This window comes from Passer domesticus, chromosome 18 (assembly GCF_036417665.1).
Source record: "Passer domesticus isolate bPasDom1 chromosome 18, bPasDom1.hap1, whole genome shotgun sequence".
Taxonomy (NCBI): domain Eukaryota; kingdom Metazoa; phylum Chordata; class Aves; order Passeriformes; family Passeridae; genus Passer; species Passer domesticus.
In genome coordinates, this window is record NC_087491.1 from 1,603,758 (window position 1) to 1,675,110 (window position 71,353).

The 71,353-nt window shown below is 48.3% G+C and overlaps 1 protein-coding gene across 1 annotated transcript; it reads left to right on the forward strand.

The window, feature by feature from the left end:
• Nucleotides 1-15,778: 15,778 nt before the first annotated feature.
• LOC135283353 (uncharacterized) lies at nt 15,779-53,589 on the forward strand. Its single transcript, XM_064394064.1, has 5 exons — nt 15,779-15,800; nt 16,431-17,184; nt 21,548-21,620; nt 49,923-49,986; nt 52,811-53,589. Exons 1-5 carry the CDS (start codon nt 15,779-15,781, stop codon nt 52,831-52,833), a joined length of 936 nt encoding a protein of 311 aa, XP_064250134.1. The 3' UTR covers nt 52,834-53,589.
• Nucleotides 53,590-71,353: the final 17,764 nt, after the last annotated feature.

The window sequence follows — 71,353 nt, forward strand, 5'->3', positions numbered from 1 at the left end:
GTCATTTAGTCAACACATTACACAGGATTGGCTAATTAAGACAATATCCTTCAGTAAACAACTTTATGGAGAAAAACCAACTTACTATACACACCACCTGTGGATAGATTCAATTCTTTCCCCCCAGCTCCCTAAAAGTTCCCTGACCAATTCATGGGAAAGCTTATCTTGCTTTCTCTGTCTCTGACCACACTGTCATATCCACACCCAAATACCCCCAAGGACCTCCAGGCTTTCTAAATTCTTTCTGTGAGAACAGCCATGGAGCAGCTGATCCAGTCTCATCTCCAGAATTTTCAAGCCTTCATGTGTAAATAATTATCAAAGTGGAATCTAACCTTTATAGAATTTGTCCCCCAGGATTAAGGATAGCAAAACAGAGATATTTATAGAAATATCTACCATGGTAATGATGAGACAAAATTATCTTAATTAGAAATATTTACACCAAGATATAAGAGCTGTTACATATTTTATTATTTAGAGCACTCGGAAGTGATTTCTAAGCAACTGTATTAAAACAAAACCAGTAATTAAGCAGAGATTGATGTCACTGCCCTAGACCAATGACCGTGGGCAAATCCCTTTGGTTCAACCTGGAGACGTGATCTTGAGGGGTGTCCCCACTGCAGGGTAGAATTTCCACACATCCCAAGAAGAGAAATGTCAGGAGATGCTACTAATAAAATTTCGTCAGGACTTTTCCACTCTGAAGTGCTGCCCTGTCAATCAGATGTGCCCAGGTTGGGTCAGCTCAGCAGCTCTGCAGAAGCTTTCAGTGGTGTCACTTGGTTGTTCCTTTCTCCAGGAATTTTTCCATTTCTGCCACAGCTTCAGCTCCCTCTGAGGATATTGAACTTCAGGATGGAGGAGTCAGGCTGGTTCCAGCTTTATTCACTCCAAAATCAGCAGGACCCCCCTCCTTTATTTCCCACTAGGGGCTTTGCAAACAGGGCCTGGCTGGGGTTGTTGGAGCCCATTGCAGGCAAAGCCTCCTGCTCCAGCAGGAACTGCCTTTCCTGTGCCATCAGAAGGGCAGGTCCCGCTGCAGGAAAAGCCCCAGGCCAGCCCCAGCACAGGGAAGGGCTCGGGCACAAGGGCAGAGTGCCGTGCTGGGAGCTGTGCCAGGCAGAGCCTGAGGCACCAAAGGCACCTTGGCAGCAGCAGCTGCTTGCAGGGCATGGCCAGAAGCCTCCCTTGGCAGCCCGGCCTGGTGGCCAGCACTGCAGAGCTGCTGCCTCAGGGCTCATTTCTGCCTGGGCTCTGAAAAGCCACTTCTGCTCCAGGAGCCTGCCTGGGAAGCCATTGGCCCCTACACTTTGGGGACAAGATATGAATGACAAAACTCTTCATGCCAGCAGAGAAAAGGCAGGGGCAGAGGAAAGGGGAGAGCCAGGCCCAGGGGACAGGGCTGCCATGGTGATGGCTGTGAGGTCACTGCCCCTGCAGCAGCCTGGCTGCCCTCAGCAGACATTCTGTCCAGAAGTGTTGTGACAGCACCCAGCACATCAGAGAACTTACACAACAGGAATTCTGTTCTTGGGGATGAGGTTGTTTCACTGGGTCAGGTTGCACAAAGCTCCTGCTCTTGGACAGTTCCTGGGATGGGGAATCCACTTCTCCAGGCAAAGAGCTGCAGCTTTGTGCCACTCTCATCATTATAAAATATTTCCTCTTTCTAGCAAATATAAATCCACCCTCATTCAGTTGAAAGATGTTGAGCCTTTTCTGTCACTGCAAGATTTGGGAGAAAATAACTTTGACCACTATTCTTCCATTTTCACAGGCCTTGGAGAGGACCCAAAAGTCTCCCAAGATGGGGTTTGGAGGCATCATCACATAAACAGCAGGGAGGAGGCTGCAAGCTTTGGGCTCAGTGGTGTGGAGACTGAGGACAGAACAGGAGTAGTCCGGGAGGGAGTGAAGGGTGGTTTCAGAGAGGCTGGAGCTTTTCCGCATAGAGGACATAAGCATGAGAAGGCAATAATGGCACCAAAGGCAGCCGGGGAGGGCCAGAGTGGACACCAGGAGAAAGGAATTTCCCTGCCAGGGCAGGGCTGTGGTGCAACACATCCCCCAGAAGGAGCCTGGAGCAGCCCAAGGCTTTGTGTGGGCAGGCAGAGGCAGGCAGGAGGCAGAGCTGTCAGCAAAGGAAGGGGCCAGCCAGGTGGGGCAGCCGGGGGATGAGGACAGCCTGCAGGGACAGAGGCCAGGGCAGGGACACCGTAGGACAGCCTGGGTTGCACAGGGCAGAGGGATGTGCAGCAGCTGCAAGGCCCTGACAGAGCCAACTTGGGCAGCACATTGGCCATGGCAGACACAAAGAGCACCAAAGCCCCAGAGGGTCATTAAAGCCCTTGTGCTGTGTCTGTGCTGCTGAGCTGGGCTGGGCTCCTGGCCCAGAGGCAGCTCCTGGCAAGGGCAGCGCTGCAGAGAGACAGCTCTGGCCAGGAGCATCTCCTGTGCACAGCCCAGCAGGGCTGGGGCCCTGCCAGGGCAGCTCAGGGACATCAGCAGGGCACAGACAGAGCTGACAGGGGCTCAGCACTGGCAGGGGCTGGGGGATGTCCCAGAGGGGGCTGTGTCACAGCGGCACCTCTGTGGCTGTGTCCTAGAGGCACAGAGCAGCTGTGATGTCAGCAAGGGGCTGTGTGACAGCACAGAGTGGGAAGTGTGAGGTCACAGAGCAGGCTGTGACATCATGGCATGGCTGTATGGCATCATAGAGCAGGCTGTGATGTGAAAGTGTGTGCTGTGACATTACAGAGTGGCAGTGTGACATCAAGGGATGGTTTAGTGACATCACTGAGGGGTTTATGACATCACAGAGCTGGCTGTGATGTCACTGAGTAGGATATGAGGCCATGGAGCAGACTCTGCTATCATGGAGGGTGGCTCTCTGACATCAGAGAGTGGGTTGTGACGTCACTGGATGACTGAGTAACATCACAGAGCCAACTATGATATCACAGGAGAGACTGATGTCACAGGGTGATTTTGTGACATCACAGAATCTTCTGTGATATCAAACTGCGTCTGTATGATATCACAGAGTGATTTCCCAGCACTGGCCTTGTGATATCATGAAGGGGTTTTGTGACATCACGGAGCAGGCTGTGACATCACAGAGCAGCTCTGTGTCATCACAGAGTTGCCTGTGACATCACAGAGTAGGCTCTGTGACATCATAGGCTGGACATTATAAAATGGATTCTGCCATCAGAGGGTATCTGTGTCACATCACAGAGGGGTTCTGACATCACAGACCAGGCTGTGACATCACAGAATGGCTGTGTGACATACCAGGGTAGGTTGTGTGGTATCACAACAGTCACATATCATGACTTCATAATGTGGGCTGTGTGACATCACTGGGTCTCTGTGACATCACAGGGGCTGTGTGAGGTCACTGGGGAGGTCACTCTGCCCCAGCCCCCCCTCACAGTTCCCCCAGAGCAGTCCAACCCTGCTCGTGCACAGTGGGGTCCCCTGTCCCCCCGGGTCCCTCCGCCCCCGGCGCCGCAGCCTCCCCCAGAGGATGTTCCACGAGATCGACCCCAGAGCCTGGCACGGGGCCGGGGGGCCGGGGACCTGGGGGGTGGGACAGGGAGACAGGGACCCCCCGGCAGTGTCCCTGTGTTCCCCAGGGCCAGAGCTTGGGCCAGGGCTTCTTCAGCCTGTTACAAACAAGGACTTGAGAGCTCTGAAAAAATCCCCATCAAGGGATCAGCAAAAACCAGATTTAATATTAAGTGACAGCACCACAAAGTTCCTTGGCAAGAGTCACTCTGCTCCTGACTGGACACTTCAGGCACACTGAGGAAGCAACAACAAAACCAAATCAAATTCAGGTAGTCAAACCAGGAATGAACCATGAACAGTCCCTGTGTGTGTGTGTGTGTGTGCGTGTGTGTGTGACACAAGGACACTGAGGGCAAGGATAAAAGGAATACAGCCTAAAAGCTTAACAGAGTTCAAAGTTAACAGGACTTAACTTATACCTTAACCTTAACTGATACAGTACACATCAGAGTTTAGCAAAAGAACATCACTTAACAGTATTTAACCTAACTTATAATGACTTATAGGTCATTATAAGTTAGTTTAAATATGACTTAGTAATTTAACAGAGGAGTAACACTTAACAATATTTAACTTAGCTTATAACTTAAACTTAACAACTTAGCAAAAGAATAACACTTAGCAGCATTTAAATTAGCTTAGATCTTGTGACTTAACCTCACTTACAGGCCTGACTGACTCAGCTATCCAAGGCACTCCATCCCCTCCGAGAGCAGCATCTCTGCCACATTTCCCCAGCACAGGCACTCCTGTGTGCACACAGACACAAAGAGTCAGTGCAAGGCACCTGTGATAAATTCCCCTGAGGGCAGGAAATGCTCCCTGTGGACGCTTTGGCATCTCCCCAGCGAGTGAAGGGTTGAGCCTGGAGGAGTGGGGGGATCGGTCCGGGCTCCCTCATTGTTCAGGATCCCCGAGTGCAGCAAACAGGAGAGTTCCTGGCTGGGAGAGGCCCCACTCAGAGGGAGTCGCTGGCCCAGGAGAGCTCCAAGGGGCTCCTTTTGGAGCGCTGTTTGTAGGGCCCCAAGAGAAGGGCTGCAGTCACAGCAATGGTTCATCCTGGCCACACTTGGCATCAACAGCTTTCTTTGGCACTGTGAGAACAGGGATGTTGTGCCACTGAGGGAACAAAACCAGTTCCCAGGACTGCTCCTCCAGAAACCAGGAGCTGGTTGGGCAGCAGCAGTGCCTGGAGCAGACAGTGTTTGTGCTGAGCTGCAGAGAAGCTGAGCCCAGGGGCTGTTGGCTAAGGCCGAGGCCCAAGGAGCATTTCTGAGCTGGCAGGGCGGCCTGAGAAGGGGAGGGGGGAATGCAGCAGCACAGGGCCCATGGAACGAAGGGACCATTGTGACACTGTGGGGCCCTGTGAGACCAAGGGACCATTGTGACACTGTGGGGCCCTGTGACACCAAAGGACCATTGTGAAACTGTGGGGCCTAATAGAATCATGGAGAGCACTGTGACATTTCTGGGCCTCATGGAACCAAGGGAACAGTACTGACACTGTGTGGCTCCGTGGAATGTAGGGATCGTGGTGACACTGAGAGGACCCATCAAACCAGGGGTCCATTGTTACACCATGGGGCCTCATTGAAGTGTGGAGATCATTATGACACTTTGAGGTGTCATGGAACGAAGGGGCCATTGTGATACTGAAAGACTCCATGGAGCCAAAGGTCCATTGTGACATTGCAAGGCCTCATGGAACCATGGAGACACCATTAAGAGACTTCACAGCCTCGTGGAACCAAAAGGCCATTTTGACACTGTCGGGCACCATGGAACCAAGGAGACCATTGTGACACCAGTAGGACTCATAGACCATGTCCCATTGTGACACTATGAGGGCCCAGGAAATAATCAAAGCATGGTGACACTGTGAGGCCTTATGGAACCAGTGAGACCATTGTGACCCTGGGGGTCCCCACAGAACCAAGAGGACCATTGTGATACTGTGGGGCCTTGTGTAACCAAGACGCCTTTGTGATACTGCAGGGCGGCATAGAACCAAAGCTCCAGGGTGACACAGAGGGGACTCACGTCATCAGTGGTCCATTGTGTCACTGTGGAGCCAAAGGAGACCATTGTGACACTGTAAACCCCCAGGATTCAAAGGTTCATTGTGACACATCCAGGCTCATGGAACAGAGAAGTCATGTGACATTGTGGGGCCTGGGGAACCACAGAGACCATTGTGACACTGCAAGGCCTCATGGAAGCATTGGGACCATTGTGACACTGCAGGGCTTCTGGAACCAAGGGGCCATTGTGACACTATGGGACCCCATTGAACCAAGGTGCCATCAGGGCATTTCAGGGCCCCATAAAACCAAGGAAACACAGAACAGGTCTGGCTGGTTTGGCCTCCCATGGACTGCCTTACTGGTCCAACAGACCTTGGCATTTTGAGGGTCTCTTCTCATCTGCTGCTGAAACACTGGGGCTCTGTGCTTTACTTCCCAATGGAAAAGAACTGTCCTTCTCCTCCAGGCACCATGCCCAGAATTGGGATTTCACCTCCAAATTTCCTTATATGCTGGGATTGCTCCTGGAGGAATATTGCCAGGACAAGTCTGGCTGACAGCGGTTTCACAAGGGTCACTTCCCATCTGTCCCCAAAACATTGGGGAAGGCTCCATGCTTTCCTTCCTATGGGAAAAAACTGTCCTGCTTCTCCAGGCACCCATGGCTGAGACTGGGCTTCCACATCCAAAATTCCCTAAATCCAAAGACTGCTCCCAGACAAATCTGCCATTGCTTACAAGTCTAGCTGGCCTTGGCCTAGTGAGGCTCCCACCTGCCTTCCAAACACTGGGGCTCTGTGCTTTCCTTCCTATGGAAAAGAACTGTCCTTCTTGGCCAGGTGTCCACAGCCAGAATTGGGATTTCACCTCCAACATTGCCTATTGTGAGAGACTGGAGGAGATTGTTGGCTGGAAACATTTCATGTGTGCTGAAGGAAGGGGCAGGTCCAGCCTTGGCCTGCCCTTGAACCCTAGCACTACCCTGCCCTGGAACCCCAATCCCCCCAGAGCCTCTATCCCAGCCCAGCAGTGTCTGCCAGTCCCTGGCACAGCACAGGCAATGTTCCACAGCCACCTCTGCAGCCCCCAGCCCAGCTCCTGAGTGACCAAATGAGCCCCAGTCCCACCTGGGGGAAGGGCTCAGGAAGACCAAGGGGAATATAAGGCTGACCACAAGGCAAGCACACATCTTGACCCTACCTTCTCTTGGGATTTCCGTCTGAGCACTGCTGGAATCCAGGAGGTTGTAGCTCTGTGTGTGCTTCTCTGAATCTATTTTTGTGTTACTGTTGTTTATTATTATCTCTGAATTGCTCCTAGTGAATTCTACCTGGATATTTTCAATACGTTTTCCAGAGTTTGACCAATGCAGAGTTCCAGTGCGGATGTTTCAGAGGCTCTTCCTCCTGTTCACACAATCCTGAAATCAGATAGTCCAATGCTCTTGGTGCAACCAAATATCCATTGTCTTTCCTCAGGAATGGACTGTGGGATCTTGGCTCAGAAAAAGTCATTAGTATTGTTGATGAATTCAGTCCTTAAGCTGTTACAGTGCAGAAGGAAATTGCAGACCTGGAAGCCAGGCAGGAGTCTCTGGCATGGCCTCTGTGGGAACTGGAGAGAAAGATCCAATGGCACACATGCACAGTGATTTGCTTGGTTATCCCTGCCATGTTCATGATCTGGAGGCAGCGTAGGAATGGAGGGGAGAACAGAGAAGAAGAGACTGGCCCAGGGCTCCTGGGGAAAGCCTGGAAAGGAGTGGCCTTCCTTTGTGCTCAGGACCATTTGCCTCTCAATGGGCAGAACTGAAGGATATCTTCCAGTATTTGTGGATAGACTTGTTGAATTACCTCTTAAATTACTTAAATCCAGTAAGAAATACTTGGTGCTTGAAATTCCTTAAGTTCCTTAGGTTAAGAATTTCTTTATTTCTCTGTATTGATTGTTAAATATACTGTATTGATTGCTATAATCTCTATATTGATTGTTAGAAATTCTCTGTATTGTTAGAAATACTCTGTACTGATTGTTAGAAATACTCTGTATTGATTGCTGTGATCTCTGTATTGATTGTTAGAAATACTCTCTGTATTGACTGTTAGAAGTACTCTCTGTATTGATTGTTAGAAGCAATCTCTCTTTTCAATGTTATAAATACTAGACTTCCATTAATAAGATAAGATTTAAGCAAAGGAATAAACTTTTCAGAATTGTTTGTTTGCAACCAGATGACTTCCTGTTATTTTTTGCCTCTGGCATTCTCCTTGCATCGTGTGTTCCCCTTACAGGCTGAAATACAAACACCACAGAAATAGAGACCCTGTGTGCAAAACACAACTAAGGGTGTGTGCTCCCCTAAATGGGCAGGGGAGGATGTTTCAAAGAGGCTGTGGACATTGTGGCTGGAAAGCAGGGAAGGAACAGTTTAGCATGAGCTTTCCTACAGCAAGAGGGGAGGCACGCAGAGGAGTTTGTTTCAAGTGAAGTCTGACGCTGTCATCCAGTGCTGGCAAGAAGGGTAGAGCAGAGAAGCTGAGCAAAGGGCCTCAGTATGTTTAGTGCTGATGTGTGGACTTCAATGATGAGGACAAAACCTTCCTAAACAGAACATTAAATACCAAACCCATAGAACGCTGAGCAGGTGCATCATTGCACTCGTGAGTCAGGCAAGGACAGGGTGCAGCTTCCTCTGTCGCTGAATAGCGAGATGATTAAAAGAGGCTTCAAAGGACCATGGTGAACAGGAGCAAGCAAACGGGTGTGGCATGGCTCTGAGGGTGTGGCATGTCAGTGTGTGGGCAAATGGGTGTGGCACAACTCTGAGGGCGTGGCACAACTCTGAGGGCGTGGCACGGCAGCTTGTGAGGCAGTTCATGCAGGCAGGGCAAGAAGGCAGTGTAGCATACCATGAACTCTCCCGTCTCAGTCAATTCCCAAGTTCTCAGCCCTGGCAACAGCAGTAACTACTTACCATAGAGGTGGTCCTGCTGGGGGGGAAAGACAGATTCCCCATTAGACTTCTGTCTCACTGATCCCTGCTTTCTTCTTTCCCTGTCCCCTCATTGTTTGGATACCCTTGGCTGTGCCCTTTCCCCTGGAGACCAAACCCCTCTGCCCTGCCCTTAGCTGCACCCTCCACCCCTTCCCCTTCTTAAACTGCCTGCTCCACGTGGTTGTTCTCTTTTCATCTCAGTCCCCTCTAGCCACATGTGATACTCTGCTGGAATAAAACCTTGCAAAAAGAGCCTTTCTTGCCTCTATTGCTGAGCCAGCTGTGGTGAGTGTTGAGTGGGGGCTTCACTGTGTTGCCTGAATGTTAATTCAACCTGCTTTTCTACAGCAGAGGTTTGTTGGGAACAGATAATAGGCAGCAGCACCCACCATTCTAACACCTGCATTTTTAAAGCAGGGTTGCAGGTTTTCTTGCTAATAAGGGTTTTTGTGTGTTGTTTGCAGTGTTTCTCTTTGTTGGTTGGTTTTGGGGGTTTCTTTTAGTAATGGTTTTTATGTGATCAAAAACTGCAGTTAGTAAAAGTGTATGTAACCAGATGGAGCCCTCTAAAAGGGATCCATCTGTCCAAACCCATTCCTGTGTGGAGTGTTTGAGCTTGTCAGTTGTTTCAGGGGGTGTTGTGGAAGAAATCTGCCTGTGGTGGGAACAGGTGAACGATCTCCTTTCTTTGGTTGCCAAGCTTAGAGACGAAGTTGAAAGACTAAGGGAGTATCGGGAAAAGGGAAAGGGAAATAGATTGGTGGAGTTCGGCCCTTCGATCCTTAAGGGAGGACCACCAAGGACCAAAGGACTCCTATGCCTCCCACTGTACAGAAGAATGCTTGGTAGATGAAGGGGAGTGGAAATGGGTCCCTGCTCAGGGAAGTATTAATAAAAACTCCACCTGACCCCCATCCGTTAGTCAGGTGCCACTTCCACTCACTATGAGCCCCTGGATCTAGAGAGTCAGACTTAAAAGAAAATTATCTGCCTCCCAATTATGATTCATCTGTGAGAAGGATCACCACTTTTAATATCAAAAAGAGAAGAAGAGTAGTCGTAGTGGATGGCTCCCTTCTCAGGGGAAAAGAGGGCCCCATATGTCAATCAGACCCACCCTACAGAGAGGTCTGCTGCCTCCCTCGGGCCCAGGTACAGGATATCACTGAGAGACTGCCTGGGCTGATTCAGCCCTCTGATTATTGCTATTCTTGATTCTCCAGGCTGGCAGTGATGAGATTGAAAAGAGGAGCGTCAGGACAATTAAAAGGGACTTCAGGGCATTGGTTCAGATGGTTAATAGGACAGGGGCACAGGCAGTCTTTTCCTCAGTCCCTTTGGTGGAAAGGAATAGGAGAGCTCAAATTATTAACAAGTGGCTTAAGGGTTGGTGATACCAACAGAATTTTGGATTCTTTAATCATGCAGCAACTTTTACAGCATCTGGTCTGCTTGGAGCAGACAGGCTCCATCTTTCTGTTAAGGGCAGAAGAATTTTAGCTCATGAACGGGCAGAACTTGTTGAGAGGGCTTTAAACTAGGATTGAAGAGGGAAGGGGATGCTGTTGGGCTGTCTGGAAGCAGGCCCAAGGGTGGTAAGCCTGAGTTAGGGGTGAAATCAGCAGCCCAGCTGAGGTGCATGGATACCAGTGCACGCAGCATGGGTAACAAACAGGAAGAGCTGGAGGCCATGGTCCAGCAGTAGAGCGGTGATGTAATTGCCATTACAGAAACATGGTGGAATGACTCACATGGCTGGAGTGCTGCACTGCATGGCTACAAGCTCTTTAGGAGAGATGGGAAAGGGAGAAGATGTGGAGGAGTGGCCCTTTATATTAGGAAAGCTTTGGACACCACAGGTATTGAAACTAATGTTGATGAAGATGAATGCCTTTGGGTGAGAATTAGAGGGAAGGCCAACAAGGCTGACATCCTACTGGGAGCCTGTTATCGTCCACCCTGCCAAGAAGAAGTGGTGGACAACTCATTCTATAAGCAGCTAGAGAATGTTTTTGGATCATCAGCCCTTGTTCTTGTACGTGACTTTAACATCTGCTGAGAACTCAATACAGCAGAAAAAAAGGCAGTCCAGGAAATTTTTAGAATGTGTGGAGGACAACGTTTTGTCACAACTGGTGAGTGGGCCCATCAGGGGAGGAACTGTGTTAGATCTTTTTGTTTTCCAATAGAGGTGGTCTGGTGGGAGATGTGGTGGTTGGAGGCCACTTGGGGCAGAGTGATCATGAAATTACAGACTTTTTGATATTTGGTGAAATGAGAAGGAACGTCAGTAAGACTCTTACACTGGACTTCCGGAGACTTTGGCTTCTCAGGAGACTTATTCAGAGAGTTCCTTGGGAAGCAGCCCTTAAAAACAAAGGAGTTTGGGAAAGGTGGGTGTGCTTCAAAACAGAGATCTTGAGGGCACAGGAACCAACTGTCCCTGTGTGCTGAAAGATGAGTCAATGAGGCAAACGTCCAGCCTGGATGGGCAAGAAGGTTTTGAAGAAACTTAAGAATAAAAAGGGAATGTATTATCTTTGGAAGGAGGGTCAGGTCTCTCAGGAAATATTTAAGGGGGTTGCTGGGGCATGTAGGAAAAAAATCAGGGAGGCCAAAGCTCAGTACATACTCAATTTGGCAACTTTTTTAAGGAATAATAAAAAATGTTTTTCCAAATATATCAATGGTAAAAGGAAGGGTAAGACCAACCTTTGTTCTCTATTAGATGAGGGGGGATCTTAGTAACTGCAGATGAGGAAAGGCGAAGTGCTTAACGCCTTCTTTGCCTCACTCTTTAGTGGGAAGATGGCTTTTCCCCAGGACAACTGTCCTCCTGGGTTGGTAAATGGTGCCAGGGAAGAGAATGGTCCCCCCATTATCCAAGAGGAGGCAGAGAACTTCTGAGATGCCTGGATATCCATAAATCCATGCGCCCAGATGGGATCCACCCCAGAGTAATGAGGGAGCTGACAGATGAGCTTGCCAAACCGCTCTCCATCATTTACTGCAGTGGCGGCTGGCCTCGAAGGGGGGAGACGACCGCCCTTCGGAACGTCCCTGCTAGCTGCGGCCAGCACTGCCAGCAGCATGGGGACACTCTCCCGATCCTGGGCTCAGTCAGGAAAGCGCCTAAGTCTTTCGCCTTGAGGGACGAGGACCCGCAGTGAATAAGGCTGCTACCCAACAGGAGAGAAAGAGACGGACTCCAGCTGTAGTTCAGTCCAGATTTAATCCAGGGGAAAACAAACAGCTGAAGACCCCGAACTGGTGTCAGTCATGAGTTTATAAGGAGGGGTGGGTACAGACACAAACTCCAGTCTTCAGCCAATGGGTGGAAGGGTGGGAGTGAGGAGAAGGTAACAGACACCACGGGTGAACCAATAGGAGAAAACATAGGGAGGGGCCCCGGTCCCTGAACCAATCACTCGATGCCCTGACTGGAAGATTCTAGATGGAAAAGTTGGGCCACCAAGTGACTGACAGGGCGCCAGGGAGGGATTAAGGAATGGATACATTGGTCATCAAGGGTAACGGGGAGGAGAAATATTATACTGACAGGGCAATCAAGGAGAGGGAGAACCAGGGCAGAACCATTACAACAAAAGGGCACATAAGATGAACCAATTTACAACTTAATGAGGAACACACCACAACAATTTACCAGCAGTCCTGGCTCACTGGGAAGGTTCCAGGTAACTGGAAGCTGCCCAATGTGACACCCACTCACAACAAGGGTGGAAAGGAGGATCCTGGTAATTATAGGCCAGTCAGTCTGACCTCAGTACCCAGTGAGGTGATGGAACAGTTTATACTGAGTGTCATCACCCAGCACTTACAGCATGGCCAGGGTATCAGAGCCAGGCAGCAGGGGTTCAGGAGGGGTAGGTCGAGTTTGACCAACCGGGTCTCCTTTTATGACCAGGTGACCCTCCTGGTGGATGCAGGAAAGGCTGGGGATGTGTCTATTTGGACTCCAGCAAGGCCTTTGGCACTGTCTCCCACAGCACACTCCTGGAAAAGCTGCAGCCCAGGGCTGGGACAGGAGCACTCTGTGCTGGGTTCAGAACTGGCTGCATGGCCGGCCCAGAGAGTGCTGGTGAGCGCTGCTGCATCCAGCTGGCAGCCAGGCACCAGTGCTGTCCCTCAGGGCTCTGTGCTGGGGCCAGCTCTGTTCAATATTTTTATTGATGACAGGGATGAGGGGATTGAGTCTTTCATTAGTAAATCTGCAGATGACACTGAGCTGGGAGTGTGTGTCCAACTGTTGGAGGATAGGAGGGATCTCCAGGGAAACCTGGAATGGTTGGATGGATGGATAGAGTCCAATAAGTTGAAGTTTAGTAAGTCCAAATGCCCACTTCTGTGTACTTTGGCCGCAATAACCTCCTGCAATGCCATAGGCTGGGGATGGTGTGGCTGGACAGTGGCCAGGCAGAAAGGGACCTGGGGGTACTGCTCGACAGCCAGCTGAACATGAGCCAGCAGTGTGCCCTGGTGGCCAAGAAGGCCAATGGCTCCTGGCCTGGATCAGGAATGGTGTGGCCAGCAGGAGCACGGAGGTCATTCTTCCCCTGCACTTGGCACTGGTGTACTTGGCATTCTTCCCCTGTACTGGCACCATACCTCAAGTGCTGTGTCCAGTTCTGGGTCCCCCAATTTAGGAAGGACATGGAGGGGCTGGAGCATGTCCAGAGAAGGGCAACAAGGCTGGTGAGAGTCTTGGAACACAAATATTGTGAGGAGCAGCTGAGGGAGCTGGGGTTGTTTATCCTGGAGGAAAGGAGATGCAGAGGTGACCTTATCACTCTCCACTGCTTCCTCAAGTTGTAGTCAGGTGGGGGTCAGGTGGGGGTCAGTCTCCTTCTCTAAGCAACAACTGACAGAACCAGAGGACACAGTCTTAAGCTGCACCAAGGGAAAGAGATGTTAGATATGAGGAAAAAGTTTTTTAGATAAAGGGTAATAAAGTATTGGATTGGTTTGCCCTGGGAGGTGGTGGAGTCACTATCCCGGAATGTTTTTAAAAAAAAAGATTGGATGTGGCACTTGGTGCCAGGGTTTACCTGAGGTGGTGTTAGGGCATGGATTGGATTCAATGTTCTTGAAGGTCTCTTCCAACCCAGTAATTCTGTGATTCTGTGACTCAGTGATCCCAATGGGTCCCTCCCAGCTCAGCCCCTTCTGCAATTCTCACCCTTTGGCTCAGCCTTTGTGTCCCCTCGAGGCGCTGGCAGAGCTGTTGGGGACAGGGCAGGAGCAGTGACAGCCCCAGCGTTCCCCTGTGTGTGACACCCCAGCGGTGACAGCCCCAGCGTTCCCCTGTCTGTGACACCCCAGCGGTGACAGCCCCAGTGTTCCCCTGTGTGTGACACCCCAGCGGTGACAGCCCCAGCGTTCCCCTGTCTGTGACACCCCAGCAGTGACAGCCCCAGCGCTCCCTCCCTGCAGATGCTCTAAGGGAAGCGTCCAGAGCCGCGTCCAGTCCATGGAACTGAGCGGCCACTGCCCAGCCCAGCCTGGGCTGATGTGGATTCCTCTGCACACAGCTCGGGGAAGGTCCCCCTGGCCACCTGCACAGTGAAGTGTCAGACACAGTTACAGAGGTCTGCCCAGAGCTAAAAGGGAGAGTACATTAAAAAAAAAAAGAAAACAAAACAAAACAAAACAAACAAACAAAAAACAAAAAAAAAACCAAACCAAACTGTACCAAAACAAAAAATGCCACCACCACCCAAACAAAAAAAAAAAAAAAACCAAAACAAACAACCACAAAACAATGAAAACACCAATAAAAACAAACAAACCAAAACAGAACAAGAAACCAAAACAAAACAAACAAAATAAAAACCAAAAGAAGAGAAGGAGACCTCCCCCCTAGCAGATCTGTTCCATCGTTCACTTGTCACACCTGCACTCACACAAGAGCTGGGGCTGTAAAAAACTAGGATTCATTGGGCACATTTGCAGGAAAAGCAGCTTTAAGACAGACTCTCAGCAGAACTGCTCTCAGCTGAGCCAAAAAGGCCCCTTTGGCAGCTGCAGGGCCATTGCAAATGCAGAGCCTCAGCCCACAGGGCAGAAAAGGGCTCTGAGCTCCCCTCCCCTGACACCAAACCCTGTTCTCAGGCTGCTTCACACACAGGATTCTTCTGGAAGACTGTGCAAAGCTGAGAGTGGGCTCTGGCTTCTCCATGTTGTGTGTCCTAAAGCTGCCTGGGAGAAGAAATTTCAGGTCAGCTCGGCTGGCACAATCCCTCCTGGCACAGGGCACAGCGCCAGGAAGGGCTTTGTGTGCCGAGGCTTTGCTGCAGCCAAGGAAAGCTCCTGGCTCAGGGTCACCTTTGCTGCTCAGCCAGAGCCCCGAGTGCCCCAGCAGCAGCAGCAGCAGCAGCAGAGAATGGCAGCATTGCCAGGGGCTGGCACAGGACGGGGAGATTTCCCCCTGGACAGAGGCTCCTATTGCAGTTTTTGCATTCAGGCAGCTGCAGATTGTGAAATATAAAGCTGTGTTTTGTGTCAGGTACATATAGGCAACGTGTGTATTTGTGATTGTGATACGTGTGGAAACCCACCATGGGACAATTATAAACACAATTCTAATAAATAACTGGGGAAGTAAAGCACGGAAGAAGGCCTTTGAACCTCTCCTTTGTTCACAATTAACCTTTATAAATCTTCAGTTGATTCAGGAGCATTTGAATTAAAGCTTTAAGGATGTTGCTGTTTGACAGGAACTTTCTGCTTGTACCTAAGCCTTAAAGAGTTTTGCAATAATAACCTTTTGAAGTATCATTTTAGAACATTGCTTGTAGGAAGGATCTTTGAAACTATAGCTTTAGAAGATATCAAAAGGAAACATGCTTATTTCAATGCCTTAACAAGACAGTGAAAAGCAGCTTGAGAAAAGAAGATGAACATCAACTCAAGGACTGATTGTTTCCACTGAGGGAAGCTGGACATCACTGGTATGAGATTTAAAGTCCTTGTCATTCAAAGGTGGACCCACATCTGGAATCTGGACCTCACCAGCTGGGAGACTTCTTTCTTCTTTTGGAAGCTGGACCCCACCATCTGGGAATACTCCTTTCTGGGTTACATCCTGAGAAAAACTAAATCACAATAGTGTATAGAATTGTGACATAAAACTTGGAAATAGAAACTGCTGAGAAAGCTTATGAGTACCCCTCTAAATACCTGTAAGCCTCAACTATCAGTGTGCAGTTGGAGGGAAAATTTCCGCACTGTCCCCAGCGCTGTATTGCTCATACTTTACTATATTAATTAATAAATTGATTGCTGCTTGAATATTGGCCTAGTCAAGCTTATAATTTATAAAAGCTCTGCCTGTGGCAGTGGGGTTTTTTGAGGTTGTTTGGTCTCCTGTTGCACTGGGTTTGAGTATGTTTGGTCTTTCCCCCTCTGGTTGGGATGGCAGTTTGAGGATGTTTAGTCTATGTTTGCCTCCTGTCTAGCCAGGGCACTTGGAGTGGTTTTTCCCCTAGCCTGGAAAGTTCCCAATCAGTTCAGGGTTTCTCTCTTTGCTATGGGTTTATGCCTTTCCCGTCTTAGCTTCTGACCTAACCCCCACCCCTGCCCCGATTTCCCGCTCTCTCTTACACAAAAGCCACTGTTTTCTCTGCCTCCCCGCTCTGTGCCACTGTCTGCCCTTCCAGCTGCACGGCTCCCGCTCTCTGCCGGATCCCGTGCCCTGCCGGCTCCCCCTCCGCAGCCGGCACCCCTCTCCGCCCGGGAAAGGAGGTCACCCTGCGGGGCATCGGCCGCCTGGCTCCTGCCCGCGCCGCCGGCACCGCTGAGCCTCCCGTGAGCCACGGCTCCTGGCGAGAGGGGGATCGCTCACACGAGCACCGCTGCTGCCAGCGCCGTGAGGAGAGAGACTGTCCCCGCCGTGAGGAGAGAGACTGTCCCTGCCGTGAGGAGAGAGACTGTCCCCGCCGTGAGGAGAGAGACTGTCCCCGCCGTGAGGAGAGAGACTGTCCCCGCCGTGAGGAGAGAGACTGTCACCGCCGTGAGGAGAGAGACTGTCCCCGCCGCCAGGACAGAGACTGTCCCCGCCGCGCTGCCGCTGCCTGCGAGTGCTGCGCCATCTTCTCACGCCGGCGCTGCTGCCACCGCGGCAAAGAACAGCTCCTGTGCTACGCTGCCGATTCCAAGCAGCGCCATCCTGGCGCGGGACAGAAATAAAGCGGCTCGGAGAAGCCAGCACGGGGTCGTTCCTTATTTCCTTTATAATGAATCTCAGAGGCTGAGCCCGCGTTCCGAGCAGCCGAACCGTGACCCTGCCGGCCGGCGGCAGAGGTCGGGCACGGCCGCTCCTGGGCCTGCCCCGATCGCCTGCAAGGACTGGGGCACGCTGGTGCACACCTCAGCTGTCTGCAGGGTGCACGGACGCTGCTGCCAAGTGAAGTTCGTGGTCCGTCAAGTGCTGCCGGTGAATTCGCACACTTTCTGCTTGCTGCAGCTCCCGGGAAAGTCAACCCCCTCCATTCCAGATGTGAGAGGAGTTTTCCCTTGGTTCAAGGACTACCTCCGAGATTTTCGTTTCCAAGAATCTTGGGTTTTGTGAGTATTCCAATGGCTGGGACGGACCGGACTGGGGTACCTTAAAATTGGGTGGGGGTGACTCCCGGGGATTAGGGGAGGCACAGTGCACAACATTAAAAACTCCTCTGGCTGGTGATTCTTGGGTGTTTTTGTTTTACCTGGGAGATGGATGGAAAAGAACCTAGCAAATAGTCTCAGTCTGAGTTTTCTAGTGGCCAGGACGGACCTGACTGGGGTGCAATGGGGTACAGCGAGACTGTCTGCTAGGGAGAAGGAAGTTTATAACCAAATTGTGGATTCCTTGGTGGGGGAGGGTTTTGTTTATCTAAGGTGTTATAAATGATAAGCTTGACTAAGCCAATATTGAAGCAGTAATCAATTTATTAATTAATATGGTAAAGTATGAGCAATACAGCGCTGGGTACAGTGGGGGAAATTTTCCCTCCAACTGCACACTGATAGTTGGGGCTTACAGGTATTTAGAGGGGTACTCATAAGCTTTCTCAGCAGTTTCTATTCCAAATTTTTACGTCACAATTCTATACACTATTGTGATTTAGTTTTTCTCAGGATGTAACCCAGAAAGGAGTATCCCCAGATAGTGGGGTCCAGCTTCCGAAAGAAGAAATAAATCTCCCAGCTGGTGAGGTTCAGATTCCAAATGTGGGTTCACCTTTTAATTGCAAGGACTATAAATCTCATAACAGTGATGTCCAGCTTCCCTCAGTGGAAACAATCAGTCCTTGAGTTGATCCTCCTTTCTCAAGCTGCTTTTCACTGTTTTGTTAAGGCGTTGAAATAAGCATGTTTCCTTTTGATATCTTCTAAAGCTATAGTTTCAAAGATCCTTCCTACAAGCAATATTCTAAAATGATACTTCAAAAGGTTATTATTGCAAAACTCTTTTTAGCTAGAAGCAGAAAATTCCTGTCAAACAGCAACATCCTTAAAGTTTTAATTCAAATGCTCCTAAATCAAGATTTATAAAGGTTAATTGTGAACAAAGGAGAGGTTCAAAGGCCTTCTTCCATGCTTTACTTCCTCAGTTATTTATTAGAATTGTCTTTATAACTGTCCCACAGTCAGTTTCCACACATATCACAATCACAAATACACACATTGCTTGTATGAACCTGACACGAAACACAGCTTTGTATTTCACACTATTATGTAGATAAGTCTCTATTAGACAACTGAGTCTTCTGACCCAAGGAAGGCTGAGATAATTCTGGAAAGACTGTAATATATACCAGTTAACGTTATAACAGGGAACTTCAAGTGACTTTCAGATTAATTAGTGACAAAGGAAGTTCATATTTTTTCCTTCTGCTGTTAGGATAAGAAGAGGTTTTGTTCTTGACTGAAACAGTTATGACAGAAGAAAGCCCCGATAATGTCCCTTACACTGTGACTTGAGCAGCTCAGTTTGCTCCTGGGGAGTGATTATAATATAGTCACTGTTTGTATGGCTACTTCCAAACAAATATCCTTCTCACCAAGACATAGGTAAAAATGGAAGGACCAACAGGAAAACCAGTGTGCAAAATCAAAACTACTTTGTGTTACCATACCACATTTTAATTAATCCTTATTCTGCCTGGCACCAGAAATGTATATAGTGTATGAAACTGGTTCCATCTCATTTGAAAAATAAATCATTTTGTCTTTAAATTAATGTTCATTTCAACTCCTTTTTAGGAAAAAAAAATATTTAAACTGATTTTGAAATTTGGATTTTCTTTCATTTTTATTGTAATTTTAATATAAAATTCTTTTGTTAAATTAAAGCAAATCTAAGAGCTTCTATTTAGACCATAAGGTCCTGGTCTAAAGAATCACACAAACCTTAAAAAATTTTAAATTTCTTCTGTCAACTTCAGAGTTTTGTGCAAGCCTACAGACAAGAAAGGAAATTCTGGGCATGTGATTCATTCTGTTTTCGTGTAATTTCCCTGGTGCCATACCTTAAAAGGAAAAAAATAAGGTTTTTTCACAGGGAAAAATAGTTTATTCACAGTAAGGTAGCAAAAGCAGTATTAGGTGAGTTTTGTGCTTTTTACACAGGAAAATTCCATCTGAAATGAAATTTGGTCCTTGATTTCAATGAGACCTTTAGCTTCAGTGAACCCAGATTTCATTTCAAGCCCCTAAAGCAGTATGTGTTCATTTCAGTATGCTGGATTTGCTCATCTATTGGCCCAGTAGCCCATGAATTGGATCTCCAGCTATGGAATGTGGTCTCAATGGATTTAATCAGCCAAAGAGGCAATCAGGGTTGATGCATAAGAGACCCATTCTGGAGATGGACAGCCACCAATTATCTCTAGTAAAGGAACCTCCAGGAAGGCCTAGTTTAAATTCCCTGCTGCTTGAGTCCTAATCTTCCTAAATTAGTGCTCCCTGCTGTTAGAGGAGAGGAAGTAGTCCCATTGCTGCTCCTTTGGTCTGAGGTAACCTTGAAAGATCTGTTGAAAAAGAGGGTTACTAATATTGTACTTTATTTTGAGATGATATTTTGCTTGTTAATGTTTGGTGTGAGGTATCCTACAGCTACTGGCCCCAGGATAAGCAACTTGTTCCAGGAATTGCTCTAAAATGAGGATTTACAGGTCATGGACTCATATGGACCAGAAGTGAATAAGGGGTGGAAAATAATTAAAAAAAAAAAAAAAGGAAAAAACCCCAACAAACAAAAAAACCCCCACAAACAGTTGGATAGGAGCAGAGAGAGAAGAGTTTTAAACTTTTTTGTTTTAAGATATGACAGACTCATTGTATTGTCTGTCTGCCATTCTTAGATCTCTTGAGGCAGTCAGTAAAGGAGGCAAGGAGAAGGAAATGGAGGAGCACCAGACTCTGCAAGAGCTTTGCCACACTTGTTTAGTGTAACTTCTAGCACGTGGCCATCAGCTAGTAGGGGTTTTAATATTTAGTTTGAAAGGGGCCGTAACAAACAACCTCCTCAGCAGAACATTGCTTCTTTGAAATCTTCATCTTAGGAGTCTTTGAAGTAAATTCTGTGTAAACACACTAGCAAAGCCAACTTGTAAAAGTCCCTTTCCCAGAATATTGTGGGTTGTCTTCTCTTTTTGTTTTCCTCTAGCTGTTAAAGACTGGAATCTCAAGTGAGCTGAGATGAATATAAAGAAGGAATATTTCAAGAGTTCCCTCTCTAGACTGAAGGGATCTCTGAGTAGTGGCAGATTGAGGTCCATTTTCTGCTGTTGGCCATGTCAAGGGTGTGAGCTGCTGCTTTCATCTTCAATAAGCCCTGTGAAGTGTTACATGTGTTGGGGGAGTTGTTTGCTGAATGTGTCAGCTTGATGACAAAAACTTTGAAACTGAGCTCATAGGGTTTGGATTGTCAAGTCTTGATATACTTTTGCGATTTATTTTGTGGGGATTTTTCTCTTTTGTTTCATGGTCTTTCTTTAGTTGAGCCTTTTGTCATTAAACTGTGGGCTTTCAATTTGTTCAAAATCTAGCTCTGGACCATGAATGTACCAGTGATCTGAACAGCAGTGGCTGAAGGTGTAAAATGTTGCAGTGGATGCTCCAAGTGTGGGGACACGAGGCTTGACTCCATTTTTCTCAGAAGGCTGATTTATTATGTTATATATTATATTAAAATACTACATTAAAACTATACTAAAAGAACAGAGAGAGAAGAAGGATCAGAAGGCTACAAAGAACAAGAATAGAATAGAATGCATAACAAAAATCCTGTGTCTGTTCACAGCCTCGGCACTGGTGGCTGTGATTGATCACTAATTGAAAACAACCCACATGGACCAATGGAAGATGCACCTGTTGCATTCCACAGCAGCAGATAGTTATTGTTTACACTTCTTTCCTGAGGCTCTCAGCTCCTCAGGACAGGAAAAATCCTAGGAAAGGATTTTTCATAAAATATCATGGCTACAGTAAAATGTCTTGATTTACAAATTTGAAAAATATGACTTTTGATCTCTTCCACAGGTTCCTCTAAAATACAAATTCCATTGATTTGTAAAAAGCCTGTTTTCACTAAGAGTGGAAATAAGCATATCCCTGAACAATGACAGATGATAAAAAGTTGTAATTAATTTTTTAGTTTGAAACAGTTAAAAATATTCCAAGGCCAGGTATTCCAATTGTCATTTGAGGCAATGGTAATTACTTGTAACTTTTATCCAATTAGCACTTGTTTGCTCCTTGGTGCCTTGAATGAGTGGCACTGCCTGGAGATGGTTTTCACCTGCTGACAAATAACAATAGCTTAATAATATTTCAGAACAAAATAGCTTCTTATTCTTTTTGCAAAGCTCACGTTTCCTTGGCTTACAGGAAACAAAAGCAGCTTGGGATAAGTGAAATCTCTTTGTGATTGCATGTTTTACAGAGAGCTCAGGAGCTGGTCGTGTACAAGTAAGGACACACAGAACATTGATTCTGAGGTGTTACACCATCCTTCTGTAAGTTGTTTTGCTGGTTTTTTTTTTTGTTTTTTTTTTTTATTAACAGCTTTCTCAAGTGAAATTTTTAGTGAATTGTTAATTTTAGAAGCTAGTACATCCTGACCTCTTCCTTTCTATCTCCTTCAGTGTTGCCCTCACAGAAAGAGATCTGAGTGCAAAGCTGTTGGCTGTTTATTAGTAATGACTGTTCCTGCTCAGTATTGTAAAGTCTGGAAAAACTCTCAGTTGCTTCTGTGCCACTTGAGTTTGTTTTCCTTGGAAGCCTTACATTGGGGTAACCTTTGGTTTTACCAGGGGTAGATCAAGACTGGGTTAGAGTGTGTCTCTCCTTTTTTCCATGTTTACTGTAAGGTTCACACTAATTGCCATCTAAGTTAAAATAGTTTGTTTAAAGTGCTTTCTTTCATCCTGACAGCTCATTAGTATATTGTGGTGGCTTGTTTTGTAAGCTGAAGAAAATGTTTCCCTTAATATTCTGTCTCTGCCTGACAGACCGCATTTATTTCAAATTTATCCAGCAATACCTTCATCTGTTTTTATCTGAAATGTCATCTCATCTAGGCCTGGAATATGATTTAAATAGATGTAGAAATTAAATAATCCCATTCTTAGGTAATGAGATAAGGAATAATTCCAAATTTGTGTAAATACCCAAATGTGCAAAAACTCCCAGGAACAGCAGTGATTTCTATCCAAATTCCACTTACCAGGCCTAAATACCTTGATGGGACAGGTTCCTGTGCCACCTCATTGGAGCCCCAGACATGATCACCTGGCAGAGGGCCACAAAGCCTCTGTGGAACGGCTGTGACTGGAAAGGTACATGGAATGGATGCTTTGTAAGCAGATAGATGCTCCATCAAAGGGTAAATCACGTTTTTGAAGGCTTTCTTTTCTATCAAATTGGCTACTTCTGTTTTTTCCCCAAACTCTCAGGAAGGCAGTTCTGCATCTCCAGCATGGCACTTTTGTGCTTAAATGTGAAATTTGTCTCTTTTCTCTCAGTAATGAAAATGTATTTACATGTCAAATCTTTCATGTCAGGGAGAATCCAGATTGTGGACTCAAAAGCTTTTCTTGTCATGTTTCTAATTAGATCTGTCATGTTTCTAATTAGGCCTGTGACTCATTCTCATTGATAATATATCAAGCTGCATATTAGCATCTAATCCAGCGACATCATCAATTTACAGCAAACCTTGGCTGCAGTGGCTCCATTTTAAAAAGTCAGAGGCTGAAACATTTTTCCAACAGCTGTTAAAACTTCTGTAGTGTGTCTGGGTACTAAACTTGCAGAGCAAGTGGTTAGAATCATGTTGCCCTATGTGGGGTGAATGAATTTGATTAAAATAATAAAAGTAGATTTCTAAAGAGGACTTTGAGGTTAAGGCCAAAAATCCCTTTTATCCTAGATAGAAATTATTTTCCTTTAGGAGTGTATTTGTCCAAGTTCAGACCAAAGTGCAGTGTATGGTTATATTAGATTGCTTTTCTTAGAAAGAAACTGATTTGTTTTCTAAAGAAGTGCAACAAAAAAGTACCAGCTAATGAATTATTACAAAGGTGTTTAGCCTGAAATGAAATCACTTGTCACTTGACCTCAGTCTTGCAGGATGCTTTGAAGGATTGTCCCAGCTCCCTCATTAATATGCTGAATGGGACTGTTGTTGATGTAGCTGGTGGGTTTTGTTTGTGCTCATGCTGACAGTTGTTGTCAAACAGCTTCACTCCATCATATGGTGCTCATCGCCAGTCATCTGACTGGTCTAATTTCTCAGTGCTGTGGATCACTACTGTAACTGGAAATAATCTTTCAAAGTGTCTTGAAAATGTCATCTTTTCCTGCTGGTGTCTGTTTTCCATCACCTAGTTCATGATAGGTTGCTGGCACTGGTGTGTGCTTCCTTCCCAGTTTATTTCATAGACAGAATGAGAAATTCCTGACTCTCCCTTTCTGGCTTTCCCTGCCGCTCAACTCTTTTCTCCAAAAAACTGAGCTTAGAGGAGGTTCCACTTGGTGACTACTGTGTGTTTGTGCCAGAGCAGGGAGAGAATAATCTTCCTGCCTGGCTTCTCAGTCCTTCCAAATGCTGTTCCACTGCCTCATCTGTTGACTTTCCCACAGCAAGGGAGCCTTTGGAAAGGATACGGCTTCACTGGAGCTCCTGTCAGACCACATCAGATAATCAGCTTTGAGAAAGACAGCTGCCATGTGCTCGACTCTGGGTGCATGTGTGTCCTCCCTGCTGCATCCATGCAACTGTGAGACAGGGATCCTGGCTGCTCCATGGTGCCTCACTGCAGGTCTGTTACAGGCAGCGTGGCTGTAACAGAGCCCCATGAAGGAGGAGGCTTTGAAACTTGGCGTGTAGGTCACGGCTGCTCGAGTTCATCTGGCCAGGCTGCCAGGTTTGATCTGACTGTGCCTGAGCAACTGCTTCTAGTGAGAGCTGTGCATGGCAAGGGGGATATTAGGCTGAGCCTGTTTGTGTGTTTGGGATGGAGCAGAACTGGCTTCCAGACAGCACCGGCAGTAAACAGCAAATGCGCAGCCAGCACAAGCTCGGTTCAACAGTTTCAACATGTATGACTTGACAATGGACTGTTACCACAAGACGATGGAACACAGGGGAGGATTTTGGAAAACTAAGTTGCTATGCAGTTCAAAAATCAGACAATATTCCCCTTAGAAATGGGGAAGTAGCAACTGTGATGCCTGTGCCACAGGTTGTTACATATGAGTGTGTGTATGGTGTGAATGAATTGATAGCATTGCTTGGCTGTGCTAGACCAGGACTGCCAATTAAAGCAACTTTTAGGAGCTTTTAAACAATTTATTTTTTTATTATTGCCTTAAACATTCTGAAGAATAGTGAGGATCTCAGGACAAAATGAAATGGGATAGTCATTCTTCTGTAACTTTCTGAAAGATACCCTTAAAACAGTGTTTCTATATTTCTATTGTAAGGTTAGGAAAAGAAAAACGGAGCACAGTCATAGACAATTCATTTAGCATCAGAGCTTCACCTATGAGAGAAGGGTGAGGCTTCTAAATTGCTGATGTTTTCTTGTAATAAATATAAAAAATTAGAATATGCAGGTTGTGTATGGGTCCACCAGTCTGCATTGATGTCTGACCTCCATCACATCGTGCTTCTCCCTGTTATGCCAATACTATTTAGAAGGCTGGGTTAATGATGGTTCTTTAACCTAAGAATCAGAGTGCTTTACATACCTGAGAATGACCTCAGCATCACTGGAAAGCTGAAGAGCAAGGGCAACCATTTTAAGTTAAGGATCAAAAGTGGGTAACAATAAAATGTGCTGAAAAAATTACTTCTTATGTGTGGGGGAAAACAGCACAACTTTATAGCTTGTTTGCACAGACTTGATACACCTTTAAAATTTGCCTATAACAAGCCCCAGGTGTTGGTGTTATGCCTTAGACAGTATGAGTTGAACTAATTAGCAAGCTGAAAGGTTTAGATTGTTCTAGCGATTAAAGACTTTCACATGGATTTATACTCCCTTCTACTTGTAGAGTTGGAGACAGTCGCTCTTTAGCAGGTAGCATTCTCTGCAGTAGTTTGCAAGAGCAGGGACTGTTTCTTGAGTATTTTTAGGTACTTATAACAAAAACATTCACATTGTTAGCTTGTTGTACCTTTAAACAAGTGGGTGAATCAGGAAGAGAAATAACACTTCCAAGGTTGCCAGCAGTGCTGGCGATTTTAATTGATCAGCAACAAAGAAAAAAGTGCATCTCTGTGTTTGACTCCCAGGGAGAGAACAGGATACACTGCCACACTGACAATTTAAACTAAAAACTGTGTGGCAGTTGAGTTTTCTATTTCAATGACATCTTAAACTATATAATGTGTTAGACACTACACAGAAATTAGCAAATAAATTAGATTAATGTAGTGCTGAACATGAAGGCTAAGATCAGTTAATTTTGACAGAGTGGTGATAACAAAGTACAAATATGTACTTTCTCTTTTTTTAAGTGAAACTGTCTTGAATGTACAGAACCACATTTTGCTCTGCCTTGTTGTCATTTTGGTTCTGAAATACATTTTGCTTACATCTTCCTGATTTCTGCCTGGCTCTATAGGCTGAGTTTTATCAACATCAGCTCTATAGGCTGATGCCTTATTTTTTTAACATAGCAATCTATTTTCTTTTTACCATTGTTATGTGTGCTGGGCTCTTGTCTTTATTCTGTATCTGTAAGCATTTTAGTCTCTTGACTTTGAGTGGCTGACTTCAGGAAATTGAGAGATTAGGATAGCAGACAACTGAGACGAATTGAAGTAGCTCATCTTTGTCGGAAAAATCCTGTCCCTCTCAGCTGTCCCTCTTGCAAGAAAGAGGAGAAACTGGGCAGAGATCTAAACTTCAGAGGCAGATGATAATTAGGAAGAAGCAAAGTGAGAAAGTGTCATGAGTCAAGCTGGAATAAAAGGGCACCCTTTGGACTGAATCAGGCACACAAAACCTCCCAATTCCATAGGGAACTGCAGCAGACTATCAGTTTACTCTGAATCCGCTCTTCTCCACAGCACCTCATACAACTCATTAATTTAGAAGCCTTATACATCTTGAAAAGAGAAGGGACATAAACTTCCTGATTTAGAGACCAGAATAAAGTCAGCCATCACACTGGTGTGACAGGAGAAGAGACACAGCTGGGAGACAGCCTGGGAGGGCAGCTTGTGCAGCTTCCCTTGAGGAGCAGCAGTGACAGGAGGACATCTCAAATGCCTGCACACAAATGCATTCAATGCAAGGAGCAAACCAAGGGAACTGGGAACCTGTGCAGAGCTGCAGAGCTCAGATTACAGAAACGTGGAGCTCTGGCTTGCCTGCAGTGCTGCCGTGGATGGACACAGGCTCTTTGGGCAATGCAGCTGTGCCTGCTGCCCAGAGGAGAGCCAAGAGGGTTTACCAAGTGATGCAGGCTGAGTTACAGCCATCTGAGAGTGCTGAGGGGTGGATCATGTTCTTGGAAGGTCTTTGGAATGCTCTGGAGGTTGGAGCAGTTTCCTGAGACTAAGAAAGGAAAACATGGGATGATAGAGAGAGAGCTGAGCCAGGATCTTACAGGCAACTTCCATTCATCAAAAAAATGGGAAATCCCACCAGCATCCACTGCAAGTTCTTTTCACCTCAAGGGTGATCAACACTGGAACAAGCTCTCCAGAAAGGTGGTGAAGATCCATCCTTGCAGAATATCCACTGGGCACAATCCCTGGTAATCTGCTCTGTAGTAAGCTGGACCTTACTACAGGAACCCCTCGACATCTCTCTTAACCTGAACCATTCTGTGCTTCTGTGCTGTGCAGGGGCCAAGGCAGATAAAGCTTCACCATTATTAGGTTCTATTTTGTTGGGCCAGGTTTTTATGAGCCTTCAAAAGGGAACCTAATACACCCAAGGATAGCTTAGCTATTACCTTTGGAGGCAAATAATGAGCAGGATGGCTTCTGCTGCAGTGTTAGAAACAAAAAGGTTTAATAAAAGGCAAAATAACAAACAGAAAAATCCAAGCCAGGTACAGTGGTTTGCCCCTGGTAGAAACACCTTCACAAAAGCCTTGTGGTTCTTTTGTTTTCTTCTTTTCTACTTGATGGGCCAGGCGGGACTTTTTGGCTTCTATCCAATTAGGTGACCCCAAGGTTTTAGTGAAGCCTCTGGGGTCCTATAAGGTGGCTTTTCACCTGATCGTTGAGAGAAACTTCTGGGCTTCTTTCCTTTTTTGGGGGACAAAGGCTAGCTTTGCCACTCTGTCATTAGGGGGCACTCTCCTACACTCCTACACACAATTTTATTTGAGTTTTGCCTTTTAAATAATTATTCCAATGGTCCACGATGTGCTCTGTCATACTTGGACTCCATGCAAAATTTTTTGCAGCAGAGTATTTATGTTTCATTCTAAACCCCTTGTTGAAGAAAGAGGATTCATGTTTGGGGGTTGAATAGTCTCCAGTTTAGCTGAACTCAGTAAATCTGTCTCTGAGCATTTGAGTGCCGAGTATTTCGGGACAGACAGAGTAATGACAGCATTGAGTCTTCTTTCTTTAATATTGTGGAAGTGTTGAAGAATTTAAATAGACAATGCAAAATCTTAACTGAATTATTAAAATAATTTGCTGTTGATGTGCACAACAAATATCACTCTCATGAAATTTGGAAGCAATTTTAATGGAAGAAAAATTAATGAAAGCCACCAAGCTTTTTGACATGAGAGTAATTTTATGAACAAGATGACATAAACTTCATTAGAGAGAACAAGCACAGAAATGTTTTTATACAGGAAAAAAATTCCCTGTGTAGCATTTATAGTCATAAGCCAAAAATGCAAAAATTAGTAAGTTATATCACCTTAGAAATTGATTCTTCAAAGTCTGCACACTAGATCCTTCAGGCACCATTGAGCTGGGGTTAACAGAGAAATTCAAATAACAGTGAGGGATCAAATATAGAATGAAGAATAAGCACAGCTGAACCTATGGCCAGCTGTGTTGTTATTTAGAAATTATTTTGGACAGGGTTTTTTATAAACTCACTACCATAATTTTGGGGTTAACCAAGAGGTAATTCCTCCGTGGTCACTGTGATACATTAACAGTTCCTTTGTTGACTACAGTGGGTTTAGAATGGAGTATTGCTATTGCATATATTTCAGGGCCAGACCAAATATATGAAGGTGCAGACCATTTTTACACAAGGTGGTGTTTGAAAAGCAGTTTTTTACTTTTTGTGATTGAGTTTTCTGTCAGTTCATGTGACTTGTTATGTATTTGCTTTGGTTGTCTGATGCATAATTGTAGAGTGCAGATGAATATGTTCCCATTGGGATGACCCAAACTCACACCCATGTAAGGCTTGCATTGGTTTAAAATTAGAGGAAAAGCTATTTAAGTGTTTCTGTGACAGAGCTGTTTGGTTTATTTCACAGAGTTTAAATTGCTGGTCTTGGAGACATCAGTGGTTGCTGGTGACTGACATTAAATGCTACCTTCAGGAAATGTCTTTTTTTTTCCTTCAAAGTGTAAGGAAGATGCGTAAGAAATAATAATTACAGAGGCTCAAAAGTGCATATTTTTTTCCCTGTATTAAGCCATGGTGGAACAATGGCTTCATACTCTGCACAGAAAATCAGCACTCAAATGCGTAGGAAACTTTGCTATTATCTCATATGGTGCCAATCTTGCCTAGTTTTAATGGCTTGTTCAACAAACAACATAATTAAGTTCTTGTATTGTCTCATTAGCTCTATCTTAAAATAATCCAGGGCTATATGAGCTTGCTGGATTTAATTCTGCAGCAGCCACACATCCCCTTACAGAAACTTAGGAATTTCTGAGGCATGGTTTCAAATTCAGACCATCACACCTACTTTTAAAAAAGGACTTGGGTTCTGGTAGACGTGTAGGAATTTTGAGATAAGGAAATACAAAGTTCTGTGCCTCTCTGCACTAGATTTCCTTGTTCATTGAAATCAGTAGTAAGAGTTACAATCTGCAGACTAAGTATATTGTGGTGTTATAAACCTAATGGCCATCTAATTTTGCTAAGTAAAAAACTGTGAAAATAAAGGGATAATTCACACAACTGCCAAAAGCCTCATGAAATTAGTAGCAGGGAAGCTGCAAGGAAGCCAGACCAGTATTAGCCAGCACAAAAAACCAGGTTGGATGCTGAATCTTTTGAAGTTTGAGGAAAGCAGTTCCCAGACTCTTCCATAATCCTTCCTCACTCCCTGTGACTCTTCTGAAATTCTGCAAAAGAAAGAAAATATTATGGTAGTAAGCATGCATTTCCTTACATAGGAGATGCAATTTTATCTGGTCTTTCAGTGAATAAATTATTTTTAATAAAACTAATTATTTTTTAATAAATAATTTTTAAATAATTAAATTATTTTTAATAGTTTAACTTCAAGACACTGTAATTGTGGTGGTTGGTCTTGTCAACAGTGACAGGATTGAACTGGAAGCTCTATAAAATTTCTCTGTACATTGATTTGAAGGTTCAATAGCATTAATGCAATATATCTGCAGAGATTAAATAGAACCTTTGTTATCCACAGGTGCTACCATATAATCTTTCAGAAGTGTGTGAGTTTTTGCAAAACCCCTTCTTTCCTCAGCTATTTCACTAATTATGACCATGCTGAATAAACTTATGGCTTTTCTAGAGTTCATGTGGAAGTTAATTTTTGTGACTTGCTCTGTTTTGGCTACCTGTATTTTTATTACCCAGCTGTTTAGTTCAGAAAATTTACTTGCAGTGAGAGGAGGATAAGGGAAATGAAATTCTTTTCCTCATCATAGATGAATCTGAAACTAAACAGAAATGAGGCATTTCAATTGATGTAGCTTTAGAAGTTTATGTACTGGATAACTTTGGTTGTCTGAATGTGCCAGCGGTTGACAAGAAACAGGCAATTTTGGAGCAAGTGTGATTTTAAATATCTGCTTTGCACTGGTTTCTTGTTTTCCTTTTGTTTCCTTGAGTTCCTCTTGTTTTCCTTTCCCAGTTCTGCAGTTTTCCTGGGTTTTTGCTGTCTCTAGCCGATGTCTGTGGCCGATGAAGCTGAGGGATCCTGCAGTGCCCTGTGCCCAGGCTGGCCTCTGTCCCCGTGCTGTCCCTGCACTCTGCCCCAGTGCCGGTGCAGCCATGGGGCTTCACCCCACACCAAACACCTCCTGGCAGCGTGAGCTGAAGAGAAGCTGCACCAAGCCGGGCTGTGCTCTCCTGCTGCTGAGAGAGCTGCCCCAGGCTGGAGTGGCCTGGGCTGGACAGAGCCCAGGGCAGCCTGGAGACACTGCAGGGTCTGGCCAAAGCAGAAATCCCCGTGTCCCTGGAGTGCTGAAGTGTCACATTTCCTGGGCTCAGGGCACAGAGGGTGCAGGACAGGGGCAGCACGAGGCTGAGGGCACATGGGACTCAGCAGCCTGCTGCTGTGGCAGAACCTGCTGTCCCCGTGCGCTCGGAACAGGCGTGGAGGGTCCCCAAGGCATCCTCAGAATGGGCTTTGCCTTCACCTTGGCTTGTGCTGCTGCAGATTTTGGAGACAACTGTGCATAAGAACGGGCACTAGAACCAGACTTGGGGCTGGCATGCTCTGCATTTCCAGGATGGCTCATGGACAGGGTAAGGTGCTATCGGTGCACTCTGGATCAAGCTGTGATTCTATGGATACTTCAGCAAGAGAGGTTTGTTCAGAGTGATTAAACCTTCATCCTTGCTGTGCTTCCTGTGCCATTTGCATCTCTGTATTGTAAAACTTCAGAAATCTTAATAATCTTTGGCCCTGTGAAATGTTACAAACATCAGCAAAACCCATCATAGTTTGCATGCGAAAATACATAATTTTTGACATTTGGGAAATGGAAATTCTAACAATTTAAAACTAATTTCTATTGCTGAGGATACACAAAGAGGGCAGGTTGGTGCCTTGGGGCTTATGTCTGCTACTGTTGATTGAAAAATATCTTTTGAAGTAGCACCCTATGGCCCTGGATGGCCTGAAAGGAGGTCCAGCGGGCTTGACAGGTGTTTACTACTGAGTCTTTGACCTTTTAAGCCAAATAAAAATTATAAATTCTTGGAACTATGTATTTATAAAAGAAAAGTATAAAGGAGAGGTGTTGTACGCTGTATCTGTACCACCTTGAACATCTCACATTATAAAAACACTCTCCAAACATCCATTCTTTTTTATCACCATTATCCATTAGGAAATGCCACGCAAAATGCCAAACTGATTTCTTTTTTCAGAAGTATCTCACCTACTGACAACAATTAGAATTGCTTACAGGGCCTCAGTTGCAAATGCAAAACATACAAAACTCAAACTAACTGGTTACATTAGAAAACATGGTTTAATTTTCTCAAGAGGCTGATTGTAGCTATTCATGAAAATATCCTGGGGCTGTTTCCATCAAACACAGGGATTTTGTTAGCAGTAAAAGAGGGAAAGTGCACCATGTGTGGGAAAGTAATTCCTTCCCAAAATATGTGCTTGGAAACTACTTAGGTCAAAAGAATTTATTTTTAATTCCGTGGGCTGAAGAACTGCCCACCATCTGCTTTTTCAGAAAAAGAGGGTTAAGTCTTTGGCCCCTTTCAGAGCATTAAATTACCAAAGCCAAAGGGATTTGCCCCAAAAAGCAAGGAGTGTTTGAGGATCATGGCCATAGCTGTCTGCAGAACTGAGCATGGGCCAAGGGAAGGTCCTGCTGCCCAGAGCCAGCCCGAGGTGTCCCTGAGGATGTGTCACATCCTCTGCCTCCTCTGGCAGTGCTGCCACAGAGCACAGCAGGAGGGATTCCAGGGATTTGTCAGCACGGGGAGGCAGAGCATGACCTCCTCCTAATATTTCCATCCAGGGGTGGCACTTTCAGGCCAGCAGTGACAAATTCTGCAGCTCGGGCTGCACAGCTGTTGTTGGCAGTGCTGTGACAGCCTCTGCCACCAAGCCAGAGCCTCTGCAGGGGCAGGATGGGGTAGAGATGCCTCTCAGAGAACGAAGGGAACACCTTCAAACAGCATCTGTCAGAGTTAATGAAGGGGTGGTAAATCCCTTTGAAGGGGACAGGTTATAAAAACCTCTCTGTGAAAATAAGAGACAGTAGGAGTGAAGAGGGAATGGGAAAGGGGAAGGGAAAGGTAAATAAAAGAGGAAAGGGAAAGAGGGAGAGGATAGAGTCCTTGGAAATTCTGATTTTATCTAAAGGACATTTTCTGACAACATAGATGTTTGCTACAATAAATAGTGCTTTCCCACATGCTATGGCTTTCTAGATCTTCATATTAACTGAACCCAGTGAGTTTTAAAAGAGGTAGGAAAAAATCAGTAAAAGGTTTTCCTTCGAGACCAAATATCTGCCAGAGACTGAGTGCTATGGTTAATGGCTTTTGAACATTCACAGGAATGAATGTAATTAAACAGGGCTCTCAGAATCCAGCATAAGTTGTACTGATGAGGAGATTAAATAGAGATTCCCATTGCACTGTGTGTTTTATAGAGGCTTAGTGACAGTATTTCATGCACACACAATAACATACAGAGTGACAGCTCATGCCTTTTTGTCCTGGCAAGTATTTGCTGCAGCAGCCACATTTCTTCCAAGGAAAGATGTGCTCAAAGGGTTTTTTCCCCGTTTTCTGTTGAAAACTGTTCCATATCAAATAAAAGATCAGTCCCATATGTAGTCTTTTCTTCTGTCAGAACCCAGGACATCCCTCTGGATGCTATGTATGGCTCAAGATCCTGTCAGGGGCTTGGAGACCCTGGCAGGAAGCTAAAGACACCTGGGAATTCAATCTCAACCCATGGAGCAAATTACCAACTTTTTATGAAGAATTACAAGTCACAAAAGTTCAAGAAGCATAACAGTAGTTGTCACAGGTTGAAAGGTGGAATTTTGAAGAATTTGACTATGGGGGTCTAGGGGGCAAGATGGAGGGATTTGGGCATTGTCCTGTTCTTCTCCCTTCTTCTTCCTAGCCTCCATCTTCTTGGTCATGGTGGTACTTTGGGATTGGTTTAGAGTATAAAGTCACTGTCTAACATAGGTGATAGGTATTGGGACATAAGTGTAAATATCAAATATGTAATTTGTAGTATAAAAGACAACACCAGCCCCATGGGTGGGGAGTGTGCCTCAGACTGACCCGCAGAACAGACCTCGGCAAGCCAGACAGAAAATGTTTTAGATAAGAAATAATAAACAGCCTTGAGAAGGACAGCCTAAGACTTCTGACTCCTTCTTCAACAGCTGGGTTGGGGAAAAGAGACTTTATAACACTTCTCAGGGTCACCTTGACTAGAGGAGATCCTGAGAACTGACATTCCTGGGTGGGCATCCTGAAAGGTGAGCCATTGGCAAGCAGCCAAGTAACCAGCTGCTGAATTCCAACCCACGAAGAGGCACACCACCAGACAGAAAAATCCCGGGAAGAACAACCTGACCCTTGGCAAAACAAATCGCATTGAGCACAGCCTGGACAAGAGGACAACCAGAAGTGCACCTGTAACTGCTGGCCAGGGACCAGGACAACCTCCAGACCGACCTCATGGTGTTTCAGCTCTTGGTGAGAAAGGTCAAGATTGAGAACATGGGGGGAACACACTGCCAAGAGCAGCTCAACATCTTGGCAGCCCTACAGGGCGTGGCAGCCACATATCCTGTGGGAATTGCTGCAAAAGGACTTAAAGATTTATTGTTATGGGTGAGGTGTAACTACCCCCAGTCAGAATGTAATCTTTTGTTTGAGCCAGGCTTCTGGCAAGAGATCAACAGACACCTTTATCACCTAGCCACAAGAAAAAATAAGATGGCCATGAAGCTTTTGCCTTCAGCAAGGATAATGCTGGAGTCAATATGGCAGCATGGCAGGGAGGTTGTTGGCCAGCAGCAGGCAGCCCAGACTCCTATGGGAGCTGAGGGAGGGGAATTGCCCTGCCATCAGCAGTAGGCAATTCTCTCCACCACTGATCCAGGGGAAGCAGGAATGCCTCTCACTGAAAAGGAACAGGATGATTTACCACCATGTCCAGGATCCCCGGGGTCCCTTGAGTCTTCAGAATCCCCAGAACCCCCAGAATCTCCAGAGTCCTTTGATGCAGACATCCCTCAACCAGTCCCAGGAAAGCCAAAATTAGCCATTTCCCTCGGTGAGGAGGAAAAGTGGAATCTCACCTATTTTCAGGCTCGTTGTCCCAAATTGAGTACACTCACTGCCAGGGCAGCGGCAGAGGGACCGATGGGGGAGGGTGCAGACGAGATCGCAAGGCCGAAAGTGGAGGGGGGACAGCCTCTCGCAGTGGCCCTGGGCAATATACAGCAGCAGGGGCAGCACCAGAGGCAGCCGGGGCGGGGCATGAGGGCGGCAGGAGCCACAGAGGCGGCGGGAAGCGCGGGTGCGGCGGTTGCGCACTTAGCAGGCCCCGTGACCCGTGAGGGCAAAAGCTCGCATGGCTGCAGAGGCAGCCGGCCAGCAGCCATCCGGGGAATGCACACAGGTGGCGAGCACCATGCTAGCCAGGGCTGGGCCAGCCAAGGCGAGGCGCGGAGTCACGGGGGCCGAGTATGCAGTGTTATGAATAAAAAGTTATCTATTTCTTTAAGGTTGCAGAGTTAAAGCAAGTTAGACCAGTTGCTGTTAAGTTAGCTTCATTGTTAAGAGTTCTTCTTCAATTACCTGTTAATAGTTGCTGATTAACAATTGTCCCCCTGATGCTTGCCAGGGACCCTGCAGGTACCAGGAGAATGGGAGTGGCATCAAAGCTAGTATGCAGATGACAAATGCATTGCACCAAATTTTGCAGTTTTCCGGGAAAACCCCTAAAATCAACGAGCCAACATGGAACTAGGGGTACCTAGGTGATGTCTAAGGATGGGAGTGTAGTCCAGGGCCTGCTTGGATCCTTTTTGCTTCTCACCCTAACCTTAAAGGATGTTGACTAGAGAGAGGACCCGAGGTGTTGGACCGAAAAGGCGGAATCTCCTAATCTCCTGTGAGGATGGAATCCCCAGCTCTGCCTGCAGACCAGCGGACAAAGCTGTATCATCCTCCTCCTCCTGGGGAGCACCAGCGGCGTGGGCGCAACCCGTCGATTTCTCCCCACCTGAGCTTATTCTTTCTAATAAAGGCATTAAAAAGGAGAAAGATCTCCTGCCCATTTATTTCAGTCATGTGCCTGAGACTTGCCAGGTTTAATCCTATTCTCTGAGTCCCTATTCTCCTGTGACAGGAGAAAATGTGACCAATTCCTGGTGTCTTCCCTGCCCTTCTGGCCTTCCTCTGTGTCATGGGTTGGTGCTGGAGCAATGCCATTGCACCCATGAAAATAGAATGTTCTGAAATTGTTACTGTGAGATGTGAGCAGAAACAGAGCAGAGCAAGCTCAAGCTTAGAAATAAAATAAAAGCTTTATTAACCTACAACTATAATAAAAGAAACACAAAATTCAAAATGAAAACCTTCCAGAACATTCCTCCTGCCCCCACCCAATTTCCACCAAAGCACAGTGAGACGAAACCTTGGATTTTCAGTCAAGTTACCATGTCTCAGATAATCAATTCTAAGTTCATCAGCGGAGAGAGGAGCCATAGTCTTCCCCAGGAAGTTGAAACCCCTTATGTTTCTATGTCACAGATGGCACCATCTGGTGAAAAATCTGCCATTGTGACCTCCTCCTTCCATGCTCTCACCACTGTCCATGGACCAAAACTGCTTATAAGATTCCTTTTAAGGATGCTTTGCCAAGTACCAAAGAAAAACAGTTTTTCTTATTTTAGGACAACAGTTCCCTCCATTTCCACCTCCCTTGGGGCCGAGGGTCTTGAGAACAGAGATCTTCTTTTCCCCTGAAGCCAGAGGGCACCACCACACCCTCCTCATCTTTCTCTCTTCACTTCACTCCTGCACATGGCATCACTGCAGCAGGTCACTCTCACTCCTGCACTGGCAATCACTGCAGGTCACTCTCTTGGCTCAAGCCATTGCATCCTCCTAAATGCAATCTCTCTGTTGCAGGAAAATTGGTTCTGTCTATGGCTATACAAGAAAAAGTCCAGCCAAAGGCCACTCCATCATCTCTTCCCACCTAAGATTCTTTCCCATCTTCTCTTGACATCTCAGGTCCCCAGGCTGTCTCTCTTCCCTTTCAGATCAAGGATTAGGGTTTTGCAAAGTTTTCTTTATCTAAGGAAGAGTTAAAGTCTTGGGTTCTGCTGCCCTCAAGATAGCTGAAATCTCACAGCAGCCTCCCAGGACTCCCACAGCTGGGCACCTTCCTCCTCCCTTCTCTTTCCCCTCTGCCAGCTGTGCTGCCAGCAGATGATATCAAATTTCAAGGTGGCACAGGCTCTCTCTCTCTGGCGGGGGGGCTCACTCTGGCTATCCAGGACATCTCAGTGCTTCTCCACCCCTCCATTCCTTCAGGGGTCGTGCCTGGTTACACTCCCTTCACTTCCTTCTCTATCCAGGGTTCCGGTCTACCTCAGCCTAGGCCACATGGCTTCCCCTGCCACACCCGGCTTGTGGCTGGGCAGGGGAGGTGTGAGCCCTTCACTGAGCAGAACAAAAGAGAGAGATCCCCTGGGCGTTATCTGCTTTTAACACCAGGTGTTCTCAGAGGGGTGTCCATGTGTTCCATGTTTACAGCAGTTGTCAACATTCAAATCTCAGCACTGATTGGTTTGACTATAACTTCCTGAGAAAACTCACTTCCTTGTCAGCTTATGACACTTGGCCTCTGATGACTGCCCCTGCAACACTGGGGCTTGGTTCTTTCCTTCCCACGGAGATCACTGGGACACCAAGGGGATCATTGTGGCACCACTAGAGCCCATGGAACCAAGGGGCCATGGTGACACAGCAGGGCTTCATGGAATCCAGGGACCATTATGACTCTGGGGCCTGATGGAACCATGGAGACCATTGTGACCCTTCAGGGCCTCGTGTCACCAAGGAGGCATTATGACATCACGAGGCCTCCTGGAAGCAAGGGACCATTGGGACACTGTGGGGCCCCATGGAACCGAGCGACATGGAACAGGTCTGGCTGGCTTGGCCTCCCAGGGGCCACTTGACAGGTCTGGTTGATTGTGGAATGTCAAGGGCTGCCTCTCATCAGCTCCTGGAGTACTGGGGCTCCGTGCTTTCCTTGCCATGGAAAAGAACTCCCCAATTTTAAGATGCACATTGCCAAACTTGGCACTCTCCCTAAAAAAATCCCTGTATGCAAGGGTATCTCTGAGAAAAATCCTGCCAGCTCTGGCTGGCCTTGGCCTCTGGTGGTCACCTCTCATATGCCCTTGAAATACTGGGGCTCTGTTCTTTCATTCCTATGGAGAAGAACCGTTTTTCATGTCCAGGGGCCATGGTCAAAATTAGAATTTGGCCTCCCGAATTCCATATATCCAAGGATTGTTCCCTAACAAAAGTAACCAGGACAGAGAGGTGAGTTTGGCCCTGTCCTCTGGTGAACTTTTTAGACTATGAGCTGAATGTTTTAATTAGGAAACACCTTGAAGAGGGCCCAGAGATTTCCCAAGGAGGTGTTTTGAGGTCTTGGGCCCATGACCAATACATATGGACAAAGGAGCTCTGTGCTCTGTGCTGTTGTGGTTTTGCATCATGGAAGGGATGTCCGAAAAGAGGCTGCTAGCAGTTTCCTCCATGTCTGTCAAAAACACCCGATCAGTAATTAGCTTTGAGAATTGGCAACCTATTAAACCACTAAGGAAACTGTACACATCTCTTTGAAGACACATGTTAAAGACGAGAAAGCCTGGGAGGGTCTTTTTCCCTTCTGGCCAGCAAAGAGGTACCAAGGATGGCCCAGCCCCCGTCTCAGCCGGGCCGGGCCGGGCGGCTCCGGCCGTGGGTCCGGGCCCCTTCCCAGGGAGCCCCCCAGGCCCCATCGGCTGCCGGGCAGGGCAGGGGAGGCCGCGGGGCTGAGGCCGTGCCAAGCCATGGCTGCGGTTGCCAACACCTGGGCGCTACCGAGCCCTGCCCTGCCGCCAGCCCGGGCCGAGCCAGGATCCGCCGGGCCCCAGGAGCAGCCCCATGCCGGGCCGGCTCGGCCAAGATTCTGCTACCCTTGGGGTTCACCTGCAAGCCCTGGGCAGGGGGAGGAGAAGCCATGGGCCCCAGCCGTGCTGCTGCTGTGTTCTGGCCTGGCTGCTGAGATCCTGGCCCTGCCCCAGCGCGGCCCATCCTGACACAGCCCCAGCGCAGCTGCTGCACAAACCTCCATCGTAAAACAGCTCCGGCTGCAAGGACCCAGCCCGGCCGGGGTCATGGAACCATCTGCAGGCCCCAGATGAGATATTAACTCTTTCAGTGCTTCCATCTTCCCTCGAGTGAGAGAAATGGACAAAGTGCAGGCACATAGAGGAGCAACATATAGACAGCAAGGTCAGTGAAGTGGAAGTTGAGTCCCAGATGGGAGGGATGAGAAGTGCCTTGATCTTGGGGCTGAAATTCTCTTGTAAAGTTATAGAGAATGATGTAATTGGTACATCAGGCTCTCTTTTTCCCTGTAATGCATTGAAAAGTATGGGGAGATGCCTTGTTCAGCAAAGGCCTCCATGCTAAAGTAAGCAAATGTTGAGGTAGCTGTGATCCCATCAGAAGTTTGTACAGAGACAGAGAGTGATGAAACCCTTCTCAGGGAGAGAAGAAGTTCTCTGTTCCCAGAGATGAAGTTGATGAGAACCTTTGCTCTTAAACAGCTCATCTTTACACTAATACCCCATATGTTGACATGGCCCATAAACACAACTGTGGGAAGAGCTGTGAAAAACTGGGAGGGACTTCACGACTGTTCATTTTTTGGGCAGCTGCTATTCATGGAAATTGAGAGCCATGAGAGAACTTCTTATAGAGAAGTCTCCATAGCATGAAAGATAGACACCTTTTACTAAGTGAACTGAAGAAAGAGTGTTCTAGAGGTGACAAACTGACTGAACATTTTAGAGTTTGTCTCTTGACATTGTCAGTAGGAAATAAAAGGTTGCAGGGAGAGGGGAAGTGTTCTGCAAGTTTTGTTCTGATTCTTATTACTCTTTCATTTATTTACTATTAAAAAACTTTTCTTTATATCCTTTTAAAATTTTAAGCCTACTTTGCCTTCTCCTAAACCTATCTCACAGTAGGAAATGATTAAGTATATTCTAGTGAGTGCACTGGTAATTAGCCAACACTGAACCCACCACAGTAATTGATGCATTGGTTGAGAAATCTCAAACTGGTGAACCAAAAGCATTACAGAAAACTTGCTGATGAACTGCATGAGAGCAGAGGGAAATCAAGGCACAGCCGTGGTTTGTCAGGACTACTTGATCCTAATGAGCCCCATGGCAAATTTGGAGCTGAGTCCTGGAACCTCAGGGCCTCAGAGGAGATTGCACAAACTTTTCCAGGAGTCAGAGGAAACACCCAAAGTGTCTCAAGGCACAAATGGGTCCCACTGAGGTCCATCCCTGCCAGAGGCTCCTCATGGACTCCTTGGAGGAGAGAATTGGTGGCCAGAAAGGCATAAAAAACCCTCTCAGAGACTCTGTGTGGGAAGGAGAATCCAAAGTATTTTAAAAACCTTGAGTATCTCAAAGCATTACTGAGCCCCACTGAGTGTCAGTACTAAGCTCTCAGGGGACCCGTTAAAGCAGATAATTGGGGCCATGATTGCACAAAATTCTCACAGAGTCTGTATCAAAAGGGAAACACAAAGTACCTTCAAATAAGTGAAGTACCTTGAAGCATTAATGAGCCCCACTGAGTATTGTTACTGACAAAGCCTCTCCAGGGACTAATTACAGAAGATAATTGGAAGCCATGATTGCACAAACCTCTCAGAGACTCCAAGCCAAAAGCCAAAGTCCTTTGAAAAACCTGCAGTCCCTTGGGAGCATTCAGGAGCCCCCAGGGCCATTGCTGAGCAAGGTTCCCCAGGGACTCCTTCCAGCAGATCCTTGAGGCCACTGGGATGTGGGCTAGCGGGGGATGCTGAGGGCAGGACAAGGGGCTGGCAGTGCCCAGCCTGGCTCGGGCTGTGCCAGGAGGCCCCAGGGCCTCAGGACAAGGTGTCTCCTCCCAGCCCTTGGTGGCACAGACCCTGCTGCTGTGTCCCAGGGCACCGAGACTTGGCTTCTATTGGTCCCCACCTGTCATCACTGCCTCCAGTTCTCTGCTCTGCCTGGGGCCTGGGGACACATTCTCAGTCGTGTCCCTCAGTGGGACCCATTAAAAGTCCAAGAAACTTTGGAGTTGGATTCTGACTTGGAGTTCTGGAGAGGTTTCTTCAGCTGCCTCTGAGGGACTGATGTTCAGGGCCTGAGCACAAAGCCCCAGAGGGTCATTCAAGTCCTTGTGCTGTGTCTCTGCTGCTGAGCTGGGCCGGGCTCCTGGCACAGAGGCAGCTCCTGGCAAGGGTAACGCTGCAGAGAGACAGCTCTGGCCAGGAGCATCTCCTGTGCTCAGCCCAGCAGGGCTGGGTCACTGCCTGCAGCCACCCCGGGCACAGCACAGAGGCACAGAGGGGTTAAACTCAGCCTGGGCTGGGAGCACAGAGCAGAGCTCACTCAGGGCTCACTAGAGGAGCGAACACCCCAGCGTTTGAAACAGTCATTCTCTGGCTGTGGGAAGAGAAGCTGCAGTTCCTGCAGGGATCTCCTGGAGCTGGCACATCCCACAGCTTTTAGGAGCTTTCAGGAGGACTCTCAGAGTTGCTCCAGGGCAGGGATGTGGCCCTAGGGCAGGGCTGGCTTTCCCTGCTGCCCCAGCCAAGGCATAGCCCAAGGCAGCTCCTGTTGCCAGGCTCTGCTGCAGGGCTGAGCATCCGCGGGTGCAGCCAGGGGTGCCCAGGGCTGTCCTGCAGAGCAGGCTCCTGCAGCCCAGGGCGCTGTGCTGGGGCAGGGACTCTGCTGCCTGCCAGGGACAGTTCTCAGCCAGCCCTGGCAGCTGCTCCCAGCACTGGGCAGAAACTGGGGGGAAGGAGAGACCCTGAGCAGGGCAGGTGCTGCTGCTGAGAGGGGCTGGGTGGGGCAGTGCAGCGGCTACTGCTGACCTCTTGGTCTCTGACTCGCCCGGCTGCACAGGCCAGCACCGCCGGCAGCAGTGAGGGGGGAAGGGCACTCTCCCGCTAGGAGACTTCCTAGCGGGGGTATTTAAGGCGGAATGCCTTCAGAAAGGCGAGAAACCCCCAGAGCCGTGAGGAGAGAAGCTGGGCTGCGTCCTGCAGGAGAAAAGGCTTTGGACCGCGCCGACAGGGAAAAAGGAGGTGTTTATTGATGGTGCGTCGGGCGCGGACAAAAAAGCTTGCTCGGCAAGGTCTTATAACTAGAACACAGCGACCAATCTAAAATTTTGAGAGGAGGGAATAACGCATAACAAACAGCTCGGATGTCCAGTGTAAATAAATTAGGGGTTGAACCCTGACCTCTAAACCAATCATTCAATGTCCAGGCCAGAATGTTCTGGATGAGTGGGCAAGGACCCTGAATAACAGACAGGCAGTTAGGGAGGAATTTAGGAAAGATAAAGTGTAGCTGATGGGACAATTCAGAAGAGGGGAGAGAGAGAGCCCGGGGCAGAACCATAAGCAGGAATGGGGGGTGCAGGAATAAACCAACTTAAAACTAATGCACCCCAACATCTCCCCCTTCTTTGTTTAAAAAAAGGAGGAGTGGGGTAACTTAAAAACCATCTTCTGAGGATTCATCTGACCAGGGGTTGTCTTTTAATTGCTCGTCTTCTTCGGAGCCTTCTTCTTCTTGACTTCCGTCTATAACCTGTTCTTCGACTACCACTCAATTCACTTCCACAACAGACATCAACTTAACGATAAGCCCTCTAAGAATTCTCCAAACGACAGAAATTGCAATTGAAATGACTAGTAAAATGAAAAGGACTAAAACAACAGTTTTCAAAATAGAGACTACCCAGCCCGAGAGACCCCATCCCGTAAAGATGTCTCCCAGCCAGTCTGATGTTTTCTCCTTAATGTCGCTGATCATTCCCTTCATTTGGTCAATAGATCTTCTGGCGTCCCCGGCTCTGAATGATAAATTGAGGCAGCAGAGCCCTTCGAACTCTTCACACCGGTGATCATGGAGCAGCAATAGAAAATCTATTGCTGCCCGGTTTTGGAGAGTCGCCTGCCTTGTTATTTCCTCGTCTGCTAGGAGGTTACTTAGAGCGGCTGAGGTAAAATTGGCTTGTTTGGCTACCCAACACTCTAGGTGGGCTAATTCACCTAGAGACTTCGCAATAGACACCCACGGGAGAAACACTGTCCATGAGACACCTTCTGGCTTTGACCAATGAACAATATTGGAGTCGCACTGTTCATTTAAATCTTTAAGATCTCTTGCTACACGGGCCGAATTGTGTGCGACAATTTTCTGTTTCCAATCTTTAATTTGGGAATTGTTGGGAGCAAACAGCGTCAGCCGTCCAAATGTACACGGGCCTCCTAGAAGGCGAGGGGGGATGCCTGCCCATGCTTGGTCTCCGCAAATGAAAAATATACCGTTGGGAAGCGATCTGGGTTTATCTTCAAAGGAGAGGGCGATGGTAATATGGGAGGTAACAGAACACCAATTTCCTGCCGCGTAGTTTTGATTTGGTTTTATGATCGGTGTAAAAGAATTTTCGTCGCGGTCATGGAAAGGGAGAAATTGAACACACAAATTTGCTGATGCGGAGCCGAGCAATTTAAATTCGGTGGGGTCAGATTTAGATATGTTCAATTTGGACATTAGCCTCCTCCAGATTAAATTGGGATTGGGACTAGAGGGACGGAAAACTTTATTTTGGGAAAGGGGTTTAAGGAGGGAGTAAAGGGGCTCGGGAAACTCCTTTGGAGGAAGTGGGATCCCCACAAGGCAGGTCGACAAGGGGTCTGCTGCCGAAGTGGCGGTGAGGCACAAATGATCTCTGCCGAGGGCGCCAGCGAGCATCTTCCAAACATTTTGCTTAGGTTGAGGAACAATCCATGAGCTCGCGATGGCTAAAAGGTTCCAGAGAATGATCAGCTCGATGTGGGTCATGGGGATGGGTTTTCTCGGGCTTTCTGAAAAGAACAAGACAAAAGGTCATAAAGGTAAAACATCAGGAATGGTTCTGCTCCGGGAGGTCTAAACCTCCTTCAGAAGGCCTCTTTTTTCTCCTCCAGCAGGCCTCTTCGACCTGTGCCACTTTCTTAGTTGGAACTTTACTGGAGGCGGTGTATGGCTTGACCCATTTTTAAGGGACCCATTTTGGACCCGAGGGAGTGGAAACGCAGGCGTATCCCCTCCCCCAGGTGACAAGGTCAAAAGGTCCCTCCGTCCTCCAGGTCTCGGGGTCCTTTACGAGAACTGGAGGCTTCTCTTTCGGCTGCAGTTGTTGGTGTTGCCCAAAGTGCCGAACAATTGGTGGATTTAGAGTCTCAAAAGAGCAGTTTAAGAAATTGATTGTGAAAAGGGCCCTGGCAAGGCGGACCTGGGGGGACTCCATCTTCATTGCCTCACGTTGTTGTTGAAGGACCCTTTTGAGGCTCTGATGGGTCCGCTCCACTACAGCTTGACCCGTTGGGGAATAGGGGATGCCGGTCTTATGTTCTATTCCCCATTGCTGCAGGAAGTTGCGCAGTTCCCTGGACTTATATGCTGGGCCGTTGTCAGTTTTTAATGTTTTTGGAATGCCCAGCGTGGAGAAGGCTAAAAGAAGGTGTTTCTTGGTGTCATTTGCCTTCTCCCCTGCATGGGCGGAGGCAAAAACTGCGCCGGAAAAGGTATCTACTGATACGTGAACGAATTTCAGTCTGCCAAACTCAGGGACGTGTGTAACATCGGATTGCCACACTTCGCAACTCGCCAATCCTCGGGGGTTAGCCCCTGCGTTGACAGTTGGAAGCTGGAAGGATTGACAGTGGGGGCATGTGGCCACAATGGCCTTGGCCTGGTCACGGCTAAGTTGGAACTGCCTGACCAGACCCGGCGCATTCTGATGATAGAGCTGGTGGCTGATCTTAGCCTGGCGGAACACGTCTGGGAGCGGGGCCACCTGCACAGGGGCAGCGAGGGCATCCGCTCTCCTGTTCCCCTCGGTGATGAACCCTGGCAGGTTAGTGTGGGACCGCACATGCATCACATAAAATGGTTGCTCTCGGTGAGAGACTAAATTTACTAGTTTGGTGAGCAATTGATAGAGGGCTACGTTGGACACTTCCTGCAGAATCGCTTGTTCTGAACGGGCAACTACGCCCGCTACATAAGCGGAATCGGTGACCAGATTGAATGGTCCAGGGAACTTCTCGAAAGCCCTGACGACAGCATCTAACTCAGCTACTTGAGGTGATCCTTCCACCTCCTTGATGTCAGCTTCCCACTGCTGAGTCTGCGGATCCCGCCAAGTCATAACTGACTTGTGGGAGGCGCCGGATGCGTCAGTGAAAACGGTCAGAGCCTTCAGAGGAGTCTTACTCTGAATCTGCTGAAGAGATAATTTAAACTGGACTTCCGAATTAAAAATTTTGTGAGCCGGCCGATGAATAGAAATCTGACCGGTGTAGCTGTCCAGAGCGAACTGCAGGGCCTCATTCTCTTGGAGAAGGTGTTCCAACATAGCTTTTGTAAAGTGGGCCGAATCTAATTTGAGTGGTATGTGAATACATGTGAAATTCACACCTGCCAACTCCCTGATCCGAAGGCGAGCCTTACGGATCAGCTCCGCCACCAGCTCCTGTGGCCTCGTCATTATTTTGGACCTTTGGTGACTAAGGAACACCCACTCTATAATCAAGAGAGGGTCCCTAGCCCCTTGATCTTTTTTGGTGTTCTTGATGTCCTCCCACTGGAAGATCATTCCGTGGAGGTGTGGCAATTTCCCAAGAATAATGAATTTGAAGGGCAGACCCGGCTGGTAACGATGGGCTTGCCTCTCCGAGATGGACTTTTGGATCTTTTCCAACGCAGCTTGTGCCTCTTGGGTGAGCGACCTAGGAGAACTAAGCTCCTCTCCCCCTTTCAATAAATTGAAAAGGGGGGCCAGGTCTTCGGTGGGGATGCCTAGCCAAGGTCTTACCCAATTCAGAGACCCACACAGCTGTTGGGCATCAGAAAGCGTTCGAATGGAATTTCAAATTGTAATTTTTTGTGGTGTAATAGTTGTTTTGCTAATTGTAAGACCTAGATACTTCCAGGGTGGCATTCTTTGAATTTTGTCCTGCTGCAACTCGAACCCTGCAGCAACCAATGCACTGATTGTTAGGTCAAGACTGTGAGCAAGCTCGTCATCAGTTGGAGCACAGACGAGAATGTCATCCATGTAATGGAAAATTGTAGCGTTGGTTGCCTTTGCCCTGACTGATGAGAGCAAGGAAGAGACATACCACTGGCATATTACTGGACTGTTCTTCATGCCTTGGGGTAAAACTGTCCAGTGGTAGCGCCTCCTAGGGGCCTCTCGGTTGATGGTAGGAACCGAGAAAGCAAAACGCAGAGCATCGTCGGGGTGTAGTGGAATTTGGAAAAAGCAGTCTTTTATGTCAATTACAGCTAAATTCCAATTTTGGGGGAGCATTGTTGGGGAGGGCATCCCTGGTTGGAGGGGACCCATGTCCTCGATGACGTTGTTAATTTGTCTAAGGTCGTGAAGGAGCCGCCATTTCTCTTTATTAGGTTTCTTTATGACAAACACTGGGGAGTTCCACGGAGACGTGGTTTCCACCAGGTGACCTCGCTGCAGCTGCTCTTCTACGAGCTCCTCGAGCGCCTTTAATTTCTGTTTTGAAAGCGGCCACTGTTCTACCCAGACAGGTGTGTCAGTCAGCCAATTCAATTTCTGGGTAGGGCGCTCCTCAGTGACCGCTGCCCCAAAAACCTGGGGAGCTGCTGGTAGATCAATTCGGGCTCCCCATTGGGCGAGCAGGTCCCTTCCCCACAGGGGCTCCGTGTAATCTAAAACGAATGGACGTACAGACGCTAATTGTCCATCCGGCCCCATAATTTGCACAATGCTCTTAGATTGTTTCGCCAATTGGATCCCTCCTACACCTCGGATTCGTTCTGCTGCGTCTTGCAACTCCCAATGCGACGGCCAATCCCGTGAGGGAATGACCGTAACATCTGCTCCAGTGTCCAGAAGCCCGTGAACGAGCTTCTGGTCCCCACCTTTCTGTAGGCTGCAGGTGATTCTTGGTTTTTCTTTGCCTAGGGCCTGAGCCCAAGCCACCGATGGGAGGTGTGAGGATGTGGATGTTTTGGGTGGCTTGGAGTCCCAGAGCTCCTCAGGGATAGGAATGGCTTGCGCCACAATTTGACCCCGAGGCAGAAAGGTGGGAGGGCTGGCACAATACATGGCTACTTCGAATGTTTTCGGGTCTGATGATATGAGACCCGGGATGATGTGAATGTCTTGTGGTGTAAATTTGGAATCTCCAACTGTGACGAACCTACCCTTGGTCCGATGCCAGGTACCTGGGCACTCCGGGCTGACGGAGACGAGTTGGATATTTGAGTCAATAAGATGGAGAGGTTCCGCCAACTGCAACCGAAAGGGGACCATCCTGGAGGTGGTTGTTAGGACGGGCCGAGGCACCTCCTGAAAAAGATCAGAAATAGATTCGTGAGAAGTTGAGTTTGGTAAAGTTTTAGAATCTGTGACAACAGGCAGGTCCTGCTGGAGGTCTCCCTCCCTTCCCTTTTCCCCGCGTGATGAAATGGTGGCACCCGCCCTATTTTTATCGTGGCGCGGGGAGGAGGCGCGCTTGCAATTTAGTTTTTTGGTTGGTGTTGTGGGGTCCCCTGAGGCCGATGTTTCTTTTTAAATTCGTAAAACTCCCGCCTCAGGGGACAGTCCGGCATCCAATGCCCAGACTGGTTGCACAGATGGCACGGTGCATCCGTCCGGGGTTGCAGCTTTGGCGTGTTGGGCTGTCGGGACGGGGCAGCAGCAGCAGCCGTGGTGACTTCCTCCAGGTCGGTCGCAGCTACCCTTCGAGCCGGAGCCTTGGGTTGCTTGTCGAGCTCTTCCGCGATGATGGCGACTCTGCGGTCGCAGACGTCTAGCATCTGATCCAGCGTGGGGGGAGGATCTAACGGCAGACTGAGGATGGCGGCTTTGCAAGCTGGATTTGCATTCGTCGCTGCCACCTCAGTGAGGATTCCCCTCTTAGTTGACTCATCATGGACCTGCGTCTCGACTGCCCTGCGAAGGCGCTCAACAAAGCTTAAAAAGGGTTCGTTAGGATCTTGCATAATTTTTACATATGATGTTAAGGGGGTAGCAATAGACCGTAAGGTGAGGAAAGCCCGCTCGGCTGCTTTGGCTGCCTCCCTTAAAGCCTCCACTGGAACAAACCACGCTTGAGCCTGCCCATCCTCCCATGCCCCCGTCCCACACAAGTGGTCGGTTGTTAACACACCCCCCTGCAGATCTGAGGCTGTGGCTCGGTTTTCCCACAGCGAGGGTAAGATGTTACCAATTTCTCTCCGCCAATGTTTTTCCCAAACAAGGAATTCTGTGGGGTTTAAAAGGCAGGAGAACAGCCGCCTTAAATCTGCAGGGGTGACCACTGTTTCAGAGAGTGTAGCTCTTAGAATTCCCCGAAAATATTCACTCTCCCGGGAGAAATCTTTTTGAGCTTTGCACAGCTCCTTTATCGAATGATGTGGAAATGGAGTCCAATGTGGCTGGTTTCTGCCCCCCCCCCCCCGGGCTGGTAAGTGACCGGGGCCGCCGAGAGGACTGGCGGCTCTGGAATTTGGCCTTCAGCTCCCTCCCCCGCGGCTCCGGACGGAGCGTGGGAACCGGAGCTGAGAGGGGAAGAGGGAGGGGGAGAGATAAGACTGGGGGCGGAGACGGCTGACGACTTTGTCCCCGCCTGGGAGACGTGGCATGGGGGAGGCGCTGATGCCGGAGTGGGAGTGTCGCGGAGTGTAGATTTGGGAGAAGGGAGGGGAGGGGCGGAGGGAGGAACAGTGGGAGGGGAAACCGGATAAGGGAAAGAGTCGTGGTGAGAAAAAAGTGGGTTTTGGGAAGAAGAAGAAATGTCGGTGGGAAGCCCCACGCGGTGTCCGCCATTTCGGGCTCCTTGTGAGCTATCCTGGAAGAGTGGGGTAGATGGCGGGGAAGGAGGAGGAGGGGGGGGGGAATATTGAGACGAACTGAACCTTTACGACTGGGAGCAATCTTAGGTGGAAGAGGGGGTGGACAGGGAGAGCCCCGGGAAGTTTGGCCAGAATTTCCCGGGCGGGGGGAACGGGATTCCCGAAAGGAGCCGGGGCGATGACCTGAGCCCCGCGCGGTGCTGTCGCGGGCTGCTGCTTTCAGGATTCCGCGCTTGGGGGAAGCGGGGGAGGGAGAAGGATTAGAACAAAAGGAACAAGATGAACTGGGAACAAAACTGGAGTCAGACGGCTGCCCCCTCAGTTTCTTCTGGGACTTTAGAACTTTCCTAATTTGGGAAGCCCAGAAAGCAGTCTGCGAAAGCGAAGAATTTCCTGCTCGAGTTAATTCCCCTAATTTGGTACAAACTTGTCCCCAAAAATGCCAATCGTGAATTTGTTCAGGGGAAAGCTCTGGGAACTGAGCAGACAGCCAGATGACTAGTTTTTGAACTTCTTTTTTTTCTATTTTTTCAAAACCCCCCCGAGAAAGGATAACAGAAACAAAGTTAAAATGCCTTTTTTGAGCTTTTGTAAAATGAGCACCCATTATGAGATGGTAAAAAGCTCAAACCCACCAACCCTGGATAACGTGAAGGAAAAGACCTTTGGGGCAACCCCCCTGGAGCCGGACTACGCCGGCAAGACGCTGGCCAGCTAGGGAAAAACGAGAATCCCGGGTGAAGCCGGGGAGCCGGGCGAAACCGGCGGACCGGGTAAAACCGGTGCAAGTTACAAAGGTGGGGGGGGAAGAGGAAGAAAGAAAGGGAAAAGAACTCACGTTTCCAGGGGTGGTTTGACTCCCGCGGAGGAACTCGACTCCAGGGTGCACGGAGCTGCCGGTTCCAGTCCCCAAGTGGGGACGTACCCATGAAAATGGGTCCGCTCCCACACAGGGTAGGTTAACGACTCGCGAGAAACTTTCTGGGAGTCCAACGGATCGCGCCCGTCGGCTCCGGGGTTCTCTGTCGTAGGGTCCGCGGTGTCGGACTGCCCCACGTTTGAGACGCCATCTGCAGCAGCTACTGCTGACCTCTTGGTCTCTGACTCGCCCGGCTGCACAGGCCAGCACCGCCGGCAGCAGTGAGGGGGGAAGGGCACTCTCCCGCTAGGAGACTTCCTAGCGGGGGTATTTAAGGCGGAATGCCTTCAGAAGGGCGAGAAACCCCCAGAGCCGTGAGGAGAGAAGCTGGGCTGCGTCCCGCAGGAGAAAAGGCTTTGGACCGCGCCGACAGGGAAAAAGGAGGTGTTTATTGATGGTGCGTCGGGCGCGGACAAAAAAGCTTGCTCGGCAAGGTCTTATAACTAGAACACAGCGACCAATCTAAAATTTTGAGAGGAGGGAATAACGCATAACAAACAGCTCGGATGTCCAGTGTAAATAAATTAGGGGTTGAACCCTGACCTCTAAACCAATCATTCAATGTCCAGGCCAGAATGTTCTGGATGAGTGGGCAAGGACCCTGAATAACAGACAGGCAGTTAGGGAGGAATTTAGGAAAGATAAAGTGTAGCTGACGGGACAATTCAGAAGAGGGGAGAGAGAGAGCCCGGGGCAGAACCATAAGCAGGAATGGGGGGTACAGGAATAAACCAACTTAAAACTAATGCACCCCAACAGGGCAGGGCTGCTCCCAGCCTCAGACCAGCCTGGGCACAGCTCCGGAGGGCACTTCCCAAAGAAGGTAAGCCTGGCGTTGCTGGAAAGACCACGAGCTGTCCTGAGAGTGTTTTCAATTTCCTGCTTGGAGAAGGATAGGAAAGTTGGGGTGGTGGCAAAAAGATTGTTGCATTTTATACATTTTTCATATATTTGTAGCTCTGTAAATTACTCTTAAGTTGATTCAACTACTATTATACACTTATATAACTGTAAACCTTAATTAACTCAACTCTAGTATGTTTCCTAATATTTATTTTCTATTTTAGAACAATAAGCTGACTCTCTAAATACATTCCTGAAATACTGTATAGTCTTATTATCAGGAAGAGGACTTACATGAAGAACATTTTGGTTTTTGACCTGATTGTGAGCAGTCATAACAAAAAGTGAAGGCAAAGAAGCCCTTGGACCTACTCCAATTGGTTGATCCAGGGGTGTGTAACTGGGGCAACTGAATCTCCTATTGGATGTTCCTGTTAAATATCCTAATTAATCAACCTTAATAAATTGTTGAAATCAGGGGCCAGGTGTGCCCCATCCCCACCAGGACATCTGGAAGCTTCCAATAGAGGTCTGGTTTTTACTTTACTGTTATAACACTGATGCAAGGGGTTTTCGCTTTTTTTTTTTTTCCTCTTTTGAATATTGACAACAGGGGGATGAGAGAAGCAGAACAGGAATTGTAATTCCAGAATGACAGAACACTCTGAGTTTAAAGCGACACACACAAGATCACCAAAGGAATGTTTCAACATTTGCGGAGACTCCAGAACTGTAACTTTGGGTGGTCAGTCTCTGCTGGGAGCCTCCCAAAGGGCCCTCAGCCACTCCTCTCCCTGGACAGCAGCAGCATCCCCTCTGCAGGGCCCAGCAGGGCTCTGCTGAGCTGCCCTTGCCCACCTGCACACAGAGCCTGCCCCAGCCAGGGCCCTGCACACAGGCAGGTTTCTGTAGGGCTGGGGCCAGGGCACACAGGGTGGGATGGGCTCTGTGAGCGCTGGCAGGGACAAGGCTCCTCTCAGGAGGGAATGTCCCGGCCCAGGGAGATGCTCAGGCAAGGAGAGGGGGCTGAACAGAGCAGTGCTGGGGCAGGAGGGCACTGTTGGTGTGTGGGAGGTGCTGGGCACAGCTGGGCACGGGAACACTGTCCTGAGTGCCCGACTGTCTCTGCCCTGCCCTCTCAGGCACAGCACCGCAACATCTCCTCTTGTTTCTGCACTGCCCTGTTATTGTCACTGTTATCTGCTGCTCTCAGGGAGGCTCTGGCATTTGCAGCAGCTGAGCCAGGCACTGCCCTTGGCATTTCTGCCTGGCAAGGGTGTCCATGGGAATGGAGTGTCCAAGCTTCCCTGGGACCTGTGGTGTTGTGGGCAAAGCAGTCCTTGGGAAAGGGGAATGAGCTGAGCCCCCTCCCTGAGATCCCATCATGGGCACAGCCGGGGATCTCCTTGCTGTGCCCGTCCAAGCTCTGAGCTGCTCTCCTGGGTGTCCCCACGAACAGGCCTGGCTGCTCCTGGCACACTCAGCCAGCACAACTGGAGCTCAGGCAGGGACCTGGGGGAAGGTTTTCCCAGAGCAGGAACAAGGCTGGGTGAATCCCAGCAGGACAGGCTAGAGGGGATGGCCCAGGTTTGGTTCCAAGAAGCCTCTCCTGACTTGTCACTGTCCTTTCTCCAAGAACATGTCCCCATGTGCAGCCACAGCAAATGTCCAACAGCAGCTCCATCAGGCACTTCCTCCTGCTGGCATTGGCAGACACGTGGCACCTGCAGCTCCTGCACTTCTGCCTCTTGCTGGGCATCTCCCTGGCTGCCCTCCTGGGCAACGGCCTCATCATCAGCGCCGTAGCCTGCGGCCACCAACTGCACACGCCCATGTTATTCTTCCTGCTCCACCTGGCCCTCAGCCACCTGGGCTCCATCTGCACCACTGTCCCCAAAGCCATGCACAATTCCCTCTGGGACACCACGACCATCTCCTACAAAGGATGTGCTGCACAGCTCTTTTTCTTTTTGTTCTTCATCTCAGCAGAGCTTTGCCTCCTGACCATCATGTGCTACGACTGCTACGTGTCCATCTGCAAATCCCTGCACCACGGGACCCTCCTGGGCAGCAGAGCTTGTGCCCACATGGCAGCAGCTGCCTGGGCCAGTGCCTTTCTCAATGCTTTCATGCACACGGCCAATATATTTTCCCTGCCCCTGTGCCATGGCAATGCCCTGGGCCAGTTCTTCTGTGAAATCTCCCAGATCCTCAAGCTCTCCTGCTCCAAATCCTACCTCAGGGAACTTGGGCTCATTGTGTTTTCAGTCTCCTTAGCAATTGGCTGTTTTGTGTTCATTGTTTTCTCCTATGTGCAGATCTTCAGGGCTGTGCTGAGGATTCCCTCTGAGCAGGGATGGCTGTTGCCATGATATTTTAGTGAAAAAGCCTCTGCTAGGATTTTTCCTGTCCTGAGGAGCTGAGGGCCTCAGGAAAGAAATGTAAACAATGGCTATCTGCTGCTGTGGAATGCCACGGGTGCATCTTCCATTGGTTCATGTGGATTGTTTTCAATCAGTGACCAATCACAGCCACCTGTGCCAAGGCTGTGAGCAGTCACAAGATTTTGTTATTGATTCCTATTCTTCTTGTCTTTGTAGCCTTCTGATCTTCTTCTCTCTGTTCTTTTAGTATAGTTGGAATGTAGTATTTTCGTATAATATATAGCATAATAAATCAGCCTTCTGATGAAAATGGAGTCAAGCCTCGTGTCCTCGTCCAAGGGAACACAGTTTAAGCAAGAGACGGCACAAAGCCTTTTCCACTTGCCTCCCTCACCTGATTGTGGTCTCTCTGTTTATCAGGACTGCAGCATTTGCTCACCTGAAGCCCCCCTCCATCTCTTCTCAATCCCTGGATCTCTCAGTCTCTGTTCTGTACTCAGTGGTGACTCCAGCACTGAACCCCCTCATCTACAGCCTGAGGAACCAGGAGCTCAAGGATGCCCTGTGGAAAATGATGACCCTATCTTTTCAGGGACAATAAACTCTGTCTTTTCTGCTCCAGAACATTCAGAATGTAACTCCTTACAATCTTGGCCTTTATTTTTCTATTTGTCAATTTTTTCATTGGGATGTTTTCTTATTCTTTTTTTCCAGTGTTATAATGTTGATTTTTTTTTTATATATAAAATATTGTAGTACTACTCTGAGTATTTCTACATGAACATCTACTTTTCTTTTGTAACACAAAGACCTTCAGGAGGCTTGTTCCCTCTGCATTTGAATAAAAACCAGTGGCTGCCCTGACCTGTGTGTCCAAGGCATTTTCTCCGCCCTTCTCTGGCTCTGCAGGGGCTGTGCCTGTGAGCAGAGGTGGAGGGAAGGGGCTCCCAGCACAGCAGCACGGCCAGGGACAATGGCCCTGGCTCTCCCCACATCTGCTCCTCCCAGCTCCACACTCCCCTTCCCAGCCCTGCTGTGGGTGCCAGGCCGGAGTGCTGTGGCAGCTTGGTCACTGTCCTGCTGCGTGTCCGTGCTGTGCCCTCAGGCAGGGACAGGCCATGGGCACTGCTGGGACACAGCTGGGCTGCAGCACAGCAACTCCACCAGCAGAGGGTATCTCCTGAGCACAGGGCAGGAAGGCTTTTCTCCCCTCCAGAGCCACTCTCAGGACTCTCAAGTTGCTCCTTGTGTTCCTTTGTTCTCCCAGAACTCAGCAGGATGAGATCAGGGTCCCACTGGGGCCTTCAGGGGACTCAGGTCTGGGTCAGGTTTTGCTTGTTGGTGGCCAGTGCCCATCAGATGCTGAATGGTCTGTGCTGAACCTTCCTGGGGCTCTGCAGCTTGTGCCAGGGCTGATGGCAGGGGAAGGTTTGTCTGGAGGGCCTTGGGAGCTGCCAGGAGAACACAGGGGACCTGCAGGGACAGTGTGTGCCAGAGACCAGCAGGGAGTGGAGCTCACTGGGCACGGGCCTGGCCAGGCTGGGGTCACCCCGAGACCAAGGACTGAATGTCTGCTGTGAGCCAGGAGAGCTCTGCAGCCCAGGGACACAGCAGGCCCAGGGAAAGGAGTCTGGGCACTGCCTGCTCTGACCCTCAGGGAACTCCCCCAGGAGGATCCAGGTCAGCCCCAAGACCCTCTGGCAGCCCTCTCACAAGGCAGGCACCTCTGAGCCCCCTCCATGGCCCCACAGAGCCTGTGTGGGAGGGGTCAGTGCAGGGAGCACCATCAGCTGCCTCTGTGTGCCAGGCTGAGCAGCAGAGCCCAGCAGAGGCAGCCCAGGGCCCCGGGCAGCACAGCCCCCGTGCTCTGCAGAGCAGCAGCCCCAGCTCGGGGCTCTGGGCAGCAGGGCAGGGGCTGCAGCAATGGCTGCTGGGGCCAGCACAGACGTGTTCCCCTGGGAAAGGCTCTGGGGGCAGCTGGCATGGGCCAGGAGCAGAGCAGGAGCCTGTGGGTGTGCACAGGAGCCCTGGCAAGAGGCTGCCCTGTCCCTGGGCCAGCAGGAGCTGCCTGAGGAGCCCCGGGGCCAACTCTGCTGCTGGGCTGGGCAACAGGGCTGGCCCTGGGGCTGCAGGAGCTGCCCAAGCTGAGCATCTGCTGAGCATTCCAGACCCAGAGTGGCTGTCCCTGACCTCCAGTGCCTCCAGTTCCTGCTGCAGGGACAGACCTTACTCTGCAGCTCTGCTGGGCTGAGGCAGGGGCGGGGAAAGGCTGAACTGGGCAGTGCCAGGGAGAGGAAAACAATGGACCCTTGTCACCATGAGTCCCCCGCAGTGTCAGAATGGGCTCCATGGTTCCATGTGGCCCCAGTGTCACAATGGCCCCTTGGTTCCACTAAGCCCCACAGGGTCACCATGGTCCCCTGGTCACACAAGGCCCTGCAGTGTCACAAGGGCACCTTGGTTCTGTGGAGCCCACAGGGTCAGTTTTGCCAGTGGGTAGGGTCAGCACCAAAGACACAGACACCAACTGAAGGAATTGTGTCATTTATATAAGGTAAATCTACAAAAATTACAAAAGTAAAGCACATAATTATTTGAAAATAATTACAAAAGGAGCGGCTGGCTCAGCAATGCAGTCAATCATCACCACCAAAGATCAAAGATTGCCTGCAGTGATTAAGAAAAATTCAACACCAGTTCCCGTCAGGCTTTACCATCCCCCAGATCCACACAGCAGCTGGGGGAAGCTGTCCCAGCCAAGGGCTGCAGAGCCACTCCTGGACACTGGGAATTCCTGCAGGTGCCTCCAGCCACAGGTGAGGCTCTAACCTCGCTGTGAGAGGGCCCAGCTCTGACAGTGCTGAATGAACAAACTGACAGCACTTCTAGTGTGGGAACATTTGGTTTCATCCTCCTCTTGGGTTCCTCCCAAAGCCTGGCCAGGGATCAAGGAGGAACCAAGGGATGTGACTTTGATCCGTCAGCCCCAAACAAGGCCAGATGGGGCCTTGTCTGATTTTTAAATACAGAAAGGTAAATCCACGTTTCACCAATGAATAGATACAGAGATCATATTGCTAAAAATGATTCATTAATGAGCAGATACAAAGATAATCTTTGGTTGGAAGGTTTATCTAGAGGTCAGCTTTGGCCCAGGGCCTGTTGTTCAGGCCTCAGTCAGGACCTAGTGTTAAGGACTCAGGACTTTAATTGGGTCCTTTAACCTGCAGATGAACTACAACCTTTATAACAGTTCTTTCAATAACACAGTTTAGATTTAGATATTAGGCATACAGGCATTGCCTCTTGTTCTTCAACTAAGTGCTGTTCAAGTTCATTACTCAGAACTATAATTCACATTCCTTTTAAAACAACCTTACTTAGTTGCTATTCTCCGTTAGTTTATCAAATCCCATTTTTTCTTGAGACTGTGTCTCTATTTAGACAAGTCTCAGTACTCCATTTCCAGCACACAACAACTCTAACATGAAATCATAACACACCAAGTGCTCACACTGCAATGACAGACACTGTCACAAATTCATTTTGCAGCAGCCTCCAATTTGGCAGCCATGAAGCCAATCCCACTCAAAAGAATTTTCTTCTTTTTTCCACTCTTCTACTGTTTTTTCTGTCAAGGTGATTCCTGACTGTTTGACTTGAAACCCAGCACTGATAGCAGTGCAACATCCCTGTACCATTACAACCCAGGTTCCTCCTTGGCCATCAAGCAGATAAACCAAGGCCATGCAGTTCTGTGGTGTCCCCATTCGTGTTTGTTTGAGCTCACAGGATATGCTATTGGATATTTTCATAGTATCATTTCCTATTTCTTCTAATAATCAATTTATCTTGTTACTGTAAACTCCACAGTATAAGGCAGTGCCCATGGGGCAGAGCGTGAACCAGAATCTTTGGCTTTCTAAAAACCAAGGCACTCCTTGGAGGGAAATTCTTCTCTGGGCCCCAGCTCTTCCTTGTGGTTGTTGCTGAAGGACCCTAAATGGTGGCCCTGCAGCCAGTAGTGGGGTAACACTGACACTGACCAGCTCCAGCATCCCAAGTTCTACTGACATTGGGAGTGATGGTGAAGCACAGAAATCCTCTCACACTGTGGCCTCTGTAACTAGAACAGGGTTCAGTTTCTCCTGAAGGGAAATCTTAGTGAATCCTGTCAAACTGATCATTGTATCCCTGTGTTCTACAGCACAGTTTTCTGTAACTGTCCCTTGATTGACTCTGTTACAAGGCAGAGCCCATGGACAGAGTTCTGGCCACCCCACAGAGTGGGCCCTCCAAGGGAGCCCCATTCCTCCCAGCTGCAGCTGAGAACATACTCAGCAATTAGCGACATTGAGTACTTTGGCTATTTTGATATTGAAATTTTCATAACAATTTTGATGACCAATCCCTTGGTGAAACTCTAGAGATGTGGCAAACAAAGATTCTGGCTGACTATCAAGATACATCTTACAGACATCAGCAGTACTTCAGTGACATGGTTATTCATTTTTTTCCTCAATCTCATTTGGGATAAGAGCAATAATTCTGTTGTCCATGCAGCTGGCACCTTTTTAATTTCAGAATAATGCCCCCAAACTCCTTTGCTGTTCAGCTTTAGCACGGTGTCTGTGGGTAACAAAGCTTGGTGGGGCTCTTTCCCCTTTGGCAGGAAGGAGGCTGGATCCCAGTCCCTGAGGGCACCCAGGCTCCTGGATGGAATTCATGTGGAAGTCCCTCAGTGCCATAGCAGCCTTCACAGGGAGTCCTGTGGATCAGAGTATTTTCCAAAGGGGTCGTTGGGGCAAACAGGGAGATTTGGTCTGGCAGCATGTGTAAAACAACATCATATAATATCTGCTTGTTCTCACACAGAACACTTGGCTGCAGGGACACATTCCCATTGCTTCTGTCCAGGTTTCAGGATTCAAATAGTGCTGTCTTTCCCAGGAGCTGTTGTTCCTTCAGCTGCTTCAGGAGGCCCTTTTGTCCTCTGGAGCCACACTCTACCTCCATTATTAGGACTGCTGCATCCAAACCCTTTATCTCCACCAACAGCAGTGATTTGAGGTGGATGTCCTTTTTTCCTAATTGCTTTAAAAACTGACAATATCAATAATTGTGCTACCCTGCCACAGGATTGAATAATCCAATTTTGTTCACTGTTGTTTAACTAATTTCCTTTAATTTCTCCTTGATAATCTGCATCAGTTCCTCTTCCCATGATATGAACATTTTCCAAGGCCAAGCTGCAAGCGGGCAGTTACCAAACTAAAATGTCCTGGAGGAATCTGAATTCCTGTTCCTGTATGGATAACTCTCATTTTCTTCTCATTTATGCTAATTAATTCCAAGGCAGGAAGGTACAGCCCTGCAGCCTCTGGGCTGGCTCTGCCAGGGGCCATCACACCCAGAACAATTTTCCAGGCAGTCCAAGTCTCTCTGTCCATGGGTGCAAATTGGGTGCAGCCGTGCACAGCCAGGGGTTTCCATTTCCCCAGTGGGCCATTGTTAAAGGCATGGAGCACATCTGGGAGATGGGTTCTCCATGGCGACAGGTTCCCATCTCCTCATTTTGTCAACTGCTCTTTTAACAACCCCTTCACCCATTCAACCAATCCTGCAACTTGTGGATTGTCTGGCACATGAAAAACCCAGCAGAATTAATAGTTGTATTTTTCACACTAACAGACAAAGCATTCCACATCACAGTATCAGCAAATCCTATTAAAATTGCCAATTTCATCCCTTCCTTTTTTATTTGTTGTATACAATCTCACAAAGTTTACAACTTACAGTTGGGTCTTGGCCAGTTCTTTTCTGTATGGCATTTAGTGTCACAGTGAGCAGCCAAAGCTGACATATTAGCATTGTCAGCCTTATTTCACATTGTCAATTTTTAATGACATAGATATAAAATAGATTATTTTATTATACTATATATATATTCTGGTTTGAAAGCAAAACCAGTGAGAGACTCCAAGTCAGAAATACAATTTATTAGGAAAAGATGAAAGACCCAAAATACATGCAATGATGCAAAAGAAAAAAACACTGACAGTGTTAGAATACAAGCTGACACCCTGCAGTTAGGGTGTTGGTAGCAGCCCAGATGAAATGGTCTTGTTGAAATGGTGATCCTGTAGAAAGTATCTGGCAGCTCTTGTCCTCTTGAAACCAGTGGGTAAGGACAGCTTGTTCTGTCCTAAAACCCAGATTATATCCAGGTGGGGATGCTTAGCTGCTCCCCCCTGGGCAGAGCATCTCACAATGGGCTGATATCATTCTGAGTCATGGGGTGGGTCCTTGATTGCTCATTAAACAGAAATGGCTCCTGGAGGGAATTATCTCTGAGTCATGTGAGTGGCAAGGCACTGATGGGCCCATTAACAGGAGATAAGGTAAAAACAGTGCCCCTCCTGGTTTCAACAGCTCTTGAAGATGGGAATAGAATACATCTTTATATTGTAACCTAGGACACCATGTGTCCCCTGTTGGAAATGTTTGCTGTGTGCTGCTTTTGGTGGTTTTTTTGTTTGTTTTCAGGGTTTCTGTTAGTAATGGTCTTCCCACGATCAAAAACCCCAGTTAGTGCAAATCTGTGTAACCAAATGGAGCCCTCCAAAAATGATGTGTCTGTACAGACTCATTCTTATGCAGGGTGTTTGAGCTTGCCAGTGGTTTCAGGAGGAGGAAGTTCTGGGAGGGAACTTACCTGAGGTCTGAACAGGTGAAGGATCTCCTCACACAGGTGGCTGAGCTTAGAGAGGAAGTTGAAAGACTAAGGAATATCAGGGAAAGTGAAAGGGAAATTGATTGGTGGAGTCCAGCCCTTCCATCCTTACGGGAGGCCCACCAAGGGCCAGAGGACTCCTATGCATCCCACTGTCAGACAATACAAGAATGCTTGATAGATGAAGGGGAGTGGAAATGGGTCCCTGCTCAGGGAAGTATTACAACTCCTCCCGACCCCCACTCCTTAGTCAGGTGCCACTTCAGGACAGGTATGAGCTCCTGGGTCTAAAGAGTCAGGAAGACTTAAAAAAAAATTACCTGACTCCCAATTATGATTCATCTGTAGGGTGGATCACCACTTCTAACATCAAAAAGAGAAGAAGAGTAGTCATAGTGGGTGACTCCCTGCTGACAGGAACAGAGGGCCCCATATGTCAACCAGACCCACCCCACAGAGAGGTCTGCTGCCTCCCTCGGGCCCGGGTATGGGATATCACTGAGAGACTGCCTGGGCTGATTCAGCCCTCTGATTATTAGCCACTGCTGATACTCCAGGCTGGCAGTGATGAGATTGAAAAGAGGAGTGTCAGGGCAATTAAAAGGGACTTTATGGCACTGGGACAAGTGGTTGATAGGACAGGGGCACAGGTAGTCTTTTCCTCAGTCCCTTTGATGGCTAAGAAGAACAGTGAAAGCAATAGGAGAGCTCAAATTATTAAGAAGTGGCTCAAGGCTTGGTGTCATCAGCAGAACTTTGGATTCTTTGATCACAGGGCAACTTTTACAGCACCTGGCCTGCTGGAACCAGATGGGCTCTATCTCTCTGATGCCAGCAATTATTTACAGACACGAATGGAACGGGACCACACCTGAATAGCGTTGTGAGCTGTTTATTTAAGAAACATCAGTCTCATTACATGTCTATGGCAATGGATCGATGCGAGCAGCTCGCTATCCAGACAGAAGGCCAAGGAAACTTAATGTTGCAACATATTACAAGATAGTTTCAGACCCAGTTTCAGTCAGTTACATAAAGCAAAAGCATATTGACAGTCGTTCTATCCAACCACATGAAGCACATATAGCTTTGGTTAAAACAATAGCAACTTTTTCTCTCATACAATGGTTCGTTTATAAAAGACAAAGCACAGAGCCCTATTCATATTTAACCTTCTAAATATTTACTAAAATATACATTTTTGCAACTTAGAAAGCCAAACTACATAGCTTTATTGTTCTATTTCTCATGTCTTCGCTACTGCTGATATCTCTTTTCTGCTGCTTAAGCATTTCACTATCCTTACTGTCTCTGAGGCCTTTCTTTTTTCCAGCTTTCCTAAAATCCTCTAATCCCATGGATTCCCACATCTCTCTATTAAGAGCAGAAGAATTTTGGCTCATGAACAGGCAGAACTTGTTGAGAGAGCTTTAAACTAGGATTGAAGGGGGAAGGGGATGCAGCTGGGCTGTCCGGAAGCAGGCCCAAGGGTGGTAAGCCTGAGTTAGGGGTGAAATCAGCAGCCAGCTGAGGTGCATGGATACCAGTGCATGCAGCATGGGTAACAAACAGGAAGAGCTGGAGGCCATGGTCCAACAGCAGAGCTGTGATGTAATTGCCATTACAGAATCGTGGTGGGATGACTCACGTGGCTGGAGTGCTGCACTGGATGGCTACAAGCTCTTCAGGAGAGACAGGAAAGGGAGAAGAGGTGGAGTGGTGGTCCTTTATATTAGGAAAGCTTTGGATACCACAGGTATTGAAACTAATGATGACGGAGTTGAATGCCTGTGGGTGAGAATTAGGGGGAAGGCCAACAAGGCTGACATCCTACTGGGAGTCTGTTATTGTCCACCCTACCAGGAAGAAGTGGTGGACAACTCATTCTATAAGCAGCTAGAGAATGTTTCAGGCTCATCAGCCCTTGTTCTTGTAGGCAATTTCAACTTGCCAGACATCTACTGGGAGCTCAATACCCAAAAAAAAGACCGTCCAGGAAATTTTTAGAGTGTGTGGAGGACAACTTTTTGTCACAGCTGGTGGGTGGGCCCACCAGGGGAGGTACTGCGTTAGATCTTGTTGTTTGCAAATAGAGATGGGCTGGTGGGAGATGTCGTGGTTGGAATCCACTTGGGGCAGAGTGATCACGAAATTATAAAATTCTTGCTATTTGGTGAAGTCAGGAGGAACATTAATAAGACTTTTATACTAGAGTTTTGGAGAGCAGACTTTGCCCTATTTAGGAGGCTTATTCAAAGAGTTCCTTGGGAAGCAGCCCTTAAATGCAAGGGGGTTCAGGAAAAGTGGATGTGCTTCCAAACACTGATCTTGAGGGCACAGGAACAGATTGTCCCTGTGTGCTGAAAGATGAGGTGATGAGGCAATCACCCAGCCTAGAGGGGGAGGGAGGTTTTGGAAGATCTTAAGAATAAAAAGAGGATGAATCTTCTTTGGAAGGAGGGTCAGGTCTCTCAGGAAACATTTAAGAGGGCTTCAAGAGCATATAGGAAAAAAAATCAGGGAGGCCAAAGCTCATTTTGAAATTAAAATGGCGACTTCTGTAAAGGATAATAAAAAATGTTTTTACAAGTATATTAATGGTAAAAAGAAGGGTAAGACCAACCTCTGTTCTATACTGGATGAGGGAAAGAACTTAGTAACTGCAGATGAGAAGGCAGAAGTGCTTAATGTCTTCTTTGCCTCAGTCTTTGGTGGGAAGATGGCTTGTCCCCAGGACAACTGTCCTCTGGGATTGGTTGATGGTGTCAGGGAACAGAATGGTCCCCCCATTATCCAAGAGAAGGCAGTCAGAGAACTTCTGAGCTGCTTGGATGTTCATAATCCATGGGACCAGATGGGATCTAACCCAGGCTGATGAGGGAGCTGGCAGATGAGCTTGCCAAGCTGCTCTCCATCATTTACCAGCAGTCCTGGCTCACTGAGGAAGTTCCAGATGACTGGAAGCTGCCCAGTGTGATGCCCATTCACAGCAAGGGTGGGAAGGAGGATCCTGGTAATTACAGGCCAGTCAGCCTGACCTCAGTACCCGGTGAGGTGATGGAACAGTTTATACTGAGTGTCATCACCCAGCACTTACAGCATGGCCAGGGTATCAGAGCCAGCCAGCAGGGGTTCAGGAGGGGTAGGTCGTGTTTGACCAACCGGGTCTCCTTTTATGACCAGGTGACCCTCCTGGTGGATGCAGGAAAGGCTGGGGATGTGTCTATTTGGACTTCAGCAAGGCCTTTGGCACTGTCTCCCACAGCACACTCCTGGAAAAGCTGCAGCCCAGGGCTGCAGGGAGCACTCTGTGCTGGGTTCAGAACTGGCTGCATGGCCGGCCCAGAGAGTGCTCATGAGCGCTGCTGCATCCAGCTGGCAGCAGGAACCAGTGCTGTCCCTCAGGGCTCTGTGCTGGGGCCAGCTCGGTTCAATATTTTTATTGACAACATGCATGAGGGGATTGAGTTTTCATTAGTAAATCTGCAGATGACACTGAGCTGGGAGCATGTATCCCTCTGCTGGAAGGTAGGAGGGCTCTGCAGGGAGATCTGGAATGGTTGGATGGATGGGCAGAGTCAAATCAGATGAAGTTTAGTAACTCTACATCCCAAGTCCTGCATTTTGGCCACAATAACCCCCTGCAGACCTATTGGCTGGGGATGGTGTGGCTGGACAGTGGCCAGGTAGAAAGGGACCTGGGGGTACTGCTCGACAGCCAGCTGAACATGAGCCAGCAGTGTGCCCTGGTGGCCAAGAAGGCCAATGGCTCCTGGCCTGGATCAGGAATGGTGTGGCCAGCAGGAGCACGGAGGTCATTCTTCCCCTGTACTTGGCACTGGTGTACTTGGCATTCTTCCTGTGTACTGGCACTGTACCTCAAGTGCTGTGTCCAGTTCCGGGGCCCCAAATTTAGGCAGGACATGGAGGACCTGGAGCATGTCCAGAGAAGGGCAACAAGGCTGGTGAGGGTCTTGGAACACAAATCCTGTGAGGAATGACTGAGGGAGCTGGGGTTGTTTAGACTGGATAAAAGGAGACTCAGAGTTGACCTTATCACTCTCTACAACTTCCTGAAATGTGCTTGTAGTCAGGTGGGAGTCGATCTCTTACTGCAGGCAACTACTGACAGAACCAGAGGACACAGTCTTAAGCTGCACCAAGAGAAATATAGGTTGGATATTAGGAAAAAGTTTTTTGCAGAAAGGGTGATAAAGAATTGGATTGGTTTGCCCTGGGAGGTGGTAGAGCCACCATCTTTGGATGTGTTTAAAAAAGGCAGGATGTGACACTCGGTGCCGTGGTTTAGTTGAGTGCCTTTTCGGGCTGGGTAGGTGTGAGAGTCTGTCCGAAACTTCCCTCATTTTTTGCCTCTCGATCGTCATGAAAGCCAAGACCACCGGGGAAAGGGAAAGATCCTGTTCTGAAAATCCAGGTCTGTCTGGTCCACCAAGCCAGATTATTGCCTACGGGTGTGTTTGCTCAACTCATGGAACACTGCACCCAAGAAGGGGCAGTGTGCTCTCCTTCGCCTGCATCACCTAGCAACGCTAGTGCTGGAATTTCTCCACCCTTCTGACTTGGCTGGACTTTCTCTCTGGAATGACCTTCCCGGAGGTCACCACAAAAGGACCCTCCATTCACCGTACATCAACCACCATGACAGATGGACTGAGATGGGAGAAGGTTCTCCCCTCAAGGACTGAGATGTACGACCCCTACATGGAAAAGTTCCCCTCTTTCCCCAAAAGGACTAAGACTGAAATCCCCACCGTAGGGTGAGGGAAGGTATGCGTGGGGACCGGAGCAAGTTTTGCAAGCGACCACTGGACCGAGAAGACAATGATTCCTGCCTACGACACCTGCTGCTGACGACACCTGTTCCTGATGGACTACTGATGGACTCCTTGTACCCCTTATCAATAGACTATTTTGAAATGGGTCCCCTTCCCCCATTTCAAAAGGACTATAAAAAAGGTTAGACCTGACTGATACCTTTGAGATCTCCCCTGACGTGAAGACGACAGGCCTCTTCGTCAACCGGACTTCGAGGGACTTTGTCATCCGCATGTCTGGTAGCTATATACCTCCTTGCCCTCCCTCTCTTCTTTTTCTTTTCCTTATTCTTTTCCCTTTCTTCATTCCCCTCTCTCTAACGCATCTTCTCTATGGCTATTTAATAAAAGTACATGTATTTTGATTTTACTGCAAATCCCCTTGTCGTGTCAGTTTTTGCACCCTGAGATCAGTGAAAAAGAACCTACACGAATCACGTCCTTAGGACGGATCTTGAAGATCTCTTCCAACCCAGTAATTCTTTGATTCTGTGACTCAGTGATCCCAATGGGTCCCTCCCAGCTCAGCCCCTTCTGCAACTGTCACCCTTTGGCTCAGCCTTTGTGTCCTCTCGAGGCACTGGCAGAGCTGTTGGGGACAGGGCAGGAGCAGGGCAGCCCCAGCGTTCTCCTGTGTGTGACACCCCAGCGGTGACAGCCGCAGCGTTCCCCTGTGTGTGACACCCCAGCAGTGACAGCCCCAGCGTTCCCCTGTGTGTGACACCCCAGCAGTGACAGCCCCAGCGTTCCCTCCCTGCAGACGCTCCAAGGGAAGCGTCCAGAGCCGTATCCAGTCCATGGAACTGAGCGGCCACTGCCCAGCCCGGCCTGGGCTGATGTGGATTCCTCTGCACACAGCTCGGGGAAGGTCCCCCTGGCCACCTGCACAGTGCCACAGACAAGTATCAGACACAGTTACAGAGCTCTGCCCACAGCTGACAGGGGGAGTTGCCTAAAAAACCCAAAAAGTCAAAGAAAACTGACCAAAAAATCAAACAAAACCATATGAAAACAAAAAAGCCCATCACTCAAAGAAACAAACAAACAACCAAAACAAAAAAAGAAGCCAAAACAAAACAAAGAACAAAAACCCCAAATCAAACAAACAAACAACAAAAAAAGAAAACAAAAAGAAATCCAAAACAAGAAGAAGATAACTCCCCTCCAGCAGAGCTGTTCCATTCTTCATTTGTCATACCTGTGTTCACACAACACCTGGGGCTGCAAAAAATGAGGATTCATTGGGCACATTTGCAGGAAAAGCAGGTTTAGGACAGACTCTCAGCAGAACTGTTCTCAGCTGAGCCAAAAAGGCCCCATTGGCAGCTGCAGGGCCATTGGAAATGCAGAGCCTCAGCCCACAAGGCAGAAAAAGGCTCTGAGTTCCCCTCCCCTGACACTAAACCTGTTCCCAGGCTGCTTCACACACAGGATTCTTCTGGAAGACTGTGCAAAGCTGAGAGTGGGCTCTGGCTTCTCCATGTTGTGTGTCCTAAACCTGCCTGGGAGAAGAAAGGCCCTGACAGAGCCAACTTGGGCAGCACTTTGGCCATGGCTGCTGGGCCTGGGCCTGAGGCCAGGAGCAGGAGACAAGTGACCCTTGCAGGCCTGGGGCCTCATTGCCTCCTTCTCCCTGCCCACCAGCCTGGCAGGGGCCACCCCATGGTCCTGCCCTTGGCATTGCACATCCTCACATCCTGGGAAGAGCCCTGAGCAATGAGGGAGGGACAGGATGTGCCTTGCCAGGGGCTGGGGCTCAGGCCTTGGCCTTTTGCATTAGTGAAACACATCCAGGTTTGCTCAGCACCAGAGACACCTTTGCCTTGTTTGTCCCCAGCTGTCATCACTGCCTCCAGTGACTGTAACCTGAAGACACTTTCTCAGTTGTGTCCCTGACAGGGATCTCTTCAAAGTATAAGAAACTTCAGTGTTTCAATCTAACTGAGTTCTTGAGGGTTTTGGGACACCACTGAAGGAGTTGTGACATCACAGAACTGGCTGTGACATCACAAAGTAGGATATGAGGCCATACAGCAAACTCTGCCATCATGGGGGGTGGCTCTGTGGCATCAGAGCATTGGTTATGACATCACCGGGTGGCTGTGTAACACCATAGAGCAGGCTGTGACATCACGGAACAGATTGTGACATCACAGGGTGATTTTGTGACATCACAGCCTTCTACAACATCACAGCACTGCTGTATGACATAACAGGGTGACATCATAGACCTGACTCTGTGACATCACATGGGCTGTGTGACATCACAGGATGCTCTGTGACATCACAGGTGGCTGTGTGACATCACAGGAGCTGTGTGGCATCATTGAGTTGGCTACATGATGTCACAGGGCTTGTGTGACATCACAAAGGGCTGTGTGACATCACAGGGGAGGTCACTTTGCCCCAACCCCCCTCACATTTCCCCAGAGCAGTCCAACGCTGCTCGTGCACAGCAGGGTCCCCTGTACCCCCGCGTGCCTCTGCCCCTGGCACTGCAGCCTCCCCCAGAGGATGTTCCACGAGATTGACCCCACAGCCTGACACAGGGACAGGGGGCCGGGGCCAGGGCCATGGGGGGTGGGACAGGGGGACAGGGACACCCTGGCAGCATCCCCGTGTCCCCCAGGGCCAGAGCCTGGGCCAGGGCTCCTTCACCCTGCTAACAACGAGGGGCTGAGAGCATTGAAAAAATCCTCATCAAGGGATCAGCAAAAAATTAAGCAACAGCACCATAAAGTTCCTTGGCAAGAGTCATTCTGCTCCTAACTGGACACTTCAGGCACAGCAAGGAAACAAAGCAACAACAAAACCAAACCAAATCCAGGCAATCAAACCAGAAATGAACTGAGAACTGTCCCTGTGTGTGTGTGACAGCAGGACAGTGAGGGCAAGGATAAAAGGAATACGGCCTAAAAGCTGAACAGAGCTCAAACTTAACAGCACTGGACTTGTACCTTAACCTTAACTGATACTTTCAATTTCACAATTTAGCAAAAGAACAGTCCTTAACAGTATTTAACCTAACTTAAAATCTATGACTTTTCAATTTAACAGGGGAATAACACTTAGCAGTACTTAATTAGCTAATAACTTATATTAAAAATAACAACTTAGCAAAAGAAGAACTCTTAGAAACATTTAACTTTGCTTAGACCTCGTGACCTCACTTACAGGCCTGACTGACTCAGCTACCTAAGGTACTCCAACTCCTCAGAGAGCAGCATTTCTGCCACATTTCCCAAGCACAGGCACTCCTGTGTGCACACAGACACAAAGAGTCAGTGCAAGGCACCTGTGAGAAATTCCCCTGAGGGCAGGAAATGCTCCCTGTGGATGCTTTGGCATCTCCCCAGTGGGTGAAGGGTTGAGCCTGGAGGAGTGGGGGATCAGCCCTGCTCTGGAACCCCAGCACTGCCCTGCCCTGCAACCACAATCCCCCTAGAGCCTCTATTCCAGCCCAGCAGTGGCTGCCAGTCCCTGGCACAGCACAGGCAATGCTCCACAGCCACCTCTGCAGCCCCCAGCCCAGCTCCTGAGTGACCAAATGAGCCCAAGTCCACCTGGAGAAAAGGGCCCAGGAAGACCAAGGGGTATTGAAGGCTTACCACATCTTGACCCCACCTCCTCTTGGAATTTCTGTCTGAGCACTGCTGGAATCCAGGAGCTGGTAGCTGTGTGTGTGCTTCTCCGTATGTTTATTACTTCTCATTCTCTCTCTCTGTGTCTACTTCTACTTTATATGTCCTCTTGGAAAATTTGAGTAAATTAAAATTGAACACGCTTAGAGTTTGTGAAGTTGAATGGGCCAAATTAATGCTTTGAGAAGTGTTTTCTGCAGATTGGATGTGGTATTAAACCATTTGTTAATTTTCTCTGATTTTCTAAAATTGCCAGTAAAGGCTGTTTTGTTGTTTTGAGCTCTTCAGGATCACTTCTGAGTATTTCTCTAGTACATCCAACTCAGAAAAGACAAACAACTGTAATTCTTTTTAAAGTCTCACTGAGAGAGTTGTTTGGAGGATGGGAGTCAGGGCTTTGTCTCTCCTGCTTGGCACAGCCCAGGCAGGGCTTTCCCAGCCACATTCCACACTCCGTTTCCCAGCTGGAGCCGCTGGTGCCTCTGAGTTCTGCTGGCCCAGCCCCAGGGACGCTCTCCTTGTCTGCCCATTCCCCCATGGTCTCTGGGCAGGGATGGCCTCAGTGGGGGCTGCTGACATCCTCAGCAACTTGGAGGCTGCTGCTGGATTTCACTGCTGCAGAGGCTTGTTCAGCTTCAGCTCTTCAGTGCAGGAATTGAGTGTCCCAGGGCTCATAAACATTCAGAGCACCTTAACAAGCTAATCTCTGGGGACAATTTATTTAAATATTTTAATACTTTGTGGTTAGTTAGATGGATTTCAGGAGTGTATTCAAATTGAATGTATTCTATTTAAAGCATAGTCAGAAAGCAATTTTTTAGGTCCTGTTTAGGTTTTTTTTCCCTGTTAATACATTGATATGTGCAACCTCCAATTGGCATTGAATCCAAGTAACTCCTCATGCAGTTTGAATAGATATGAAAATCAAGACCCTTCATGGCTGACAATCAATCAGACCCTGTCCATACCCCCACCCCACCATTTCCCCCATCCAAGCCCTGGCACTCAGAGCAGCCTTGTGCAAATCTGAGCTCCCTCCAGCCCAGGCTGCACCTGCAGCTTTCAGCTCCTTGGCTCCAACTCCCACCTGCTTTCCTTGGAGAAGGAGCTGCCCGAGACACAGAGGGATGTTCATTTCTTGCCAGCCAACAAAGCCAAGGGAAGGCACAGCTGCATCAAATGCAAAAGTCATTCTCCTCCCTGGCTCTGCCCTGCCCCTGCCCTGCCCCTGATCCCCACAGTCTGTCCTGTTTCCTTCATCCCTGCATTGCCAGGGACTTTCTGGGACAAGGGAGCTCTGCTCTGGCTATGGAGGGAGGTCCAAGTGCAGCCACTGGAGTGGGAACCACAACTCATCAGGTTTGTGTCCTTTGAGGGACCAGGAACTGGTGAAACTCAGAGGTACAGAAAGGTTTCTCTTCATGGCCAACATAAAAAATGTGAACATGATAAAATTTAATAAATTGAATAAACATGAAAACCCTTCCCTGAGCTTCTTGTGACAGCAACATCTGACATGTCCACCATCCACAAGGGATTGCCATACGGGAAGGATTTTAGACAAAGACATAGGAAGAGGTGATATAAAAGATAAAAAGACAACTAGAGATGCTGACTAAGAAGGTATTTAAACTTCTGAAAGATTGGGCAACTCCCTGAAGCTCCAAGCATGAAGCCAGTCAAGGGAGACACATTGGAATAACCAGAGAACAGCTGCAGGAGGAAATCTGGGAGCAAGGGGAAGGGCATGGATCCAGCTGCTCCGAATGAAGAGATGTCCTTAGACATGGCCATTTAACCACGAGAGCTGGAAACACCTAAAGGAAGAGGGCCGTGAAATACTAGACTGAATGTTGCTGGCAAAGGTAGAGGGGAAGATCAGTATTTTTTCTCCTGCCATCAGTAGAAGAATCCATGAGATCCAGGAAACTCCTGTTCCTGGTGGGAAAACTTTGCCATTTCTTATAAGTACTCAAGTAATCCAGCTAAGAAATATTTTCTGGTATATTATGAAAGCAACAGGTATTAAAACCTGTGCCCCTTTCCAGGCAGACATCAGCTGTGTGCCCATGAACAGGCAGTGCTACTTGTGCCCTGAGGTGTCCAGCTGGGATTGAATCTCTCCGAGAGCACCTGAGGGAGAGCAGAGCACCTTGCAAGCTGCAGGTCCCTGACAGCCCCTCAGGGCTCCTGTCCCATCAACATCTGCTCTGCTGCCAATCACAGCTGGGATAGCACCACCCCTCCTGTGCGATTGACAGCTCTGACAGGGCTGGGGGCGGGGCTCTGTCCCACCACAAACCAAGGCCTGACCCGGCCCTGGCCCCACACGGGCATTCCAAGCATCCCAAGGTGTCTCGGGACATCAATCTCATCCAGCCTCTGACAGCGACCACGGTGACACTACGGAACCTCATGAAACCAAGGGTCACTTGTGACAATGCAGGTCCAAGGAAACTATGGTGGGTCTGTGGAACTTCATGGAATCAAGGAAATCATTGTGCAGTTCAGGGGCCCTGTGGAAGCAAAGGTCAATGATCAAACTGTGGGGCCCATAGAAACAAGGAGCCATTTTGACACAGCAGGGCCGCATGGAGCCAAGGGACCACTGTGACTCTGTTGGGGCCCATGAAACCAAGAAGCCATTGTGACATTGTGAGCCTTCATGGAATCAAGGAGACCATTGTGATGGTGTGGGGACCCATGATATCAGCAGAACATGGAACAGGTCTGCCTGGTTTGGCCTCCTCGGGCCTGTCTGACAGGTCCCGCTGAATTTGACATGTCAAGGGCCACTTCCCATCTGACTGTGAAGCACTGGGCTCCATGCTTTCCTTCCTATGGAAAAGAACTATCTTTCTTGTCTTACCTCCCATGGGTTAAAGTAGGATTCCACCTCTAAAATTCCCTATATCCAAGGCTTTCTCCCACACAAAATCTGCCAACACAGTCAAGTCTGGCTAGCCTTGACCTCTGGTGACTGCCTCTCATCTGCTCCTGGGGCTCGGCTGTTTTCTTCCTGTGGAGACCACTGAGACACTGTGGGGCATTGTGGAGCCAAAGGGCATTATTACACTGTAGGAACTTGTGGAACCAAGGGGATCATTGTGACACTGTAGGGTCTTGAGGAACCATGGAGACCATTGTGACACTTTGGGGTCTTGTGAAATGCAGGGCCATTGTGACACTGCACAGTACCATGAATCCAAGCGACCATTGTGACACTGTGGAGCCTCACAGAACCAATTATTGTGGTTCTGTTGGGCCGCATGGTCCCAAGGGGCCAGTGTGAAGCAGCAGGGCTTTGTGGAACCAAGAGGCCATTGTTGCATTTCAGGGCCTCGTGGAGCCAAAGGGCTGTTGTCATTCTTTGGGGCACCATGGATCCATGGAGACCATTGTGGCACACAAGGCCCCATGGAATCATTGTGACACTGTGGGGCCCCACAGAACCAAAGGCCATTGTGACCCTGCAGGGCCTCATGGAGGGAAGGGGTCATTGTGACACTGTGGGAAGTTGTGGAACCAAGGGGATCGTTGTTGCACTACTGGGCCCCAACAGAACCAAGGGGCCATGGTGACAGAGTGGAGCTTCATGGAACACAAAGACCATTATGACACTGTGGGTCCTTTTGGAACCATGGAGACCATTAAGATACTTAAGGAATTGTGTAACCAAGGGGCCATTATGATGCCACAGGACATCATGGAAGCAAGAGAACCACTGTGATGTTGCTCGACCTGATGGAAGCAT

Excerpts from the sequence above, each read along its gene's own strand:
- LOC135283353 (XM_064394064.1), top strand. The coding sequence starts at position 15,779 with ATGAGTACCCCTCTAAATACCT. Across the intron at positions 15,801-16,430 it reads GAGTACCCCTCTAAATACCT|CCACGGCTCCTGGCGAGAGG; the intron begins GTAAGCCTCAAC and ends GCCTCCCGTGAG. Across the intron at positions 17,185-21,547 it reads TTCCAAGAATCTTGGGTTTT|AGAGCTCAGGAGCTGGTCGT; the intron begins GTGAGTATTCCA and ends CATGTTTTACAG.